General features: G+C 31.7%; 2 protein-coding genes across 2 annotated transcripts; both read left to right on the forward strand.

Annotated features, from left to right (window-relative positions):
• The first annotated feature begins 16,758 nt into the window (after nt 1–16,758).
• LOC132728745 (uncharacterized) lies at nt 16,759–34,442 on the forward strand. Its single transcript, XM_060714416.1, has 9 exons — nt 16,759–17,501; nt 17,885–17,938; nt 18,403–18,891; nt 19,161–19,214; nt 19,968–20,444; nt 20,609–20,672; nt 22,678–23,486; nt 25,306–25,339; nt 32,291–34,442. The coding sequence occupies exons 1-9, from the start codon at nt 16,829–16,831 to the stop codon at nt 33,174–33,176; spliced, it is 3,540 nt and encodes a 1,179-aa protein (XP_060570399.1). The 5' UTR covers nt 16,759–16,828; the 3' UTR covers nt 33,177–34,442.
• Nucleotides 34,443–65,342: 30,900 nt separating this feature from the next.
• On the forward strand, nt 65,343–67,250 carry LOC132728742 (uncharacterized). Its single transcript, XM_060714414.1, has 4 exons — nt 65,343–65,483; nt 65,977–66,268; nt 66,555–66,608; nt 66,822–67,250. Exons 1-4 carry the CDS (start codon nt 65,343–65,345, stop codon nt 67,244–67,246), a joined length of 912 nt encoding a protein of 303 aa, XP_060570397.1. The 3' UTR covers nt 67,247–67,250.
• The last annotated feature ends 4,839 nt before the right edge of the window (nt 67,251–72,089 follow it).

The following is a 72,089-nucleotide window of genomic DNA, read 5'->3' on the forward strand; positions in this document are numbered from 1 at the left end:
TCCATTTCAGATTTGACTACTTTGTTATCAGACTTATGAGAACCCTTATTTGCTTTGTCAGGTTCGGCTACATTTGGCACACTCTTTATCACAGACAGAATCTTCCACACGTTTGCAAGCATTACGAAAATCTTCGACATTCAGACTATCATAAACAGTGTGTTCAACACTAGGAATTTTGTTTCCTAAAGTGCCCAAATTTGTATTTATTTCATCGTCAATGATATCCTTAACTTCATTTTGTTGTTCTTGGGACACTTCATTACTTGTTACTGTGTCAATAAAATGTTTAGTTACATGGTCACTAGATAACCTTTCTTCCTTAGAAACACTCGTTTCAAAGCTTTCACTAGTTAAATTCTTCTGTTGGAACAACTCAGAATCGTTAAATTGTTTTTCCGATAAAGTTTCAATGTCTGCAACACATTCTTTACTTTTATTTAATAATGTTTCCCTGGACATTTTAGTACTGTTTGAAAGACTGTCATCATATTGTTTTGAAACAGTACTACTTACAGTCTCGTCCTTACCTGAAACATTACCAGTAGGTTATTTTGCAACAGGATCAAGATTTTGTTCAAATTGTTTTATTGCAGTGGTACTTGAAATTATTTCATGATCACAGTCAACGTCATTGCACTGTTGTACCATTGTAACAGTATCACAAGACACACTTATTTTATTTGTAACATCAGAATCACTTTGTATCTCTAGATTATTACAAGATGTACTTTCTCTTTTGTTTTCCCTGATGCAATGTGTTTCCACATTTAAGTTCAAATTTCTTTTAAATTCATCAACATTTTTATCAAGTGTTGTTCTAACTGTTTTATTTCTTCATTTACTTTCTTGCACTCCCTATTCAACCTTTCATATTCAGCTTCTAGGAACCCTCTATCCCCCTCTGATGATATCTGTCGTTTTCTGTCTCTGCTACTTATTCTGAAAGTAATATGTAAGGTATAGTCACTTGAGAGAGAGAGCCAAGACTTTGACGTTAAATTCGCATTGGTTTTAACGATTCAAAACAGTAAGATATATACATTTAAATGTTTGCAATTTTAATGCAAATGAGTCATCGTTATTCAAAAATTTATATGAAGAATTGAGCAAATTTTACATAATAAACCTGTTAGTAATGTGAATTAACTTTACATGTGCTTTATTTACAAAAGCATCCTTATTAAATGGCTTGTAGAATTTTATAGATATATTTTAATTATAAATGAAATCATTTCAAAGCATTTAGGCTTGTGCTATGTAAGTAACCCGCTTGCATTTGACTTAAAGCATGTCATTTCTTTATTCAGTTACACTACTGAAACACGACTGCAAAGTATGTAAACGTTCAAGTATCCATGTGCATTAGGACTTAACCTTTCTACAAACGAACATATGGGATTATTTCTTCACCAAAAAGGAATAATTCTAATTAATGAAAATAGTTCAGTCAGACTTCCCATTTCCCCTTTAATTTAAAGTTTCATAACCCATTATTTTAATCGTTGTGTAAGTGAATTGGACTAACCTGTCTTTCTTAAGCTGCTTAAGTCTTGTTCTCAGCACTAAAGTTTCTGTGACATCTTTTTTAACCCGACACGCTTGAAGGATGTCTCTTCACTGACGGCATTTTTCCATTCCAACTGAACATTTTTTGTCATTAATTACTAAATTTGACTCTACATTGTTAACCCATTTTGAATAACTTGTTACTTGTTCATTTTCATTTTCACTAGTACTTGACTATAGAAAATTAGATTTTTCCCCGTAGTCGTTACATGTTCGGATTTAATTGGACTTATGTCATTCTCTATGGAAATGATTTCCAATGATTTATGTTAAGATATAGTAAACGACTCTGGATTATTATGAGTTAGTTCAGGAATTCTGTGCTTCATGGTACTTTACCAGTATCGTGTTGAAGTTTCTATTCCGACACTATATCATCTTCTAAACTGCCCCCTTTAATAAGCAGAACTTCCAAATGTATCAATTTCAAAGTCAAAGAATAAATAATCATTATCACTATTTCTATTTTTATCATCCCCTTTTCAAAAGCTTTCATTAGACTTGCTGCAACTGCCATTACTCACGTTTTCTGTTGTTGGTGAGTGATAATGAAGATCCAGTGACACTGGGTCTTTTCATCTGAGTGTAATTAGCACCAGTCACGCACACAAACTCTAGGGAGACTAGACTTATATCTAATAGTCTGATTTCAGTTGATTCTTTGAAACATTTTTAAATGGCATGGTTATCACGGATGCTTGATTTTGTCTGCTTTTCAGATACATATGCGTATGATTGTCATATTAGTCTATCAAACAGGTACATATATGTATATAATGAAAGTACATATATAGCATGCGCTATTCAAAGTTAAGTTCTTCTGATCACTATTCATTATAACTTGTATCGGTCGAAATGAACATTCACACTGTATAACTATTCAATTCTTGTTATAATACATTTACATGGAATTGAATGCAAAGTTAGATAAAAATTGATGTAAAACTTTAAAATCAGCACAATCTGTTACATAAGAGGCATACACAATCTGACGAGCACTTGCACTTATTTCAAGTCCATTTAAGATATATATCTTGCTTAGGGTTATAGATTTAATACATAACACATAGTAGATTCCCCTATCCCGTTATTACGTGAACTTTTCAAAATTATTATAGTGTAATTGGGATCCATCTTTGACTAAAACATACACAACATTGCCTTAGTCTGTTTTATATTTTTCTTTGCTGGCTTCTCAGGACTGAGAATTTCGAAAATAAAATAAATGTTTGCTTTCTCATTCATTAAAATTATGAATTAAAAAAATGTTTGTTCTCCGAAGAACAAAAAAATCACTTTTGTGCGGTATTATTTCCATTTACTTGATCAAGATTTTGCTTGCAAATCATCTGAGCTAACAAGAATGTAAATTGAGAATGATCATTTCACATATAACTTTGCAATATATATGATATCTATTGTAATATGTTTAAACATTATCAAGATCATTTTCTCTATTTTAACAAACCAAGGGACATAATTCAATTACTTCTAAACAACATTATTTATTTGTATTCTCCCTTAAACTGATAAAATAATTTGCATTTACACAACAAATGGCTTGTCATGAAAGAATTTTTCTATCTTGGTGCTAGGAGCTTTAACCTGTATACAGACATTTGTGTTCGGTAGTACAACGTATACATTGTAAGTCGACATTGTAAAGGTCAGATCGGGACTCTAGAACATTATAAGGAATTATAAAGCAATGATAAAAGCTCAAACGGGCAAGTAAGAAAAAGATTTATTCTTCTGTAAGGTAGATGTATAGTTTCTGCACGGAAATAAATCCAGAGTGCCGACTGTTATTATGAACATGTCCTTGACATAAACAACTCAACAATGGACCAAACGCTGAAATGATATACGATGATATGTACTTAATTTTTCGTTGGATATGTTTTATTTGTTTCTTCTTTATTTACTAACTGAAAAACATAAATGTTAAAAAAATGGGTTCGGTTCAGTGTTTTAAGAAAGTCTTTTAAAAATTAATCGAGATATACTTGTTTTCATAAAAATGTAACCAGGGAAAAAAATATAAAAAACTACGGGAATCCGTGGGAAAGTATATGCTATAACTTGGGATGTGGAAAAACCCATGTTACTATAATAAGACCCTTATCACAGCGACTTCCAAATATTCATGATAACCTACTTTATACTCTTCAAACAGAAAGGAGATATCGGATACCTAGCCAGAAAGGTAAGTTTATGATTATTTTTATCTATTTCAGGTGTAGTTAGTTAACGGCAATATTTCAAAATAAGATAATTATAATTGTTTTTACACATTTGAAAACCAAAAAGCGATCACATATTTATAGCAGCTGAAAACATTGTTGATAGAAGCATATGGGGCATATATACAAAAATATTACAAAAATCTAGAATACAATTTCATAGATTAAGCAGCAGGTAAATGAAAAAATAAATTGTACACAAAAATGTGTTCAACAAGTGGCAAATTTTCTCTATCAATGAATAAATGATGGATGGTTATAGCAAGACTAAAAGATGGACAATCCACATAAAATAACATTATATAGCTTGATAAGAAATAAGTAAAAAACATTACAGATTCCCGTAATTGTAATGTAAGGGATCTTTGTCTTAATCAGAGTCAAAATAGACTGAACCACTTTTATATTTAAGACAAAAAACCGCTCGCTCGCACAAAATATTTCCTTTAAGCTGCATTAAATAAATATGTGACAATAGTTTGCCTTCGGCCTAAAAACCAAGCTTTCTACAGTTTCATTAAATTTTAAAACAGTATTGTTGTAAATCTCATCAAATATTGTTTACATATGACGATTTAAAACGGAAATCCCCACTGTAATACTCAAGTTCGTATATGAATTTTAAGAGGCAATGGGGACTTTAATCAGCTCGTGTATGCGCTACGTCACAGTGTTAAATTTGCTATCCAGAAATCAACAAATATGAACTTTTCTTGTGCAACCAAACACACCTTAACCTTTTTTGCTCACGGTGCATTAGGCCTGGCGTTCAGATAAGGGTAATCATCTGATAAAAAAGATCCTTTACAATGCGGAAATATACCGTAAGATTAGATCTGTCACTTATAACCATGTTTGTTGATTTAATATTGATGTTGTTGATTTAATACATGTATTGATGTACGGATTGTCCGAGGAGGAATTTCTCCTGCAAACAGAAATTAAACATCCGATTTCGGAAGCAGCGAAGCAGCCGAGCCTTTAATGACTTTGAAAAAGTCGTATTAAATGTGGAATAACACGATTAATTTCGTGAGTATCTAAAATTATTGTAAAGAGTGAATAAAACATTTACATACATATGCTAAACATTTCGGTACCCATTTTCATTTTTTAATTAAGTGCAAATACATTGGTTATTTACATTTTGTCCATTCGATGAATAATATTTTCTTGTCTGCGTAAACGAAAAATGGAATGCTCATCTAGTAGATTTTATGAAATGAGGTAGCTTTGTTAGACTTCATAATATGGATCCAGATTAAAATGCACAGACAATGATGATGTAACGACTTCAGCTTAAAATAAGTTGTCCATCTATTTTAATATATACCGTTTTGCATTGGACAAAACTGAATCAGCGTAGGGACAGTATATGGTTAAAGTATATTCCAGATCGTTGTACTTTCAATTGCTTTACCTACATTTCCATCGCTATTGACCGAACAGGCGTATTTTCGAATTAACACTCGCGTTAAGAAAAGATACACAGCAAAAAAAGAACGACGAAACCACTAAATATCATTGCGACGTTACTGAATTTAGCTACTATGTGTGAAAACGCTTCCCTTTTAACACTGTTCTCAAATATATCACTGCGTCATATGTGTTGACTTTAGACAAGCGATTTTATGCGTTTGGTTACACGAAATACTTAATTAATTAAATCGAATTTATTGTTAAGAGGAAAGGGACAACTAAACACTGTGCTTATTGTTTTTCAGAAGTGACAAGAGATACCCTAACAGGCCAGTTATTTAAGAAAATTTTTACCATGATTAAGCGGCCTAGTGTATTTATTGGTATATCATGGTTTGCTACATTTATGACAAATTATTTCATATTCATCACAACTTTTTTTCTGGTAACATTTTACTAATTCCTTTCCATTTAACTTTAAATGTTAGAAGGGAAAGTATATAAAAATAACTCCGGGAAACCGTAGAAAAAAGACAATAGTTTGTTGTAAATTGGGATTTGGTAAAACCCGTATGTTACTATAATAAGACCCTTATCATAGCGATTTCAAAATATTCATGATAACCTACTTTATACATTTTAAACAGAAAGGGGAATGTCGGATAAGTGACAGGAGAATTATCTTTATGATCAATGTATCTATTTTCGGTGCAAAATAAGGTAATAACAATGTTTCAAAACACGGTGATTAAAATTGTATTTACATATATGCAACAAAAAGTTATCTAATATTTAAAAACAGTAATATCATAGTTGATAGAAGCACCTATATCAAACATATATATTGATTATTTCATATGTTGCATTACGTTAGAATACAATTATATTGTTTAAACGTATTGTTGAAAAAAAAATTACAAAACAAAATGTGTTTAATAAATAACATCTGGAAAACTTTGAAAAATTAGTGATTTCGTTTTATTGTCAACAAGTACATGTATATCTGTCCATTATTAGATGAGTGTTAGAGTTGTTCACATTACATTGGCTTTCATATACTATAGATTAGTCATACTTGGCAAATGTAAACTGTTCGTATACTTCATTTAAACTTTACATGATTTTAGAGCGTATTACCTAAAATATGTAAAATGAATGAATGAGGGGGTCGCAGATCACTTTTATAGGTATCTTCCTTAAAGTATGATTTTTATTTATGCGAATTTAAAGGTCATATATTTGACAATCAAGGTAAGCAAGAGTTAAATTGTTTTGTTGTTTAGAACTGGTGAAAAGCTTTCTTATATTTCTTAAACACACAAAGCCTTTTCTAATGAGTTTCATAAAATAAGTGATGAAAAACAAAACTCAAATATGAAGCAAAAAGAAATTCTAAGACAAAATACAGTTTCAAGATATAACAAGATATCTGCTTTTGAAAAGTAGCAAGACAAAAATATCCGGGCCGAATAGCTGAAAAATTTAGACGGAGATAAATTTTTTTTATCTCATTCTAAAACATTGCATAGTTTAAATAGCCAGTATGAAGTTTTCTTTTTTATATAGAAACAAACCAGTAGCGAACTTTGTAAAAGAATCAAGGAATCTAGTTGCAAGGTTCCGTTATATTCGATCTGTTTGTTACAAAAGTTTTATTCTAAATTAAGCATATTTAACAATTTCATTGAAGACATAAATGTTAACTTTAAGTCCTATAAACTGTCAGAGTTGCCATTCAACTACTGACCAAGAACATCAGTATTAAAAATAACTCATGTATTAGGTAAATGAATGAAAGCAAAATATTAAATCTAAGTTATTACATTTGAAAATGTAACAATTTCTGATAAATAACACAAATGCACTTATTTGTGGAATTTTACAGTCTCAGAATGGTAAAAGTAATTAGTATTTTTAAATCTCTTGTTATTTTGGTTGTTGATATTCATAGACAAGCAGAACACTTTACACATTTGAATTATCTGTACAATTACTGTATCTTGCAATTATGTGATTTCATTATGCAATACAATGTTTTGACTTAAACTTTGCGTACATGTACATGACTGATGATGACTCTTACTATCGTCGGATAACCACGGCCGAGCCAGTTACATATATCAGCCGTTGGATGTTTGGTTGCTTTTCAGTCGATAAGAAGTATGTTAAAACAGCTTTTTCATTGGTTGTCTCATGGTTGGTTTCATTAGGCTATGAAAACCAATCAAAACGTTCTATACGCCGTTTATTATTACAGAAAAAAAATGTGGCAACCAGTTAGATTAAGTCATTATTTTTTTTTTAAATATGAAAGATTTGCAGCAAAGAAAACGTAGATAACTTACAGCTATTGTCCTCGTTTGATAATTTGGTCTTAACGGTGCATTAAAGGGTCAGTCTGCATATTTTCCTGTACCTGCAGTGTCAACAACATTATAAATTTTACTTCTATTAAGAACATGGACCATCTTAGTGGTGTCGTTGGTAACGTCTCTGTAAAATGATTTTCACTCATAGGTTCGAGCCATATTATTATGATGATTATATATTGTTTATTCCTTTTACTTACTTTGTCTGTCTTTTGTATAATTATTTAAATATGTTTTGTTTTTTCTAAATTTCTATTCTCTATTTTCTTTTTCTTTTTTATTTCATTTTGTTCAACTCCTTATAATGATAACAACTATATGTCAAGTGATACTCAAGTTATACTTTTTACATTTCTTATAACTTAAGGTTTTTTCCAGCTGATGTCTGTCGTTTTCCTCAATCTTAATATATGTGTACATCAACCCGTGTGTAAAAATAATCTTTTCTAAGAACTTGTTACTATTTGAAACTTAACCGTTCAAATCAAAAAGATACTTTTAAAAAGTCAAATACAAGTGTACCTAAGATTAGAGCATGTTAATGCATAAATACCGACGCTATGCGTATTACACTATCAAAGCACATAAAATATGATGTTTTACTTTGTGTTTTATTTATTATGATTCAGTCTATCCTACCTATTTTTCACATTGTTATTATTGTTTGTTATGTAAACAAAGGTTCAAGTTATCAAATTGGGGTAGTACTGATTGTATTTATCTCGTCGTTGAAGAATATAAATTATGTTATACGCGATTTCATTGGTCGATTTTTTACGCACCTGTTGCAGTTTATCGTCGTTATATTACATGTTAATCGACCGTGGGCATCCGATGATGGATTTTTACATTTGGAGGGAACTTTTTGAAATATACTATAAATCTTATTGTTTCATTTATTTGTTGTAAAGAAAAACGTTTTAAGTGTTAAAGTAATCAGGGAATACTTGTGAATTTTATGTGATATTTATTGATTTCAATTATTACACATAAATACCACAGCGACGTGTATAAATACTAGACAAAAATAGTTAAAGCACATACTATTAACTGTGAAAAAGAAACTATTTGTATATACAAAATATTGATATCTTCAAAAGGGAAAAATGTTTAACTTCATTTTAAAGCGAAAGTCATTCTTAAATAATTGGCTTTGATGATAATGTTCAAATCCCTATTGAATTTCGAACATCTTTCTTTTGCGATCGGACATAAGCGGATTGAAGAGTCCACTAGTGATGAAAACAGGCAGTCTTTTGTAATCATGCATGTATTATTGAAGTTGGTGTTCTTAATAAACGGGAATGAAACGGAGTTTAAAAATTCCTTAAAACCTGATATTAAAATGATACTTTTGTTTTCATTGCTTCGAGGATTCACACTTTTACATATTATTTTTATATTCACAACATCAGGTATTCAGTGCCGTGCACCAGCCGTAAAATGTTGCCCAGTGTTCAGTGTTGTTATTCAAAATTGCACCATTTTTTATGTTTAAATGTTGAATTCTCCTTTGGCCATTGCAAGGGCCGTGGGCGGTAACATGCATTTCCAGTACCGTCCATGAACAGGCTAAATCAAATCGAGTTTGCAACTTTTTCAATTTTGTCATTTTGGGCGTTCTGTTTTCACTACATTGATATATGTTTCTGTTTTTTTCATGGGTGATTTATTCCACCACGTACGTGTAAAAAATTAAATGCCGCAATACCGATGCAATGGATTGTGTGAGAGGTAGTGCACTTATATTTCCTTTCTCATAAATAATCTCAGTCTAATCGAGTCAGCATTTTGAAAAATATATTGTTGTTGTTATTGCTTCCGAGGAATCACCGCTTTTCCAGATTGTTTTTTACTTCACAACAAATGCCACTTTAGCCGGTGCAAGTGGGCGTGAGAGATGTTGCACTTTTTCTCACAAAAAATATACTCAATCTTACCGAGTCTGCAATTCTAAAATAATATTGTTATTTTAATTGCTTCCGAGGGAGCACACCTGATAATACTACCTTTACCTAGGCCAAACAACGTCTGATATGCACTGGGCATGTAACTTATCAAAGTAACTCCTCTTAGGTAAAAATTCCTAAAACATAAAATTTGAAATAATTCCAAAGATCAAGTGCTGTACTTAAAATCGAAACAATCTGCAAAAGACAAAAATAGAAAAGTGCCCAGAGTCGAATTGAAAAAAAGATATTTTAGCTAGATTTTGCCAGGCTTTTCTTTTTCTTTTGGTCACTTTGAACAATGAAAATTATCAAGGAAACCGTTGTGAGGAAATGATCAGAAAATTTGCACACAAGTTATTAGTCCATACTTACTTTAAACGGTACACAGGAATATGAACATATTTCCAATTCCTCCATGTCAAAAGCTCTTATTTAAACGTCGTTTCTTGCATCTTTGCAAGAATCAAAATATAACGGCGTGATAATATTTATGAATACAATACTGAATTCTATTAAATTGGCATACAACTGTTAAACAAGTATATGTTTTGTCGGAATTTGTCTAATTAGCAATTTAGAATGACGTCTTTTTTCATATTTTGTAGAAGACAATACACACTTCTGGAAGTTTTTAAAGTGTCAATCTGAAGAGGACAATAAATAGAACCAAAAAGCAAGTATTGTTTTGTTATTTGTTGTTAATTATTGATGCAGGTATGCTATACAAAAGATTATCAAAAAAGCACACACGTTGACACGTTACATATCATCATACATATTGTACAGTTCTGATAAAACTTTAAGGAAAACCTTATGTTCTTTTTAAAGACAAGAGCAATGTTAACATGGTCATCTCCCGCCGAATGTGTTTGCTCATTGGAAGAATGTATATGTAGTAGAGCAGAATTATTCAATTTAAAGAGATTTTTAGTAAAGAAAATTGATGACTGAATTGATTACAGTTTTAAAACCTATGTGAATACTGATGGTTGAAAATAACAAAGGGCAATAACTGAAAAAATATTGCAGGGTAGGTTATCATTCTTGTGTGCTGCAATCCTCTTCAATGAGATCTATACACCTATGATGTTTCAAGTTGATATCTGTTACACATTTTGAGATAAACTCCGGACAAAAAGTATGAAAACTAAAAAAGAACAATAACTCAAAAATCATAAAGGGTAGAGTTATCTTTCTTGGACACAGCATTCTACTCAATAAGATCTATCCATCTATGAAGATTCATGTTGACATCTCAAAGACTTTAGAGTTATGCTTCACTCAGGTAAAAAATTAAGTATGAAAAATAACAAAGGCAAAAACTCAAAAATTGTGCAGGGTAGAGTTATCATTCTTGTGCATTACACACCTCCTGAGTGCGATCTATCCACCTATGAAGTTTCATGTTGATTTCTCAAAGGCTTTTTGAGTAAGGCTCTAGACGAAAATTAAGTTTGAAAAAAAACAAAGGGCAATAACTGAAAAAATATGCAGGGTAGAGTTATCATTCTTATGCACAGCACTCATCCTCAATATGATATATCCACCTATGAAGTTTCATGTTGATTTCTCAAAGGCTTTTTGAGTAAGGCTCTAGACGAAAATTAAGTTTGAAAAAAAACAAAGGGCAATAACTGAAAAAATATGCAGGGTAGAGTTATCATTCTTATGCACAGCACTCATCCTCAATATGATATATCCACCTATGAAGTTTCAAGTTGTTACCGTAAATAGTTTTGAGATATGTTCCGGACAAAAATGTCGGACGGACGGAAGGACGGAGACTATTACTAAATCCCCCAACGCCTTTTCGGCAGGTGATAGAAAGGCCATTGTTGCATATCTAATTGTTCATCTAATATATGGAAAATATGCATATTCTTAACTACAGTCTATTTTACAATTAATGGTAGAGCAATTCAGCAGTAGCAATAGAGTTGCGTCCAAGGTTTTACAAAATTGATGAAGGCCCTTTCCAGACAAAATGTAGTGACAAAATGTTAACTTTGATTTAAACAAAACTTGTTTCGTAGTTGATGTGAAAGGCAGACCTAGAAACAAAGAAAATATTTACCGCAGTACATGTTTCAAGGAAGAAAAATCAAATGTTTAATATAAATTATGTCACCATTTATTTGTTTTGCTATAATGAAATTAAGTGAGAATAATAAAATTGGACAATATGAAATAGAAACAACTAGAGAAAAATATTAATTAAAACGGTAAGAAACATAATAATAAACACCAACAAATTTAAATGCCTCCTACATATAAAGATCAAGCTAAGGCATCAACAGTTAAACAAGGTTGTATATAAAAGAAAGTACCGCCCATGAACAGTCTCAATCAAACCAAACCGAGCCTGCAACATTTTCAATTTTGTCGTGTTGGACTTTCTTTAGGGATTCTGTTTGTCTCTATTTTATTGTCATATCCGTGTTAGTTGTGTCGTGACGCGGCTGTAAAAAGACTCCCCATACATGTTATCAATAATCCTTGAATATCGTTCAGCACGACATTTTTGCTGTGCATACATGTTATGTGGTACTACTTTTAGTTTCTACTTGTTTGCCCTTTTCAACTTTGGTGGTTCCAGTATTTCTTCTTTAATGGTAAAGGTAAAATAATGTATAATCACCCTCAGGATATGTTGCCTGCTTTTTAAATTTGTCTTTTGACGTCTAATCTGTGATATGCAGGCCTCATAACCTCAGATCTATTTTCAAAATTCCATTTTCTTTACATGCGTCTGGTTTCCATCAGTGTCAACCACTTCCTCTGGCATCACATTTCTCTGACTGGGTCCCAGCCGTTTTATGTTATCCAAGAATTCATTTGGATTTTGCGTTACCGTTGTTGCAATATCCTCTGCTATAAAGCGTCTGTATTCACGTTCGCATTGTCGTAGACGCTTATCGAAACGAGCCCTTGCGTGTGAATATTGCAAAAGTTTAACGTCCCGTTGATCTCGGGAACCATAACATTTAATAATTTCATACTCAGATGATGTCACAACATCCAATAATTGGCTTAGCTCGTCGTTCCAATAAGGTTTATTATTTTTGCGTCGTTTATTCATTCTTGAAGATACTTTTTGTACTGGTATACTGTATATTTAACGATGTCACAATATAAAGAGTAAAATATATCAATTTCATCTTGAATCAATCAAAGTAATTACGTCTAATAAAGCATTTCTAGCTCGTTCATTATCCATAAAGACACAAAGTATTTTGTTCAGTTTGTTACTAGGTTCATTTTTACAATTACCGGTTTTGTCTGGCGTGTTGTGTAAAGGATTCGTTTTATCTAATACCTTAACGGTAAAATACCCTTTCAATATATAGTGGTCAGAATAACAAACAACAGGGCCATGATGGCCCTGAAGTCGCTCACCTGTATATAGGCCCACAGAGCGAGGCCAGTTTAAACCCCAGGGCTTTTATTTGAACAAAATTGGTAGACACCCATTACAAGATGTATCATGTTAAACATCTAAGGTCTAGCTCGTTGAGTTTTTAAAAAAAAGATTTTTTAAGTTTTTATTATACACGTATAGTTAAAAGCAATGACATCCCTAGGGCGGGGCCAGTTTTGACCCCAGGGCTTTTATTTGAACAAACTTTGAAGACACTCACTAGAAGGTGTTTCATGCTTAATATCTAAACTCTAGCTATTTCTTTTTATTCAAAGAAGATTTTTAAGTTTTTGCTATACACATATAAGGAAAATTAATGTCCCCCGGGGCAGGGCCAATTTTGACCCTAGGGCTTTTATTTGAACAAACTTTGAAGATACTAACTGGAAGATGTTTCATGCTTAATATCTAAACTCTAGCTATTTTGGTTTTTTCAAAGAAGATTTTTTTAAAAAGCTTTTGCAATGCACATATAAGGAAAATCAATGACCCCCGGGACGGGGCCAATTCTAACCCCAGGGTACTTATTTGAACAAATTTGGTAGACACCCATTAGAACATCTTTTATGCTAAGTATCTTAGCTCTAGCTCTTTGGCTTCTCTAAAAGAAGTTTTTTTAAGTTTTTACTATATGCATATAGGGAAAATCAATGACCCCCTGGGGCGGGGCCAATTTTGACCCCAGGGCTTTTATTTGAACAAAATTGATAGACACTCATTAGAAGATGTTTCATGCTAAATATCTTAGCTCTAGCTCTTTGGGTTCTTTAAAAGAATATTTTATAAGTTTTTACTATATGCATATAGGGAAAATCAATGACCCCCTGGGGCGGGGCCAATTTTGACCTCAGGGCTTTTATTTGAACAAACTGGATAGACACTCACTAGAAAATGTTTCATGCCAAATATCTAAGCTCTACCTCTTTGGGGTTTTTAAAAGAAGATATTTTAAGTTTTTTTTCTATCGGTTGCCATGGCAACCAGAGTTCTGCATAGAATTAAATTCGTTGAACAATTTTTAAAGGTGACTACCAAAGGAACATTCCTGTGAAGTTTGGCTCAGCGGTTTGTGAGGAGATGCCATTTAAAGTAAAAGTTTACGGACGACGGACGACGGACGGACGGACGGGCGGACGCCGTGCGAAAAACGATCACAAAAGCTCACCCTGTCACTTTGTGACAGATAAGCTAAAAATGACTCCAAGCAATTGTAGTTATCTTGGGGTACACACATTTAGTCTACTTAAAATTTTCCTTTATGAAATACATGTGTAATTTTCGAATCATTTAGAAAATCAACAAATTCTCTACAATGCTGATTAATACAGTAATCTATACTTTATCGGGTAGGTATATGATCGATATTTCCAAGAATGTCTGACATCAGTACAAATAATCATAAAGTCAATGTTTTTGTACAAATATATCAATAATTAAATATGTGAAAAGAATTATTGAGCATTTCTACCAAAATGGAGTTTTCAAGGTGTACTAGTAAGTTACATGAAAATAATAGCACATTGTTGTATAATGATCGATTTTTAAATTAAATAAGGAAAACACCCTCATATGATATATCAGGAATATTTACATCGTATAACTAATACATCCAAATGTTATTAATACACCAACACCTCCTGAACTTTTTGATGCGTTTTTATCAATATGACTTCTGATAAGTCCTAACAAAACATAGTTATCAATTTCAATAACGTTATCGTTAATCGTAACGTTATCGTTTATAAGATGTGTTTCACATACAGAAACAATATAAACGTCAATGGCATTAATAAGAGCACATCTAAATTTATGGTTGTTTGCCGTCCATCCACAAACGTTAAAATGCGCGACCCTTAAATTGCCTTGAAGAAGGGTACTGTTCTACTGTTCTAAACGTCATGATTGTCCAGGTCAGAATGTCGTTGACGACCATTCGCGTCCACCCGGAAGCTGCGCCCATTAGGCATCTCACAAAGTAACGTATGAGTATTGATCTCAATCAGTCTTTCAGCATGTGATTTACTGCTCTTTAGTAATGTTCTTTTGTAATGTTCACTCTTATTTAGCCTCATTTTATTTATTGATATCTGAATTTTTTTCATCCTTAGAGGCAAAACTTATCTTGACCAAGGGCTAACTAGTCATATGAAAATCCTACTCAAATATTTTTGCAATAAGAAAAATATAATTACATTTTAAAAACATTTTATAGAATTAAAAAAAGACAAAATGAAACAATAATTGATAACTAGTAAGACATTCTTAAGAATCAGAAAGATATCGTTAAAAAACGAGAATTTAATGAAACAATCGCTTTTAACGACTTTACATATAATATAAAAAAACTAACAGATGTATAAAGCCAAAACTTAGAGAGTGAAATAACTAATGAGGAGTCATTATTTGATCTAAGAAAAGTGTCAAACAACAAAAGTCCAGGCTAATCTGCGTTAATAAAGTGCTTTGAAAAAAGTGGGACATTTTATTCAAAGAACTCTTTATGCACTCAGTTGTCCATTACTCAAACATAAGGAAAAATTAGGAATACATGTTAACCCAAAAGGGATAACCTTAACATTTTACTAAAAATTGGAGGCCCGTAATTTTGCTACATACTATATATAAGATTGGAATTAGTTTTTCTGCTGCGTTGATTAGATGCTGTAAAGTTATATGTATTCCCCAAACCTACCCCCCCCCCGAAAACTTATGGGAGGGAAATTGTATTTGTAGCATCCGTCCGTCCTTCCGTCTGTCCAGCTGTCCTTCCATACGAACTTTGTCCAGTCCATAACTTTGTCATTCATATGGATTTTGAAATAATTTTGTATAATTGTGAAGCACATAGGAATAATGTGACAGTTGCAACATCTATGTCTGGAGACAAAGATTTAAATCAAACTTCAACATCAAATTGTAAATGAAAAAATGACGTTCGTGTCCAATTAACAATTTTGTCATTGACTCATTGTTAGGTGGATTTAAGAATAATTATGCATGAAATGTTAGACACAGTGACGAGGTGTACAGCGAAAGAATAAGGGCCCTACTTACCTCAAAGGTCAAATTCACACTTGTAGACCAAAAGTTATGGTATCATTTTTTATAAAAGTACACATATGACTATATCCGGCCAATAATTCCGTCACTGATGGATAGAATTAAGAATTTTTATGCTTCTTAAAAGTGTTGGACATATGACGACGTGCAGAGAGCAAGAAAATTTAGTCCCTACCTCAAAGGTCAACGTCGCACTTGTAGAATATTTCTTAAAAACCTTCTAAACCACAATGGAGAGACTTTTGGATATTTTGTGTGTGACATTACCTTCAAGTCGTTTACTGATATTTATCAAGTCCCATTGGTAATAATTGTCCCTGTTACGAAAGTGCATAGGGTTATCAAGACTTTTATATCAAAATTCACATAAAGTACTCTTTAGTGAAGAACTTGCATATCTTGAATGTAGCATTTCCTACCAGACATTTGCAAACTTATCAAAACGTTATGAGTTATACAGCTTTAGTTATAAATTTGAGCTTATTATTTGAAACAATTTTGACTTTTACAGCAATGTATCTTAAGTGAGCGATGCAGCGCCATCCTTTTCGAGTTTTGTAATGTATGTCTGCTTGATGTTGTGCTTATCCCCAAACAGTTGCAAAATTGAGGTCATTCAATCTATCAATGTTCACAAATGTATGCACTTTGATGCTCTCTTTTTGCACTTACGCATCTTAAGGTCACGGTCACAATGACCCTTTAACATATACATAAATATTTTTTATTTTGCCTATAAATTAAACATGCTTCAAGTAAAGAATTATACATAAGAATATATTCTTTTTACAGATAATCATGGCGGACAAGTATTATAGGCTTGTGTGTTTTCTAGTTAACATTACTCCCCGACCACTAAGAGAGTTATTCCTTAAGTACACGTGGACGGACCCAAAATTTTCAACTTGTTCAACCATTGATGCTTGTCTTAAATTAATGAAACATCAGCTTTACCTTTTAAAGAAGAAAAAAATAATCAGACAGAAACAATGGGAACTCCTGTTTCCATCAACACCTGGTAAGGTGGTAGATGAAACATCTTGGGACATAACTCTGGTTATTATATTAATAGAGGAATTTCACGGAAACAAGCTTCAACAGGTAGAAGAAGACGCTATTTCCAAGATACGAGGAATTCGAAATCGACTTCAGCACTTTGCTGAAACTTCAATTGATGATGCAGACTTTGACAATATGTGGACAATTTTAGAATGCGCAACCATTGATATAGCTAAGCAAATACAACCTTCACCTATGTACGTAAACGCTATTCAAGGAAACATTAACGAAACCAAAATTAATAATCTGCCGAATCTCGGAGATTCTTTACGTTACCTATATGAGACTATTATAATTCAAATGAAATCTGACATGGAAGATATGAAAGAAATCATGGAAGAACTTGCTGAAAAATGTAATGAATCTCGAAACATTCTTCTGAACACAACTGAGAAGCGTGTTGGACCAACTGGTATTATAGTTACTCTAATATTAATTCATCCTGGCATTATATACTCCATCGCAATGATTATTTTTTAATTTTTATTAGATTATTTTTTCTTAATTCGTCCAAAGATATGATTGGATATAACTCGTGTGTTAACATGGGTTTGCAGTTGCAAAATATATGAACAAATATGCAATCTAATTAAGAAAACAGCAATGAATGGAAGCGAAAGGATATCATTTTGAGCTTAAAACGCAAAATCATGAGTAAAAACAAATGATTGGTTTGGATTGCAAGATGGTAGAAAATCTGATTCAAAGCAATGTTATTAATACCTAAGATGGTCCCAATTATTTTTGTTTTAAAAGTGTTTTAAAAATTCCGAATTTATTTTTGTTCTTTTATAGGTGAAAAAGTAAAACGAATGAAAACAGTTGACCATATTCTTAAAAGACTAAATGGTATGTGGAATTCAAGTAACCTAAAATCAATTATAAACCATGGCTTCAAAACTTACAAGTGCCTTACTAATTTGTTATATATTTAACGTACTTATGCTGTGTTTTGTAATTAAACAACTTTGATCCGTTTAAAATAAGTTGAATATTTATTGTTCATTTAATATTGACAGGGTAAAGTAAGATGTATAAATAAATAAATATATTCATTAATCTGTTCATTTATAAATCATTTCGAAAGATTAAAACAAATTTTAGAATATTAACTTTCTCTACAAATGCATCGCCTAAATAAGAGACAAATCATTAAATAAAATATTTCCATTAAACAGTAAAAATACCATCATCCTATTGTACAACTTATTCATTTCTGAAATGATTTGTCAAAATTACATTAATATATGTGTCATTAATCCTCATTAAAAAGAAAAATAAATACGTTTTTAAATTTTTATTCATGTTTCAAGACAATTTCACCATGTCGATGAAAGAGGACTTGCCAAATAACTTCGATAGTCCACCGGAAGTCGCTGATATCAAAACAAAGCTGCGAGATGTTCACCACGTCGTTGTTACAGGGTCAAGGGGTAGTCGGTATATCGAAGCTGCTCTAGCTTCATTACAAAGTATGGACTACAATCATAATCGATGTGTTGAAATGAAAAATTCGTGTGACTGGCGACACATAGACCCGGATGAAGTGGATCTTGTATTATGCCGAGAACCTTTTGGCGACTATGTGTTTGATAAGGACAAGACAAAATCTATGGCAGATATATTCAGTAGTATGCTACAAGTTGCAAAGATTTCTGAAAAGTACAAGAACATAGATATTGTGATCGTGTCCGAGAAGGAAATACTCCAGGAAGTATTAAAGTTCACGGAACATGACCTTCTTCAGGAAGTGGTAGAAGTTTATCAGCCTACAACGGAATCAGATCCAGCAGATCTAACAGGTTAAATGTTCTTTTTGTACTTATGTACTTGGAAGTCTGCCACTTTTCTAAACGATATGCAATTGGATCATGGTTCTTTTATTGATAATACTCTGATTGGATAAAACAGTTTAATATTTCTATGATACAGCAGAATAATAAAGATTGAGAAATAAGATTTATTAACGAGTTACATATAGATAAAACAATATTGTTTGTGTCTGAACATGTACAGAAAAAGTTGTTGATTATAAAACATAAGTTAAATTTACTTCTTATACTTCGAATAGGTACATGTGGCAATTCCGAGATGGATTTTGATCAAGCAACACGGAATCAGCTGGGTAAGAGAAAACAAATCTATTATTTATATATCAGTTAAGTTCATTTACGAAAAAAATCAACTTAGTTTTCGATTTCCGCTTGAATTGCAGAATTATAAGTAACAGGTAAAGTAAAATGTTCAAAAGAAATCTAAAAGCATAAACTACATGTAATCAGTTAGATAAGTAACAATAAACCAACAATAATGGCATTAATTAATGTTTCAATATTTTTCGATAAAAACAATCAATGAATTACTTTAAAAGTAGATTCAATTCAATTCAGGGGCTCATTGACATGCCGGGTCAGAAATTTTTTTTTGAAATAAATTTTCCATTTGATGTTGGTCTAGACCAATATTTTCTTGTAAAAATTTCAGATCATTTGCTCTTTTCGCGCAATTTGTTTTTTTTTTCCAGAAAATGTCGATCAAACAGTGTGCCATGATAAATCTATATGCATGCCTATGTACTTTCGGTATATTAATTGTTCAATTCAACAAATGATTAGAAACTCTTGATTTTAATTTGCACTTCGATAATGATTTGAAGGCAATATGTACAATCACTTTCGACCATAATCTTCTAATTCGATACCATTTATTACTGGTGTTACAATTTCAGGATACAATTTTATATGTGGTTTGTGTAGTTATGTGCTTTAAAATATTCTAGAATAAACACCAAAAGGAATGTGGTATAGAATTTTCAACATTTAATAAAAATGAATATCATGAGAGAAAAAAATATTTTTTCAAACAAAAATCGTTTCAGATTTAACTGCGGTATTTGTTGAGCGGTACAAAGATGACAACCTGCATCCCGCTAGTGTTGTAAATGAGGCGAGAACGACATTTAAGAGAGACAAGGTTATTGTTATAACAGGGCCGAGGAAATGTGGAAAGACTACTCTGGCTGTAACGCTAGCATCAAGGTACCAGAAAAACCAGTTTCTGGTTCTCAACAAACCTGATGACATGAAACTAATAAGGCTTGGCTGTATTTGTACTGTATTAGTTGAGGACTTTGCGGGGAAAGGCAGTTACAATGGTACCTATGCAGAAGCTTGGTTAAGAGAATTTGAACTGCTGTTCAGTGCCGTATGTTCTGGAAAGCTAAATGTTATTATAACGTGCGAGAAGAGAACACTTCTTAAATGCAATGAGGAAAACGGTCCTCACCCAATTCTCAAAAACACCATCGTTCTCGAGCAAGTCAGCAGAACTGTTAAGCAGGAATCAACTAGTACTGGTACTATTTTTCATGGTTTTGTATTTTTGTAATAACTTTTTAAATAATTACAGTGACAGGAATTTAATGTTATTAGTATTTAAAGATATTTTTTGTAAGTAATATTTGTTTGAGTGGATATCATTTTTCACAATCTTATTTTCATAACAAATATACATTTACAGATTTCAATGACACAGCCGCCATTGCAACACGTACTGTACAAAGGTGTTCGTTCAGTATGGAAACGTAAGTTGAGAGTTCATTTTTTCGTTTATCCAATTGTTACTTTTAGATTAGTATTATTTCTCCTGAACTAAAACTTCTGTAATCAAAAATTTGATGAAAAATCAATTATACATAAGTGCAGTGTGACGCCGCATTTTTATACGCCCGAAATAATATCGGCGTATATTGTTATGCACTTGGTTGTTCGTCCGTCCGTCTGTCCGTCCGTCCGTCTGTTAAAGGGTTGTATTTTTCGGTCTGTATTTTTTGAACCGGTTGAAGGAAATTCAAAGTACTTGGCAGACATATTTACCATAATCAGACATATTTACCATAATCAGAAGATGTGCAGAGCGAAGGTTTGACCTTTCTCATGTCAAGATCAAGGTCTCACCTAGTCATTTTGTTTTAATATCAAAATGTTTTGTCCGCTTTTAATCTTTTGAACCGATAAAAAGAAATTAAAGCTTTTTGGCATACATATTACTTATATTGAAACGGTGTGCAGAACACAAGTTTGAACTTCCTAAAATTAAATTTGACCCCGCCCCGGGGATACATTGATTTACATAGACTTATATAGGGATGTTCGTGTCTGGTCTGTATCTTTTGAGCCAGTGAAAAGAAATTGAAACTATTTGAAATGTTGTTAATCATAATGAGATGATATGCAGAGCGCAGTTTTGGACTACCTCAGATCAAGGTCAAGGTCACACTGACTCATTCAAAATACTTATTTAAAGTGTATATATTACAAAAGGAGTTGACAATGTATGAATTTATTGATATGTTTCCTCCAAATATATACATATATATATATATGAACATGTATTAACCTCTCTTTATTTTTATTACTTTATAATGTTGTTGTTTTTTTTTCTTTTCAAACTTTATTTTTTTAGATTTTTGTTTCTGTTAAGATTAAAATAATTAAGGACCTTTTATTGGTTTCTATGATTTAATTATTTTTTAATGAGACAATCTTATTAATTGAAATTGATGTTACTTGAGATATGTAAATTCACTAAATAATAATAAGTTTTAAATGAGGCATATAAAAAGTCAAGTAACAAATCCAAGATCTCAGTTATTTGGCATGTATTATTACACAGAAGAACCCTGCTATTTTTTCCAAGTATCATTTCTCTGATATTATAAAATGGCTGTGCCCAGAGGGTTAGAATATGGGCAGGTCTGACACAGTTTACGTGTACACAGATTTGTATAGTACGCATGTTTTAAAAGTCTTTTCCTCCACTTTACAACATGCAGAGCATAAATATTTAGCTTGTATCATCACTTTTTAAAAGTAGAATTATTAGTTTTGTGATGAATGTTTGTGTGAGTATTGACGTTATAAGTGTAACGGGAGGTTATAAAAAGAAGAAAATTAGTTGTAAGCATTTTATTATTTATATGCACAATATTTTGTGCTTCTGAATTTCTGATATAATATCATTTTATGTTTCTTTGAATTGTTATCATTTAAAATCAACAATATTGTTGTTTTCTGTCAGTATATATACTCCGTGACAATTGCATTGAGATAATTAATCACCATAGTAGTTTTTAAGGGCATGAGTGGTGACATGTCAGGGGTATGTTCTCCACAGCCGAAGGTGTGGCATATACAATTGTCACTAAGTATTCATGTGACAAGAGCATATCTCTTTGACATGTATCAATATAGATCTCAATATTGATAATTGAAATAAAACATGTTATGAACAAATTTTATAAATGGTATCCTCTCTGTTGAACATTATTTTTGACAACTTTAAATTTTATTTACTTAAAACAAATTTGCATTCGGACGTATATTGCCACGCTATGCTGTGTTCTTGTTTATTCTGCCAAGGTTGATATTTTTGAACATTGATAAATTAGATTTGTCATCAAAATGGTCACCAAATATTGTTAAAAAGTATTACTTTATAACTTCATAGAGAATCATTATTAATAACAGACATTAAGTTGTGATTATAAAATTTAAACAATTACAAAAACAAACATTTTCATTCTTTAGAAATAACAACTTTGTTTCCAACGAATCAGACCACGTTGAAAAGAGTACACACTCTTCAGACGCATTCAACAACATAAAAGACACGTGTTCAATGAATGAGAACACTATTCTTTGTCTAAATTCAACTGGAACAGTCTTAAAGCTTGACAAAGAGCTCGATGTCGAGGCAACGTTTTTAACAGAACAACAAACGGCTTTTGAAAGGATATGTTGCTTAGATGATGATAGGTTCCTTCTTGTGAATGGCAAAGAAGTTTCTATATATGAACTGAAGTCAAATGAGATTCACCTCATAACGACAACGATTCTTGACCACGAATCTGACTTTATAGCAAAGGGAAAAAAAGGAATGATAACAATCTTAAACAAGAACATCATATACGAGTACATGTATGACGGTTACTTTGAATTACAGTTTAAAAAGCTCCTTCCTATGAAACCATTGATGGACAGTTTCGTAACAGACGCGTCCGTCATATCTGAACGAAATTGCGTTATCGTTGTAAAACAGGGTTCCATTCAATCGATAACATACAAAGAAAAAAGGACAATTGAACGAGTACTATATTTTGAAAGAAATGAAATTCAACCAGTGGCTGTTTGTGCTGGAAAGGAAGTTGTACTTATTCTTTGTCTGCAGAACAATCAGGCGAAAGTTTTGAAGTTTGGAATTGATCTTGAGAAACTTGGATCTATCAGGCTTGACGAGGTTGCATACAGCCCATTCAACGTCTCATCAATGATGTATGATTCAAACTTATCCAGACTTCTTATCACATACAGCGGAAAACTTGACGCTTTCGTAGGCGGTAAGATTCGTTGTTCCTTCTTCTTACAAACTGGGCGTTAAATTATGAAATCAGTCGTTTGCCCAACGGTTTATGGAGATAATTAAAACGTTTTATGAGACTAGGGTTTAAATTTCAGTGTATTTTATTTTTTATTCACATTTTACTTGCAAAGAATTTGTATCATAGGTACATTATTTTTCCTTATCCTGCAACAACCTGATACCATTATGATCATGTATATTATAATTGTTGGCCCTTGTTTGTCCAAAATCGGTACATTTTGTATAAATAGTGGATATTTCTTTCTGTAATGATAAGGTCTGATCCCATCATGAATTATAAAGTCGTGGCCCTTCAGTAGGTTAACTTTTTTTTAGTTTCCTTGTCTGCATGATATGGTGGCTGATTTGTGCCACTCGTGTTTTCCGCGATCCAGCCAAGCAAAAAGTCGAGAATTAACAAGTTATAACGGCGGGGTTGCGGGACGAAAACACGCTAAATAGTCAGGGTGCGGGACGTAGTTTAATAACTAAAACTTCGCCCCGCGTGGGCGCGGGACGAGATTTAAGAAATAAAACGGCGGGGTCGCAGAGCAAAAACACGCTTATTAGCGCCCCCGCTAATTAGCGGATTTCGCTCCGCGCCCGCGCCATTTTAACTTTTAACATATCGACTTTTCGCTTAGCGGGGTCTTGGGACGAAAACACGCTAATTAGCGGGGGCGCGCGGCGAATTTTTATTTATTAAAACCCCGTTATATGTAAACCCCGTCGTTTTATTTCTTAAATTTCGCTCCGCGCCCCCCCCCCCCCCCCGGGCCGAAGTTTTATTTATTAAACTTAACCCCGCGCCCTCGCTAATATGCGTGTTTTCGCCCTGCGCCCCCGCCATTTTAACTTGTTAATTTTCGACTTTTCGCTTGGCGGGGTCGCGGGGCGAAAACACAAATGGCACAAATCAGCATGACGACAGTTTTAATCTTAAAATCAATAACTTGCATATGTCTTTAACTTTAGCTCATCGCAGTTCACACACATTTCTTAACGTAAGCCATAATGATACCTCGATGTCCGTTGGCCGTTGCCAGTTGCTTCCTCACTTGCTGGATGGCTTTTGATGAATCTGTACGGACTTAATACTAGTACTTAGAAAGTCCTTTGCTTAGCTTCTGCTTTCGGTCAAAATCTATAATTATTGTTATGTTGTTATTTACACATGTACAAATATTCTAAATAAAATATGTTTAAACCAACTTGCTTAAATGCTTTCAGTCCGCTAAACAAAATTGCTACCACATCAAGAAATACATAAATTCTTTTAAATGACACCTTCTCAACTACTTTGTAGATTTTGATTAAACTGCATAAAGAAAAATCCATAGGTAATCCTTTAATAATAATAAAAGTTACTCAAATGGTTCTGGTCTGTTGAGCAAGGAACATCTTGGTAAGGTAATTTTGTCTTAAAAGATCATATCCTCTGGTAAGCTGTTAAGTGCCAACGAGACCCTTTTGTTGACGGCTTATATTTTCTAACTTTTTGACCTTATTTTAACTACTTTTTAAAATGAATTGAATGTGTAACAAATATGTATCGGTTTAACTTCTTTTGAACGAGTATATTCCTTATGCATACAACAAGCGTTTCGGCCCTAAATGGGTCGAAATTGATAGAAATATAGGCATTTTCATGATATAAAAAGTATTTTTTCTCTAAAACCCGACATCATATACATTCATATACATATATAATTTATTCTATTCAGTAGTAGTCATCACAAAATGGCAAAATAATCAATATTGTTTATGCGCCAAGTTTTTTATATGTATTATTTCAGGGTTCCAACTGACAGACAAACAGGATAGTAAAAGGTACGTCAAGGAGTTTCAAAACATCTTTTGTTTTTTAGATTAAATTATAATATCGTTATATAAATCCTAGTTATGGCCCCATTCAAGAACAATATTCGCAAATAATGGTTGGTATGTCTGCCGGACTGGCGGTAGCTATATAGAATTATAGATCACTGCTTTTCTGGTCAGTAACTGAATAAAATTCCTGATTGCGTCTCTTTTATTCAATTTGTTTAATCTCATTGCTTAATAGCCTTATCATTACTTCTACTCAACACTACTGTTTAGAAATTACCAACATGTAAATAAAACTACCATTTTATGTATTAACCTAAGATTGCTTGACAATACACATATATACAATTTGTATCTGACAATGCATTGTGTTACAATCATGTCATGCTGTAACTGGTCATAAACTAACCGACAACAGCAAACGGCCATTTTTAATTGTATGGGTCGTCAGACAAATCAAATAATGGTAGCGAAATTTCAGACCCTGATGCCGAAAGTAGACCGCTTTTCTGAAGCGGTTACTTCCCTTTATATGTACACTAGCGCCTAAAAAATTCAGGGGAGATCACTGCGTAAAGATGATCTAATGACAGGCGCATTAATTTACAAGCAAAATAGTTCCCGAATGGTCGACGATTTCTTAATAGTGTTTATTATTTATAGATATATATGCTGATAGTAAGCTCCATGATTATTTACATCTGTGTTAAACAACAGTTAGCATCGAAATAATAAGGGTTACAAACCCTTATTTAGAATAATATGGTTTTCTTCAGGCCGTTAACATATAACTTCACCGTGGCCGAGGGGTTTGCGCGCTCGCTTATGAAGCGAGAGGTCTGGAGTTCAAATCCCAGTTAAGGCAACTCTGATTTTTTCAAATTGTTTAAGTCAAATAAACATTGAACTGAATATCAGTGTTGCGATTAGTCTTTTAGCCAATTTACTACAATTAAAACGCTGGAAAGCATTGGTGGCACTATACAAAAACGAATTGGTTTATAACCTCACAACCTTCACCTTTCTGACATACTGAGACCCAAACAAATTCAGCGCCTTCTTTGCTTTGATTATCAACCGCTTCTGCAGCGAATACTCCACCGCCGCTGCGATTGACCAACCGCTTCTGCAAAAGCTATGGCCAGTGTGGAAATGCATGTTATTAGATAAAATCACGATTGCATGTACATGTATTTTCCAAATTTGATTAAGAAATAATATCAGTCTGTGAGGTGTTTATCGGCTTTTTAACCACCGGTTTGGAATTGACCACGAAGGCCGTAGGCCTTAGAAAATATAACAGCCGCAAATACAAGTAGTAAACAGTGTTTATTGGCAGTTAAACACCTGGGTTTTTTCTTTGTCTATAGTGACAAAATCACGAGGAGTGTTAGAATTATTATTTCATGTAACAAAATGGGTTAATTTATTTTGTAAAAGTTAACAAAAAGCACATTTGTAGTTGTCATTCTTTTTAGACATCAATCTAGGACAAGAGGAAAGGAAAGCTTAACTGAAAAAACGACTTTTAGAAAATATTTCTTGAAATGTTTCATCTTATCTTATGACAATTAGCTAAATATCTGCTTTTGTGTCAGTCGTCCGCCGTTACACAACAGCTCCTTCTTATACTCTATTAATTTTGTAAGCTATGTATGCATTCCACATTTAAATAATATGTATTTTGACCTGACGATATGAAGACATCGTCAGGTTATGTTTACCACTGTTATTTACCTTTCTTGAACTGACCAGTTTTGGTGTCATAGTCGTGACACCGGGTAGGGTTGGAATCTATGATCCTTGGATGTAGAGACAGACTCATTAACCACTAGGACACCAATGCCTTTCATGCAGTACAACTTAGTTGTTTAAAGTCTGAGTGACTGGCTTCCCTCACTGGTGGTTACTTTGCTGGATTTGATCCGCTCTATCTCAAGATCTCTTTCGTTCATCTGTAGCTCAAATCTTATTTTCATCTGTCTTCTTTCTTCTTCACGCCTTCGGGCTCTATCCTCTCTGGCTAGGCACTCTTCTTCCTTCTCTTAAAGAAACAATAAATCGCTGCCGAATAACCCTAGCTTTTCTCCTATTCTTAATCATTCGTCATAATACATATTGCTCAGATCATCAAAATCTCAAAAAAGTAATTCCGGACGAGCCCAAAATTGTCAATTTGTGGTTTAACTTCTGAGCGGTACTTGTGATTATTACTTACGAATTGCTGCACTTCTTAGACTTGCTGCAATATAAGACTTGCTGCAGTATTGGACTTGCTACAGTATTGGACTTGCTGCACATTTGGACCAGCTATTCTTCTTAAACTTGCTGCGCGCCTTGGACTTGCGGCATTATAAGACTTGCTGCAGTATTAGACTTGCTGCACTATTGGACAAGCTAAGCTTCTTAGACTTGCTGCAGTATTGGATGTGTTACAGTATTGGACTTGCTACAGTTTTGGACTTGCTGCACTATTGGACGTGCTCCACTTTTGGACTAGCTACTCTTCTTAAACTTGCTGCGCGCCTTGGACTTGCGGCATTATAAGACTTGCTGCAGTATTAGACTTGCTGCACTATTGGACAAGCTAAGCTTCTTTGACTTTCTGCAGTATTGGATGTGTTACAGTATTGGACTTGCTACAGTTTTGGACTTGCTGCACTATTGGACGCGCTGCGCTCCTAAGACTTGATTCTTTTCTGGGAAGCGGACCGTTCCTAAGAATTGCTTCTTTTCTGGGAAGCAGACCGTTCTTAGACTTGCTTCTTTTCTGGGAAGCGGGTCCGTTCTAAGACATGCATCTTTTCTGGGAAGCGGACCGTTGCTAAGGCTCAACTCTTCACTAGAGAGTCGATCGTTTTCTAGACTTGCTGCTTTATTTGGTTTCTTCACTGGACCAGTAAGTTGCTAAAAATAAGCTTTCCGGCAATATTTGAAGCTCCTTTTGAATTCGATTTTTTTCTTCTTTTTTTGTCCAATTTCATTTCATTCAAATACGCAACGCGTGAACCGGATAGAACGCTACAATAGTAACGTTACGTCAAAACAAATAAATATACAAAATGGCGGATATTTGTATTCCTTTTATAAATAAAATAGGTATTTTGAAAGGTTTGCTAATGCTGTCGGACCGTATATGTCACGGACCGAATGTGGCACACGTGTGACATATTCGGTTCGAATTTGTCACACGTGTGATATGTTCGGTCGAATATAGCAGACTCTTCTGCCGAAAATGGAACATAAAATGTGCCATATTCGGTTGCATTTAGCTTTTCATACTCACCAAAAGGTATTTGTCACTTACCAAAAATGCGCATAAAATGAAAATACGAACGTATACTTCACATGTGCTTTTTAATTAAATATAGCTGATTTCAATAGAACCATTTATTAAATATGGTGCTGCTGCTGCTGCTGCTGCTGCTGCTGCTGCTGCTGCTGATGATGATGATGATGATGATGATGATAATGATGATGATGATGATGATGATGATGATGATGATGATGATATTTTGGCAGAGGAGATAGCATAGATATTTTAATGTGTATAAAAAACTTTTAAAAGTTTATAAAAAAGAAATATTTCACCGAATTTTTTAAAAGTGTAAGTGCTTATTTGTAAAATGTTTAAAATACTTATATTGGCTTCCAAGTCGTTAATTTGTACGTTATTTCTCTGATAAATTAATTCATTAATAATTCCGTTTTAAAATACAATGTTATTGCTAAAGTTTGCATGGAAAGAAATTGTTATGTTTGGTGTTAATGGCATTCTTTTCCTCCATTTGTTTTTTTGTTATATGAAAAAATCATTACTTTGGTAAAATCATTAAACAATATGCCGCAATTAATTTGAACATCTGAAGTCGTCTTTGACGAAAACAGTCGCAATATAAAGTTATTTTTGTCATACGACATTTAATAAAGATACAAATTGTATGTTTATCATTATTTTACCATTTTCTCATTTCACAGTGCGAAAAAGTGAGGAATTTGAGTAAATGAAGGTTCAATACTGAATTTATTGAAAGAGTATAATAAAAGTTCCTTGCACATCAGTTTTCTGGTGATAACACCGGTGCTTTATAATTTAATCTTACACCAACCTGTACGCAAACCTGAGTGCTTTAAAATGGCGTAATTCCTTTCCTTTTATGAATGAATGAAGTGCTAAGGATGACGTTATTTCGTCGTAAATATTCAAACACTGCTATAAATAATAGAAAGAGCATCGAAACACGAAGCTTATGATTAGTCAGATTGCCGAGTGTTTTGATGTTCTTTCTCTTTTGTTGCATAGCCAACAGTAACCAATGTACGATCATCTAAATTTTACATTTCTATCGTTATCCCTTTCCTTATCGACACAATAAGTAAAGCCCAGAAAAATTAGCCTATCAAAAAGCATAAATTTTCATATCCCCAACAGACAGTGCGTAACTGGAGTGCAGGTACACAACATGCATGTAATCACATGATGTTGTAATAGATTGGAGTTCACTAATAACTAATATATGCACTCCAGTTAACATTTCATAATATTCACACTGGCGATAGCTTTCGCAGAAGCTGTGGGTCCATCGCAGCGGCGGTGTAGTATTCGTCGCAGAAGCGGTGGATAAAATACGGCCAAGTTTAAAGAAATACTATAGAACAGTTTTAATTTTGCCTATATGTCTATATGAAAACTCAGGAAAACGTCCATAAGTTCGATTTTCTTGAAATACTTCTGCTCATCTAGAGGCATACAAATTTATCAAGTTACACGAATGTATTAAATGTTTATCAATGTTATAGTAAACATACAATTAAAATATAAAAATACCCAACAGATGAATGCGATCAACGATTTCTTCCCTTTATTTACATTGAAATACATATCAAAACAGACATCGGACTTCATATCATTTATCATAGAAATAATGATAATGTTGTTGAAAGTGATCAAACCAAGCTGATTTTGATAAGATAATAAAAAAAAATCTATAACAAATGTGATGATTATAATAAATTTAAAATGGAAGTTATGATTATAATGATGAAATTGATGATAATTATGATCTTGATGATAATGATAGGAGTAATTATGATCTAATGCTGATGATGAGTGTAATGATTAAGATGATTATGCAGTTGATTATTATTTTAATAATGATAATGCTGGTATGCAGGTGTAAATGACTATGCATTATAACGATGCTGATTATGATGATGAAGGTTGATGATGATAAGATTTTAATGATGATAAGAATGGCAGTAATGATGGTTGCGGAGGCAATGGGGGTATGGTTTCGATGAAGATAATTTGGGTGATAACAATTTTGATGACAATAACGTGATATTGATTTTAAAGTGATGAATATTAAGGTTATAATCATTTTGATATTTATAGGTGTTATGATAATTTAATAAGGAAGAGGCATATGATGATGATGTTGATGATGGTGGTAATGATGATGACCAAAATCATCATAATTTGAATAATGATGGACGTGATGATGCTTTTAATGATGATGTTGATGACGATGATGGTTTAGGTGATGTTTTTGATGATGATAGTGGTGAATATTATGATAACGACAACGTTGATTTAACAAAATTCATGACGTGGAGCTTAACGAATATAGCTCTTGTAAGGCGTTATAGCACCACGAGTAATGCTGTCTTGGAGCTATTTCAGTCAAGAGCTAAATGCGCGTACGGTGTAAAACTCGAAGAAAATTCCACTGAAATAGCTCATGATAAAAACGGTGCATAAATACTAATTCTAGATAACAAGCGATAAATTGTTGTTAAGGATATATTATTTCGGTTCAATCACACATCAACAAAAACTATTGCCTGATTTGTTTCAGGACGTTACATTTTAATGGTTTCGTCACATATCAAAATGAAGATCGTCACCGGTAATTTTATTGCAAATTTACACGCACTTTTGGTCCTTCTATATTCAAAAGGGAAAAGATTAGGTCGTGTTAGATATTAAATACTATGCAACACATCGGACTACATAGAGTCATATTGCCCCCACAGTTAGCGTTTAACATTTAATGTTTGTATGCTAAGTGAATGGTGACTTTAATGCCGAGGCCCTCAGTGTTGTTTGCTATATATCTTAAATAGGTAAATTTGATCATGCCTATTTGCATCAAGGTATAATGATGTTGTATATTGGGGAGATGAAGTTAAAGAAAAAAGTGTAAATTTAAGGCGTAGTTATGAAAAAAACCAACCATTATAAGAAAGTTATATTTATAACATGATTATTAACTTCTTATTTAACTAGTATTCCTCAGAGAAATCTCGGATAATTTTAATTTCACTGAATTTAAAGGCATTTGAATTAACAATATATTCTGTGATAAATGTATCGTTAAATGTGACCAAAAACTGTCAGTTTAATAATTTCAGTGTAGAACAATGATCAGTGAAATATCACAGTTAAAAAACTGCAACAATTGTATTCTTAATTAACAACCTATTTACTACTACATTGTCTACACCTTGAAAAAAAAAGATTTGATAAAAGTTCTGTACGCAGAACATGTTTGTTTGATACTATATATTTGGTGTTATACTATATACAGCGTTCACAAAATTAATATGAACCACTTTCGATAACGCTTCCTTCATTTGGCTAATGATAAATACGGTAATTACACGATATAGGGATCGAAATTTGAATTACAGATAAACAAACGTACTACTGGAAAACCTCTGCCCTTTATTTAGTATCATTATTCAAGTACATCTACACAAACACATACCTGTATCATATTTTCTTAAGGGTCTAGAACATACCCATTAATATTTTAATAAGTGATTTTTTAGTTAATAAGCACTTTCATGATGACGTAATTCCAGGAGGTAAACATGTTTTGTATGAATATTAGATTTTAACAACATTTGTCAATAGTACTGTTTTATACTTGTATTTTTATAATATTTCAGTTCGAACACATCAACCTATAGCAGAGTAAAGAAGATCCAATCGCATATAATTAAACCTCCTGATAATGTGACAACTGACACGACGAAAGAATGGTGTCAACATCCAGATGGTTCATTTCTATTCTTAGCTTATATGCCATCAGTTGATGATAATGAAGATGATTCCATCAATACATCTTCGAGAACTCAAACTGTTATTATTCATATCAGTTCAGACTTTGAATACCAATGTTACTACAATACTGATATAACTGAAGGCTGGTATAGTGAAAATCATATCTGCTGTACTGATACTGGGGATGTGGTGATTTCTGTGGATAGCGAAATAGGATTGTACAGAATATCAAGCGGAAGTCTTCAATTCATCAAATCGAAGGATATGAAGTTTGAGTGCAAAAATATTTCCTTCTTCAAGAATAAGATTTACTGTTTTACTTTTGGGACATCATTAATTTTAGATACAAATCTAAATATAAAGAGAAGAGTAGAACTGATGGAATTTCCTGTCGAGAATATTTTACCATGTTCATTACAAAAGTATATCAGTACTTGGGATTATGTTAATGGCGATAGTACTTGTATCATATGTGAGGATCCCAGACTTAAGCAAATAAAATATTTAAGAAAGGAAGGATTTTCACCTCAGTGCACGTGTGCTGCTACTGAGGACAGTGTATTCGTATTTGGGAGACAGGGTGAGGACTTCAGGATTTTACAGGTGAACACTGACTTGACGGTACTCTCAGAAATATTTGTAGACAAAAAAGAGATTGACTGGAATTATGTGTGGGGTGTAGATAAAATGGTGTTTAACAAAGATAATTCCAGATTAGTCTTACCATCACGTTACAAAGAATTAACATATCATACAATTTACTTAGAGTGAACCGATTATATGTCATTTTACCATGTATATTTTTTCACAAACATAGACAGTCTATGCAGTTTCACTGTACTCACCTGCTTTATTCATATCCATGAACAAAAAGATAATTTTAATTTCCTCAAATGTTATAGTTATAATAAAATGCCTTCTTTTTCCAAACACACTGTAGGAAAAACTGTTCAAGAAAAAAAAATATTTCATAATCTATAGATTACCTTATATTTTACAATTCATTAAAGCCAGTTTATCTCAACAAACAAATAAGTGTGTAAAACTGGATAAATCATACTTTAGTCTGTCTCACTAAATTTAAAAATTCATGTTTTACTTTAAATATAATAGTAAGCAGTCTAGTTTAATTCGATGCTAACTCGTAAGGCGTGTTTTTCACTTTTTGCTAAAAGTCAATAATATTTTTAAGATATCAGAATTATATAATTTTCCTTTAACCTACGTTGTAACATGATAATTTCAAAATAAACTCGCACATATTGACGTCAAATTAAGGGTTCGTTCCAAAAAATAGCATGCCATGTTCCCTGGAATTATAAAAATTTGATTTTTTTATTGTTCACTGATAAACATTTCGATGTTATATTAAAAAAATGTTGATGTAAAAAGGCAATTTCTCTTGCAAACAATGGCATTTAAAAATACAAATGTAGTATATTTTTGTGAAAGAGCGTTGACATACAAAAACACACAGGCCATAATACGAATTTTATTGAACTATTTATCAGCTTTTTCTTTACATGACATCTGTATTATACTCTGATGTGACCAAACGGCCTCATTTTCACAACCTGATACATTTATTTCCAACATTCAAATTATTTTATTTTATCTTCTCTACATAGTACTGTAAAAGATACTATTTGCAAAGACATGCATGCTTTCTTGTTGTACGGTTAAGAAGTGAGTATATATAGATTCATTATGAAATATTTGGAATAAAGGTTGCTGGTCAAATTGATTTTGACCTAAAATATGTTTTAATCTTGTTATTTATGCAATGTTCATTTAATATCCATATATTAAAATAAATAGAAAAAAAAAGAAAAACAAATCTGACTTTCTGTTAGCTATATATAGAGAGGATATTCAACGTTTTTTTACCGCCACTCATGAAATATTTATTTTAATACCACTCGATAAAAATTAATCCTGTATTTATAGAAAAACCTAAATTTTCTGTTTATTATATGCGAGTAAATGTTTCTTTAATAAAAATGACAATACAATTTGAAAGACTTCCTGACTGAATTTCCGAAGAAAGTAGTCCAGAAAGACACTAGTGAAAATACGAAAATATGTTTCATTTCAGTAAATTACGAAAATGAAAATACGCATTTTATTTCATCAATATTTCTAAATATTTCATTTGTAAGTTGTAAGTTAATAATAAATTGTTATATACATAAAACAGGAAAAACTAATTTTCTGTTCAATTGTGCTATGAAATTATTACTGATAAGTACGAAGAATTTTTCGCGTGAATGCATATTATGCAATTTCGATTTCTTGTCACCTATAGCAAGGTTTCTACTTTTTGCCTGACTATGTGTATTGATGTTGTTTTTTTTTTTTTTTTTTTTTTTTTTTTTTTTTTTTTCAAAAAGTCCTTTTTAAGGCTTTTGTGCAAATAAAAGATTTTCTTCTTTTTCTTCGTGTAATTGAATACAATTCCACATTTTAAAAGAAAGCACATTCTTTCACATTCTTAAAGTCACGAAACAACTATGATGCGTGTTAGTCATATTTGAGACTTTTTATTATTCTTCAAGCAGATTTAATGTAAATTTGTTAATTTTACATAAATTTTTCTTTTTCTTTTCTTCTTTTTTGTATAAGATACAGAATATACCGTTAACATCGGTTGATATTCAGAAACCTACGAAATAAAAACGAAATGTTATAATAATTCGTAAATACGAAATGATATTTCGTCAAAACGAATTAAATTTTTTTTAGGGTTTCAAAGAGTTTTGGTAATAGTTATTAATAAGGCCTCAAAACTAAGTTCCTGACTGAATATAAGGTATGTAAATGTAATATAAATAGTGATTTTTTCTCCTAAAGTTTTATAACTTAACACTATTGTATATAAATCAAAATAATCGCATGGCAATAGCATTGCCGCGACAGCCGTGGTAGTGCACGCGCTAGGACAATTTTGTTAAAATGGATGTCATGTGCTTTAAATCAAAACACGGACATTTTTCCTGTTTCGTTTAGTCGAAATTATTGAGTTTTGAAATAAAATATTATGTTTTTTATGATCGCACGGTGCCCATACATAAATTGTAAGGAAATATACTTTAATATATCACATTGACCTTGTAGGTAAAACGGTTTCCGATCAATAACTTGACAACCAATAGGTTGTTTGCCCAAGCTTGGTAGGTGCATTGGACTGGACCAGTAAATGACCCCTATTGATTTTGGGATCAAGGAGTCAAAGATCAAGTTTGCATTGGTGTAGGTGAAAACGGTTTCTGATCAAAAACTTGACAAGCTATGGGCTGTAGCCCCTTTAATTTTGTAGGTTCATTGGTCTTGACCAGTAGATGACCCCCTATTCATTGGTCTTGACCAGTAGATGAGCCCCTATTGATTTTGGGGTCAGAGGGTCAAAGGTTAAGGTTGCATCGACCTTGTATTTCAAAATGATTTTCTATCAATTACTGGACAACCCATGGACCTTGACCTTCAAGCTGTACAGATGCATTGCTTTTGGTCATAAGATGACCTCAATGGAGTTTTTAATGTTAAGGAGTCAGAGGTCAAGATCACAATGACCTTATAGGTAACAACGCTTTCTGATCAATATCCCAACTCATGAGCCCTATAACTTCAAACTCATCAGTTCCATTGGTCTTTGCCAGTAGATAACCCCTATTGATTTAAGGGTCAAAGGTCAGTGTCATATTGACCTTGTATGTTAAGACTGTTTCTGACCAATAACTCAACAACTCAAGTTGCCTTGGTTGATATTTTTTATTAAAATAAAAGTATTTTCAAGGTCTTATGTAATATAACATCTTTGCTGTCATTAATGAGGCCTACATGATTCATAAAAATTTATGCACATATTATTTGGTAAGATTTGTAATAACTTTTTCATAAAATTGCTGCACATAACCTTTCGGCCACAATTACCTAGTGACTAGTTCTTACCAGTAATTAACACCTTTTGATTTTTTGGTCACTAGGTAAAAAGTCAGTCATAATAACCTGATCACATGACTTAGTGGCTGCAGATAGGGGGCATAATGTTTTACAAACATATCTTGTTGTTAATAATATTTGTCTTAATTCAGGAAAATTACTTTTCCTGATCAAGATATAGAAGTACCTTCAATCAGTTAAACATTTTTTAAACTTCTTTTGTGTTTATTTTAAGAAAATGCATGCATTTTAACTAAAATGTGTTCAATGGATAGGCTACCATAGTTGATGGATGCTTTTTATAATTTATAATGACTCTAGCTAAATATATCGATAATATGACAATGATTTCCTTGACAACCTCTATTGAATTTATCTTAGAAGGTGTGTGTTTATTGTTAGCATCATGTTTTGCAATATTTTTACTTACTTTGAATCGCATACAGATATACATGGTTTATAGTCCCTTTTTTATTTAATCACAAGCTAATGAATGAATAACTTTACATTGTGAATTATTCAAAAATAAAAAAACAAGTTTTGTGTATAACAATTGTATTGAAGAGTGTTACAAATGTTATTTTAACGTTTGATAAAACACAAAAGCACAAATAATTGTAAAAATACCCATAAAACGAGTAATTAATGATATACATAATTTGTTTATATTAACGCAAGATTAACCAACAATAGATTAAAAATTCATAGAGGTTTTGTAACAGAAGATGCAAAACAAGCATATGTCGATTTAAAACCATTTTATATTATAACATATTATTTCGGATATGTCATCAATATTTAACAGCAGCTGTTACAGGAGACAGCAAAGCTCGGCTAATTAAATACTAGACACAGTAAGGAAGACAAAACTATGAAAGAAAAGTCAATTATGATATAAATATTTTCTTCTTATAACGAGAAGTTATTGTTGTTAACATAAATTCAAAGTTCAAAGAGGAAAAATTCTGGAAATAGTGACACTAGAGATATGGACTTAGTCACACAAAATGTGTGTAATGATAAGCAATATATTTTTGAAGTTTGAAGTAGATACCTTAAAAAGTAAAAAAGTTATCATATTTCTTAAAGGAAATCCTAAGTTCAAAGGGAGATAATATTGCTTCAAGAGTTATGAACCTTGTCACATAAGATCTGGTTGATGATAAATAATAATATTTATTTGAAGTTTGAGGTAGATACATTTAAAACATTTAAAAAAGTTTATAATAGTAAAAATTAACATTTTTAAGTAAACAAATCTAAGTTGACAGGGAGATTATTCTTACAATGTTGGTACTAGAGTTATGAACCTTGTCACATAAGATGTGGTTAATGATAAGGAACATATATTTGAAGTATTAAGTTGATCCCTTAAGAAATAAAGAAGTATCAGTAAAAAATAATATTTTTAAGGAAAATTCTAAGTTCAAGTGGAGATAAATCTGAACATATTGGTGCTAGAGTTATAAACCTTATCACATAAGATGTGGTTAATGATAAGGAACATATATTTAAAGTTGATACCTTAAGAAATAAAAGTAATAGTGAAAAATAGTTTACTGCACCAAAACTTTAATCTAAAATCTCGACGCGGACGCCGACGGCGGGGCGAGTAGAACAGCTCTCCATATACTTCGTATAGTCAAGCTAAAAATGGATTATTCAAATAAAATTTTAAAAAAGTAAAATCCCTTCGTTTACTTTTGTTTTCTATTATGATTTAGTAAAGTACCTTCATTTGAAATAAGAATTAAAACCAAGCAGGTTTTCAGTCTGGTCAAACACTTAAAATTATAAGAACTAATCAAGAAAAGCCCTTGAATTATGTAAGCGAACTTAGTTTGTCAATTAAGCAGTATTTATGTCGAACTACATGATTATCTAAAATTAGCTTCAATCAAATACTTTAATATTCTGGACAAATACAAAACTTTTAGTAACTTCGAGAACAGTCATATGGATAACTGGAAGCAGGATTATGGAATTTTGGCAGTAAATATACAGTCAAGAACAACATAAGGTAGGTTCCTCTTTCAAGAAACAGATCCTTTACATTTCACATCATCGTTGGAAACATAAATATAGTTTATCGTCTTTCTTATGATTACATTTCTGTAAAACTTATAATTTGTGATATTGGTCTCGTAAAGGTCTTGTTAACTGTTAATATCAAAATTTTATAAAACTGAATTTTAGCATATTCATTAAATTTAGCATTGTTATATAAGCCATTGGTGTTAAAACTTTTGAAATTTGAATGTACTATTTAGAAATGTTTTACAAGTTTGTGCTTTAAATATGCTAAAATGTCATAAATATAAAGTCTTAACAAAATAAAAAGATCGTGATTTAAATCTAAAGTTTTAAAAAATTACAAATTATATTTACCTTCAAATACATCGCACTTTCATTTCTAAGAATAAATACATGTAATATGCATACAGTGATAAAACATATGATCTACGTGATCTTAAAATAAACATTTTGTAACTTCTTATTTATACACATTTAGGCCAGTAGTAAAACAAGTAGTCTGGACCGCTTAAGTTTTATTCAATTTCAGATGTTTTGCCATCAATAACTAAATTTCACTCTACATTGTTAACACGCTTTAAATGACTTGTTACTTGTTCATTGTCATTTTCACCAGTACTTGACTATAGAAAGTCAGATTCTTTTCCCGTAGTCATTATATGTTCGGATTCATGGTAGTACACCCCTTATGCACTATCTCCAATTTGAAGAGTATTCAAATAGGCTAGATTCACTATAAAGTGTATTGAAACTGAGGGGCAGGGGTTCAAACCTTAGAAGGGGCAACTATTTTTTCTTTCTTTTTTTCTTTTTAACATTTTTATTATCTCTCAGATACCAGATATTTTCAAAGTTTAATAAAATATAAACTACACGGTAAAAGTATTTTATATTTTGCAAGACCAACCAATATACATTTAAACAATTTAGGCAAACCTTGAAATCAGCCCCTCATTGTGTAAAATTTTAGTGATATTTTAAATAAGGCTTTTTACATAGGGAAATTGTCAAATAAGTGTTAAAGGTGGGTGGGGTAGGGTTACATTTTTATACACATTAAAAGCATTTTGTTTAGAACAATCATTTTGCTTGTTTAATTTGTTACCTAAATATCATTATTTGTTTCTTAACATTGAGCAATAGGAAAACATTTTTCATAATGATGGTATTATAGATTATTCAGTGTTTCCTCATTTCTGAAAAAGCCCATCTAATGGCAAAGTTTTAGTTCAGAAAAATGTCCATAACTCATAAACTACACGGTAAATTTTCTTTACGTTTTGCATACAGGTGACATTTAAGGCATATAACTGTCCTATGTTGTCAATTTTACAGTTCCTTATAGTGCCCATTAGGGGTGTTCTACCTTAATTGGACTTATGTCGTTCTCTATGAGAATAATCTCCAATGATTAACTATTAGATAAAGTGAACGACTCTGGATTATTATGAATAAGTTCAGGAATTTTGTGCTTCATTAAGTACTTTACCAGTATCATGATGAATTTTCTATTCCGACACTATATCACCTTTTAAACTGCCCCCTTTAATAAGCAGAACTTCCAAATGTATCAATTTCAAAGTCAAACAATAAATTATCATTATCACTATTTCTATTTGTATCATCCCCTTTTCAAAAGCTTTCATTATACTTGCTGCAACTGCAATTACTCACGCTTCCTGTTGTTGGTGATAACGATGATCAAGTGACACTGGGTCTTTTCATCTAAGTGTAAACAGCACCAGTGTCACGCACACAAACTCTTTGCACACTAGACTTAAATATAATAATATGATTTCAGGTGATTCTGTGAAACATTTTTTAACAGTCATGGTTATCACGGATGCTTGATTTTGTTTGCTGTTCAGATAGATATGCTTATGATTTTCATATTGGTCTATCACACAGGGACATATATAGCTAAAGTACATATAATTCATGCGCTATTTAAAGTTCAGTTCTTCTAATGTCCATTCATTATAGCTTGTTTCGTCGAAATGAACATTCACACTGTATAACTATTTTATTCTTGTTATAATACATTAACATGGCATTGACTGCGAAGTTGGATAAAAATTGATGTAAAAATGTAAAATCGACACCATCTGTTATATTAGAGGCATACACACACTGACGAGCATTTACACTTATTTCAAGTCCATTTAAGATATATAACTTGGTTAGGGTTATAGATTTAACACATAAACGTAATAGAATTCCCTTTCTCGTTATTACGTGAACTTTTCAACATTGTAATGTAATTGGGATCATTCTTTGACTAAAACATACACAGCATTACCTAGGTCTGTTTTAATTTTTGTCTTTGCTGGCTTCTCAGGACAAAGAATTTAGAAAAGAAAAAAACATTTGCTTTCTCACTTATTAAAATTATGAGTTAAAACTGTTAGTTCGCTCAAGAACAAAAAACCACTTTGTGTGGTATTATTCCCTTTTACTTGATCAAGATTTTGCTTGCGAATCATCTGAGCTAACAAGAATGAAAATTGAGAATTTCAAATAGAACTTTGAATATATATGATATCTATTGTAATAAGTTAAAACATTATCAAGATCATTTTCTCTTTTTTTAACAAACCAAGGTATGTGATTCAATAACTTCTTATCAACATTATTAATTTGTAGTCTCCCTCAAACTGATAAAATACTTTGCATCTACACAACAAACGGCTGGTTTGTTTCTTCGTGCTAGGAGCTTTAACCTGTATACAGACATGTCTGTTCGGTAGTGCAACGTATACATTGATAGTCGACATTGTAAGGGTCAGATTGGGACTCTCAATTATTACTAGTGCAAGGAATAATGAAGCAATGATAAAAGCACAAACGGGCATGTAAACAAAAACACCAGTCTTCTGTAAGCTAGATGTATAGTTTCAGCATAGAAACAAATCCATAATGCAGGCAGTTATTGCTGTCAGTTATTATTGAACAAGTCCTTGACATGAACAACTCAACAGTGGACCAAACGCTGAAATGATTATACGATTTCGTGTACTTAATTTTTCGTCGGACTTGTTTTATTTATCTTTTCTTCATTTGATAACTGCAAAACATTATGGTTAAGAACATGTTTCAGTTCAATGTTTTTGTGACGTCTTTTAATAATTAATCGAGGTATACAAATTTTCATTACAATGTTGGCAAGGAAAGAATTTTAGAAATAGAATAGGAAATCCGTAGATTAGTATATGTACTAAAATGGGGTTGTGGTAAAACCAATGTTACTATAATAAAGCTCTTATCACAGTAATTTCATTGTATTAATGATAACCTAGTTAATACATTTTAAACCGAAGGGAAGATGTCGAATACATAAACAGAAAAGTAAGTTGATGATTATTTTCCTTATTGTCTGTACAAAATTACTTAAGTATAGTTTTTTATTTACACATTTGAAAACAAAAGCTATATAATTTTATCGCAGCTGATAGCACAGTTGATAGAAGCACACATATAATGGCACATTGAGCATTTCAAAATTTTACAAAAATCTAGAATACAATCAGATTGACTAAAAAAGATTAATGAAATATTATATATTTAACAATAAATATGTTTTCAATAAATGGCATCCCGAAAACCCTGAAGTATTAGTGATTGATTTTGTTTTATCGCCAAAAAATACATGTATACATCTGCGTGTACACTTTTAAAGACGTTCCTATTAATTAGTCTTAATTGCAGAATGAAAACTGTTTTGTAGAATTGAAATAATCTTTATATGAATTTAGAACAGCATGCCTAAAACATGAAAAGTGAATAAAATTGGGGTCCCCGATCATATTTATAGCTATCTCCCTTAAAATATGATTATGTTTCATGTATATTTCAAGGGCAGATATTTCACAAGAGCTGAATTATTTTATTGTTTTGAGAGCTGGTCTAAAACTGTACTTTATTTCTTTATTCTTATAAAACCTTAATTATCTTATCTATTGAGTTCCTAAAATGTTTTTTAAAAAAAACACAAAGATTAACATAAAACAAATTTAAAGACAAAATAAAAAACGAGACCGATTTCAAGTTTTTTTTCTTTTCATTTTAATAATTCTTGTTTCTCATCCTAAGACATTTAAGAGTTTTGATACCATTGTGTCCACTTCTAATTATTTATGTAAAAATAAATTTGTTCCGAACATCGGTAAATAATCAATGAACCATGCTGCAAGTTTTTATGATATATTATCTGGGTTTTTTTTATTCAAAATATAGAATATTGTACAAATCTTTTGAAGATTTATGTCTTCATTTTAAGTCATATTAACTTTCACACTATTTCTGACCGATATACACTACACTTCGATCAAGAAGCAAGTTTATTTTCTCGGTATTGAATTCTCGTATTTTGTTTCTTTGAATTTCAATGCAACCTAACTCTAAAAAATACGCAAGTCTCACAATTTTTTTTATTCAAAATATAGAATATTTTACAAATCGTTTGAAGATATATATTTCAATTTTAAGTCATATTAACTGTCACACTATTTCTGACCGATATACACTACACTTCAATCAAGAAGCAAGTTTTATTGCTCGGTATAAAATTCTCGTATTTAGTTTGCAACATTTATATAAAAAATCGCAAAATCTCACTTAAAAGCTACCAAATAAAATAGTGTTTTACGGTTCATTTTCCGCTTATTTAGGTATAAAGTAGTCGAAAACAACTAAAGGAATGGCGGAAAATACCTTGTGTTTTGTTGAACGCTCAAAACATACATTTATTAGAACGGACCAACGGCTTAGCGTTAAGGCTTTCCTTTTCAGTTATTTAATGGACATGCAATAACATTACCCGAACTATCAAAACATGATTTATTAACATACAAAGCGATGCAGACGTTTCAGGGGTCGTTTTGTGCAAAATTGTTCCACTTTTAGCCAACATTATGTAAACTCGGTGCCTCCTCATCAAACTGTAAAGAAGGGTTTACACAAATGGCAAAATATCACTCTGTGCACGTGCAAGTAGCAGAAATAGAAAAAAAATTGGGCTTCAGTCATACTAGGTGTTCACAGTCAATCGTTAAAAACATAAAGTAAAGTTCGGTTTTAAACTTTCAATTGACAGCGAAAACTGGGGGTAAGGTTGTTCTATTATTTTTGACAGTGCATAAGTTCTATTTTTCATTCGTTCTTAAATAGCTATTATTGTCTTGGTTCGTTGCCATTCTTTTTCCGCCGCTAACACCAGCAGTTGAATTTATTCACATTAAACAATCATTTTTGAAATAAATTAAAAGTTTACTTTGCGACGAGTTCATAATATTTGATCATTCAGACTGATTACAGAATACGTTTACTAACAAAGATTTATCGAGGCACTATTTGTGTAATAACATACATTTATTAGAACGGACCAACGGCTTAGCGTTAAGGCTTTCCTTTTCAGTTATTTAATGGACATGCAATAACATTATCCGAACTATCAAAACATGATTTATTAACATACAAAGCGATGCAGACGTTTCAGGGGTCGTTTTGTGCAAAATTGTTCCAGTTTTAGCCAACATTATGTAAACTCGGTGCCTCCTCATCAAACTGTAAAGAAGGGTTTACACAAATGGCAAAATATCACTCTGTGCACGTGCAAGTAGCAGAAATAGAAAAAAATAGCCTTCAGTCATACTAGGTGTTCACAGTCAATCGTTAAAAACATAAAGTAAAGTTCGGTTTTAAACTTTCAATTGACAGCGAAAACTGGGGGTAAGGTTGTTCTATTATTTTTGACAGTGCATAAGTTCTGTTTTTCATTCGTTCTTAAATAGCTATTATTGTCTTGGCTCGTTGCCATTCTTTTTCCGCCGCTAACACCAGCAGTTGAATTTATTCACATTAAACAATCATTTTTGAAATAAATTAAAAGTTTACTTTGCGACGAGTTCATAATATTTGATCATTCAGACTGATTACAGAATACGTTTACTAACAAAGATTTATCGAGGCACTATTTGTGTAATAGTATACATAGTATATTTCATAGCACACATTTTTCAATTAGTTTCGTATACTATGCGACCACTTAAATACATGACGATGACATAATATTTAACCTAAACCAATGCGAGTACAGACCGCCATCGTCTTATCATATGCATATTCAAAAAGAAATAATAAAACAATTTAGTTTTCTTTTCGTAGAATCTTATTGAGTTTTTTCATATTTTACCATACAGATACCACTATTTTTAACATTTATTATCTCCCTTTAGATATATAATGAACATTCACACATGTTTCTAAAGACTACCAAAGGGAGAAGCAAAAAGGTGTAATTGTTTCCAGTGCTTTTCTTTACATCATTATATAACATTCATGACAGCACATGAGAAAACACACGTGTTTGCGCAACGTGAAACCACAATGCAAATTACACGCGTATAACTTTATAATTCACTTTTGCGATCCGTAAAAACGGTAGTACAGAGCTTGCATAACATAATTTAATTCAACTCGATCAATAAATGCAGTATTGAATTCATATTCATTTAACATACTCGATGTAATGATGATATCATTCTTTCAACATAACTCCGTTATGGTTAACCTTACTATAAATAATCAGTGTTTATCACTTTTTCTAGAAAACACAAGAGTACTATGTTTGGCAATGCATGAAAACATTATATTTTGGTAACCAACATAATTCTTACTCCATCAATGCATTACTGTCCATGTCTAAAAATAAATGATGATAAAAAAGATGATGATTATGACTATGGTCATAGTTATGATTTCACTAAAATGAAGATAATGAAGCGTTTAATCATTTTCATTTTCATAAAGAATATTTTACTCAGTACATTACATATCTCAGCACATATTAAATTATACCCAGTACACTAGACAACAATAATAATAATGATAATAATAATAATAATAAACTCTTTATTTAACGAAGGTAACTTATTAAGACAATACATCAAAGCATTAGATACAACACATATAATGCAAAATCTTATTTTCAACAAGGCCTTCAATAAAACATAAACATAACAACGGACATATTCAAACAATTGTAAAGATTACAACATTCAGTAAATCTTAATCAACAAAGAAGACAGACATAATATTATATTATAATATAGGTAAATTTTCTATAATTCATCTCTAGATAATAATAAATGTTTGAAATGTGATTTAAATAATTTAAGACTTGAAAGATTTCTTATTTTTAAAGGAATAGTGTTCCATAACTCCATACTAGAATAATAAAAAGTACGTTTCAAATAATTTGTTTTAGGTCGTTTATGCATAATATCTTTTTTTATGTGTTGATCTTAGTAAGTAAGTTTTATTTTGAGATAACGGAATTAGATTAGAAATATATGCTGGCGTTAATTCATTCATCGCTTTATATACCATAATTCCAGAAAAGTATTTACATCTAGATGGAAAAGATAACCATTTCATATTTTGAAACATATCAAGAGAATTTGTTTTTACGGGTTTATTTAAAATAATTCTAGCGGTTATTTTTTGTAATTTTGTTATTCTATTTAGATCTGATTTGTCACATTGGGACCAAATAATACATCCATAATCAAAAGTAGGGGCAATGTAAGCGTTTAAAATAATTGTTTCATTTCAGGTGTAAGACATATTTGAATTCTTTTCAGCAGAGATATTTTAGAAGCAAGCTTAGAACATGTTTTGTCAATATGTGTTTTCCAAGATAGACAGTTATCAATATGCAATCCAAGTAGCTTTTGACAATGAACATTATTTATACTCGAATTCTCAATATGCAGAGAAAGATTGCCTATGTTATTTATTTTACATTTTGATCCAATTATCATGCACGTGGTCTTTTCTGGATTTATGGCCATATTATTGAGAGTGCACCATTCCTGTATTTTTAGTAAGTCTAGTTGTAACTCAGACTGTATATTACTCAAACTTTGGTCAGCTATGTGTAATGTTGAATCGTCTGCATACATATCAATGTCTGAATTCGTAGTGACTGATATATCATTTACATATAAAAGAAACAGTATAGGACTTAAGATTGAGCCCTGTGGCACGCCTGATATAACCGGTAAGCTTTCAGATTTATCATTGTTGACTTTTACAATTTGCTCTCTGTTAGAGAGATATGACTGGAAAAATTGTACAGAGTTTTCAGAAAAATGATAAAGTTTTAATTTATGAATCAATATATTATGGTCAACTAAATCAAAGGCTTTTTTAAAATATAAAAATACAGCACCTATTATATTTCCATCATCAATATTCGTAAGCCAAGCATCTATAAGGCGGATCAAAGCCGTTTGGCAAGAATGATGTCTCCGGAAACCTGACTGGTGTTCATTAATGATATTGGTATAATGAAGATAATTATTTAGCTGATTTGCAACATGCCTTTCAAGTATTTTTGAAATGGTTGGGAGAATAGATATTGGCCTATAATTATTGGGGTTTGACTTATCTCCCCCTTTGTGTAAAGGTATAACACGTGCTAGTTTCAGTTTATCTGGGAATATACCTAGTGAAATACTCTTATTAATAATTGAAGTTATTGCTCTCGTTATAGAGTCTTTACATAGTTTTAACATATTAGGACCAATTCCATCAATGCCAGAAGATTTATTTTTATCAAGGTTGTCAATATATTTGCTTACTTCAAATGTGGTTATGAAATCAATGTCAAATTGCTTATGTCTAAGTTTATGATCTAGAAAATCTTTTAAATACGAAAAATTGTTAACATTAAAATAAGATTTCTTAATTAGATTTTAAATTTCTGTAAAATGTTTATTTAAGGCATTTGCAACATTCACATTTCCTTCAAAAAGAACATCATTAATGTTTAATGTGATTGGTAAAGACGGTTGCTGCTTATTCGCATTTGATATGTCTTTTAAATTTTGCCATAAATATTTACAATCTCTCGAATCTGCAACTGCCTTGTTATAGAACATCTTCTTACTCTTTTTAATAATAGCCTGGCATTTATTTCTCCATAACTTATAATTAATCCAGTCTTTACAACTTTTATAGTGATCTCTTTTATTGCGGGCCTCTTTAATTTCGTCAGAGTACCAATCTGGCTGTTTAGTCCTTTTAATACGCTTTACTTTTACAGGCGCATGTTTGTTAAATAATGTTTCAAGCATATTGTATAGAACATCAAGTGAGTTATTTGGCTCTGCAATAGTTTCAATCATATCAAAATTATTAGCATTCAAATCATCTTTAAATACTTGTTCATTAAAATTCTTGAAAGAACGATAATTTATCGTTTTATGCGAGAAAGCATTTGCTTCCCTTCTTGTAACACAATTTATTGTAAACGACAATGGATAGTGATCGCTTAAGCTTAAATTAGAGACACTCACATCATGAATATGGTTAAGGGAAGATACGTACAAATGGTCAATTATAGTAGATGTATCTTTAGTTACTCTAGTAGGAGATTGGATTAATTGCTCGAGGCCAAAATCTTGAACAATATGCGCCCATTTGCTATTATTAAAATTGTTAGGGTATGAATAGTTAATGTTCATATCTCCAATTACATACAAATCTAGATTATTTAATTCTGCATTAATTAATTGCTGCTCATAGAAATCAATCCAAGACTGGTTACTGTTAGGTGGCCTGTATAAGAAATTTAACAGTACAGATTTATTGTGTGAAAAATTAACCTGTAACCAAACAGATTCCACATTTTGCGACTCTATGTCAATTCGCCTTCTATAAGAAACAGTATCTTTGATATATATTACAACGTTTATCTATCTCGCTACATGTTTACATGTGAGTACATGAAAAGTGTTTTGAGAAAACCGTCGTTTCGTATATTTTAGACAAAATTCGTAAAAAAAAACTAGATTTTGTTTGTACTTGGGAGTTAGCAACGATTATATTTTAAGAAAACTATAACAAATCATTTTTTCTTACCCCTTTTAATTTTCCTAGATTTTGTTTGACTCAAAACACGATTATATCCAGTTAACGGTCCATACCGAGGTTATTAGGTAAGAGGATTATAAAATTATTCTCTCCAATAATTGTTGCAGACGACACAATTTTATTGAACATGTGTACACGGCATTTTACTGTTCCCAAAGATTTCTTTGATTGTAAACTAAAGCATCATTTTGCAATGCTTAGACGTCATAAGAAGGCGAAGTCAATTGATTTTCTACATTATTTTATGTTATTTTTATGTTATGCTATTTCACGTGCTTATGTAGGTTAGAATGAATAATTATAAATATGCATAAAAGTAAAACAAATGTTTATATTTTACAATGCAATTTTTCCATAGTAACGAATGTTGCATTTCCTGCATGCGCATTCTGCGTAGGGCCAAAACGCAATAACGATGACTGCAATTTATCATGTTTAAAAGATTTAATAGACGTGTTTTCAAGTTATGCACCAAGAAAACAGTAATGTTGGGATGACTTAAAGCAGTAAGTACTTAAAACGTGAATTGTATCTATAACAGATAAACGAAACTATAAGGGACTGTGTAGTATTTTGAAGTTTCAACAATATAAAAGTTTGAAAATGAACTCGTCGTAATAAAGATATAACAAGTCATTTAATATCAAATAATTAGTGAGTTGATACATCTTTTTTATTTTTTAAGGGGTGCTATTTTTAAGTTTTAAGAACACTGCAATACATGTCTGAGTATTTGTCATGTATCCTGGTTATCCACATGATAAAATTGCAGACTGATTATGCAATGAGAAATCTACTTTTTACAAAATGAGCGTCATCTGGCACAATCAACGCTATAAGATCATAACAAGATGTCTGTCCGCCGGTAATGTGTGGTTTTGAATGTGTTTTTCACTCAAAGGAATTGAGATAAGGAATCGTGTCAAAGAGGGGAGTGGTTTGACATTACATTTAATGTCAAATGTGATAAACTTCGTTATGAATGAAACAAAAAATGTCTAGTTCTGTCCAAATTTCGCGAAGATTTTGAACTTATACAAATAAATACATAAATTAATAAAAGTTTTTGAAGCTATCGGAGGGGTTTATGTTTTAGAAATAGGGGAAGTACACACATTTTGTAGGCTGTCAACTTTTCATATGTTTCATGTTTGTAATATTCTATTCTAGTATAATAATAATATTCTATTAGTAAATTTTCTTTAGGCTGTTAGGCTGATAGGCTGCTAACTTCACAAATTTCAAAGTGTTGGAATAAAAACTTTTAAGTTCAGCATCTTCAAATATAAAGATCATGATGTTGAAAAGTATTTCATGATCTAATGAAGTGGTTATTATAAATATACCTGTTTTCGTATTTGTAATATTTTCGTTTTCTTTAGGCTGTTAGGCTGCAAATTTTACGATTATTACTGAACAATGGAATGTAAGAGGTTCAAATATCTTTGGCATGAAACATTATCTCTTCCACAGCAACAACTTTTTGTCAAATTATAGCTTTCGAGTCAAAATTTGTCTTCCCCTTGGGTCGTGTTGGAGGCTGTCATGGGGTTTCCTTTTATTGACTAAGTAAGAATTTGTTTGCAATCTGACATTCAGCTTTACAATTTAAATCATAAACAATGTTTTCGATATACATGTACATGTAAAATTGAACTCTGATATCAATTGATAGATAGCATAACCTTGTTTATTTAGATTCAGCTGTGAAATGTGGCCTTTATGTGCAATTTAAGATAACAAATAGATTGCTGATAATAGTTTACCTGTATTTTGACCTAGGGACCTACCTCTAAATTCACTAAATTTACTGCATTATCACAAAGTATAATTGTTCTATTTTTACTATCACATGATGCACATGTATAATGCGGTGGCATGCCAATTTTTTACAACTGCAATTGTGTTATTATTGTTTTGTTAATGGGCATTATTAAAGTCAATCTTAAGATATATAAAATTAATTTATGGCCTCAATTTGATAACAACAAAATGAGCATAATGCCACTTTTAATCATTAAATAATCATTAAATGAAGACAAAAATATTCGTTAAATGGTTAAGAAAGAATAAGAATAAATTAATTAGTTTATTTGTGACTAATTTCAGATAAGCTTTAAATTTAGTTACTGAAAAGCATATTTATTAATTAATTGATATCAGCTGCGTTTGACAATCAATCGGAACATTTCGGCTGTTATCAACTATAATTACTTCGGATTGAAAGTAGTTCTAGTTTGTTTTCAGACGTAAACAAAAATGAGGGTATTATCTTTGATAATGTACAATGAATGTAATATAAGGAAAATAAAGTAATAGTCCGGTAAAAGTAAAACTGAACATACATGTATATCTGACAATAATAATCAATTTAAAAAGCTCTCTGATGTACTATTATAATCAAATCTTAATGTGTCAACAGGTAGAAACGTTTTACTTTCGGTTTCTTCAATCATTATAAATATATTATAAGATATATTGTATCTGTAAATATACTCTATTAAGGTGGACTTTTACTAGATATAGTGGTATAAATATAGTCTTCAACTCTAGCATTGAATTACTTCTGTTTACATGTTTAGCTACTAAGTTTAGACCGAGATGCCACATCCGTTCTGTGTATTCTTACTGTTGTGTCCGAAGACTGGCGGACAGGGCTGAAAAGCTGCGATTTGTTTGATAACATGGATAAGAAATAACAATTTAGGTAGAGCGAACATGTATACTCGTGTCATCAAATGTGTGTGACCAAAACACAATTCGTGTGTTTTAATTTCATTATTTCCTATTTATGAAAACGGGTATCACGTTAAAGGTTTTTTTTAATCACAATGTCTTACGTAGTGTAAGAAGGCAAAGTAAATGTGGATTAAAGATAAATGAAGATCCAAAAGAAGTGACACTGAAAATGTTGAAGACATGGTTTGATTGAGTTTCTCATGAACAATTGTGGTATTTGTAGGCTACGGTACACGTGCTATAGCACCGGGCTAAAGCAGAATTCAAAATTTAAGCATGAATATGATAAATTTAGAAACATCATATGGCGGTTATCAATGAACTCTCAATGTATCATGTTCGTGTTATTCAAATGAAAAGTTCATGAAATAAATATAATAAAATTATGAAAGAAAATAATGTATAAGAGAAAATGTATATATACGGTTACATAAGGACATAGTAATAAAAACATGCTCATGTTTTGTTAAAATAGATTTATTGAAATTCTACCTGAACGAGTCTAATTTTAATAAGTGAATCTATAAACTATGTTAGGAAGCTGCATTCCCTTTTTTAAATTAATATATTATATTCTTATATAATACGACAAAATAAGAATCACTAAAAAAAAGACCAAAACAACTAAATTGATAATGTTGCAGGTTGGTTTGATTCAGCCTGTTTTTGTACGTTACTGTCAAGTGCAAACTTTTGCCCACGCACCCTTTCAAAATGAAATTGAAAATGAAAATGGTGCAATTTTAATAGATGTATTCATAATTGCAAGTGTTTTTTTTCTGTTTTTTTTTCAATGCCACTATGAAATCATAATGTGATTAACTGCAGTGTGTAGAGTTTAAATATCTGGAAAAAAAGTTTACATTGCAATAGAGACTGTATTGTAATTATATATAAAATATCGCTGGTAGATGTCAAAATGAAATGTTACTAATTTCGCGAAAGTATTAACATTTTATTCAACCTAAATTTCTTGAAAAAGTGATCCCTCTGAAGAAAAAATTACATGAAAATGGCAGACTCGGTATTGAGTGAGGAGACCCAACACATTCAATCTGAGATGTTGAGATGTTATATTTCCGATTCAGCATGACATAATGTTAGTGTTTGTGGTATTGTATTTGTTACTATTTGACCTGATATACTAGAGTGGTTCTAATATCCCTACTTATATAATGTTGAATCACCCTTACGATATATTGCCTGTTCTTTTAATTCTGTCGTTTGTCTTATCTTTGGTGTGTAGGCCCCATAATTTCTTATCTCTTATTCCATTCCGTTTAGTTCCGCACATTGTTTTTTATTCTTTTATTTATTTTTTTCGTTAAGGGCACACGCTTTCTATTACTTGGGGACTATACTACGATATTCAAGGAATGGCACGTGTCATATTGAAGGTTCCATGAAAATCGCCGTTAAAACACCATTGCGATTTATCTAAATTCAAAATTACACCATTCACATGTTTAAATGTTCAAAACTACTTATGCCAGTGCATGGGGCGGGGACTGAAGTTTGCCCTTAACCAAGCCTGCAACATTTTTAATTTTGTTGTTTTGGACTTACTTCAGGGACTCTTAATTTTCTCTTTTTGATTTTTAATGATGATTAATGAAAAAATGCAACATACCTCACGCCAACTAACACCGACCGGGGGACCCTCAACTTTCAACACCTTAAAGTGCTGGAAATGTATGATCTCGAAAGACAATAAAAATATAACATTTATTAAGTGAAGTACGGGGCAACTTTAAAACTAGCTTTTAAATACTAGTATATAACCTGAGGAGTGTATACCGGGTATAATGAAAACGTCTTTGTATTTCTAGGCACATTCTATAAGGAACTATTTAATTATAATTGTTTTTGCTGGATCGTTGAATAAAACAACAGCATATAGCAATGTTGTCCTGTCCATATTTGTATAAGAATGGTTTTGATATACCCTTCGATCAACTTTTAAAATACCATCTTATTTACAAGTAATTAATGGTTTGGAACGCAATTTGAATGTTTAATTTCTCCCGCCATATGAACACATGCTGGTATGCAGATTTTGTAAATTCATTATTTCACCATTTTGTTGTTAAAATAATGTTTGTTATGTAGTCCTTGTCTAAATATACTAGCATAATAGGCATTCTTCTTTCTCCATAGTGATGAAAAAATGCATAAATAATTGTTTTAAATAGCATATTCTTCAAAATATGTTAACCTTGTTTACATTTACAGTTGATCGATCGTACTAATCTAAATATCCCTGCAATTTTCCAGTCAAGAACGATATATATAATTTTACAAAAAACGAGTTAAGTATTCGTGTAAGACAAAGCTGTAATTCGATCTACTGATTAAAAAAAGAAAATCACGAGTGATTCAAAGTACTTTCATTAGGAGTTCTTATTTTTCACGATTAGTAATTGATAATAGTTTAATAACTATGGAAGAGAACCGCTGCCAAAATAACATCCTGCTTTCTTAAATTGTATATTGTGTTTCAGGTTTTTATTACATGTTTTTCTACTTACTTAATTAGTCTCTTATTTCATAGCTGTAGGCAATAATTCTTTGCTAATTTTTTAATATTTAACGGAGTATTAAACAGAATTAATATCACGTGTTTGTATTTTGTTTTACAATACTTGTAAGTACAAGTTACCGTCCACGCGCGGACCCACAAAGTTTTTTACTTCTCCGAATAAAATTTGGTTAAAGAAATATATGGCGCCCCTATTAAATAATTTACTAATTAAACGGTCTTTCTTTAAAGAAAATAAACTTTTATCATATACAATGCATAAGTTAAAAATTCTTTATTGAACTTTATTTATGCTCGACGAATGTTTTTCATGCACATCAGTCAAACATGAAGTGAAAGAAGAGTGAACACTGTATGATCGATATCTAATAAAGAACGTTGACATCATTCATAAACGATTCATTTATGTTGTTTTCTTAATATTGTTGTCCACTCTCGAACATGTTGTTATTCTCCGGATAAAAGTGTTACAAAAGGATGAACAGATGAAAGGACTAACAAGAAGGCGATTATATCTCTTCTTTCTTGGTGTCATAAAAGTGCCAATACGAAAAATGATTCTGTTTGTTTTTGAAAGGAAGACACCAAGCTGCCCTCCGCACCCGTACTTCAAGTAAATCCAATAACCTTTTTATTGATTGAAAATCCGGTTTGGGTTTATATAACATTGATAAATACTCATCTGAATGTCCTAATAGTCGACTGTCCTGAACGTAACAAAATGAAAACCCATTAAGTAACAAAATGAAAACCCATTAATAACATCTCATAGTTAAGCTGTATCGGAACATTGATGAAAAGGTTTGTCAATATCTGTACAATCATCCTGTCACTAATAATTTGCTTACTCTTCACCAATCAGGTTTTATTAGAGGTGACTCAACAGTGAATCAACTAGTATACCTACACAATGATATTTGTCAAGCTTTCGATCGAGGTAAAAAAGTTAGGGCTGTATTTTGTAACATCTCAATGATTTTTGATCGAGTATCGTACCAAGATCTTCTCTACAAACTTAATTTGGTGCAAATTGATCGCTTCTTTGATGGTTCGCCTCCTATTTGTCTGCCAGGCGACAAAGAGGTCAGTATGAAAATGTATCCTCAGCATGGATTTCCACTTCACACGTATCCCTCAAGGTTCAAGTATCTGGCCCCTTTTGTTTCTTATCTACATAAACGACATTGTAAGTGACATATTTTCTTACATAAAACTTTTTCGGACGACAGGAGTATAGATTCGTAGATAACCCACTTTTCGCAGCAACTAGTCTTTACTCAGACTTAGATCGAATACATTCTTGGTCCAATACTTGGCTTGTTTTCTTTAATCCAGCTAAAACAAAATCTATTATATTTTTCCAGGAAATTGTCTAAACCGTCGCATTACATACTTAGTTTCAACTCTACATCAATAGCTCAGGTCACATCATATAAACATCTTGGTATAACTTTATCTCATGATGCCGGTTGAAATACCCATATTTATATATTTCTTAAAAAGGCACGGAAAAGAAATTTCTTTTATTACGAACCAACTTAGAACGGATGTATTTATTTTATTTCGTCCGCACACTTCTTGAATATGCTGATGTTGTCTTGGATAAGAACTCAATCAGGCAATAGAATACTTTCAAAATGAAGCATCTAGAATAGTCAAAGGCCCAACGAAACTGTGTAACATTAAAAAACTCTTCAGTGAGCTCGCATGGGAATCGTTAGAAAGTAGAAGAAACAAATGAATCTTATTGTACAAAATGAAAAACCATGTATCATCTTCTTATCTTTCAAATCTTAATCCTGCCTACCAAAATACATATAAACTTAAGACATGTTGAACTTCAGCTTCAACCAAAAGAAATTATACGCAGAATCTAATCTACCATCCCAACCTGGAATTCTCTTCCTTAATCCCTCAGATATACATTTAGTCCAATTGTAAGCTCCTTCAAGTCCAAAATAAATCAGAATAGCAATAGAAAACCGTCTTACTTAAATACAGGCATACATTAAGATCAAATTATTTACGCAAGATTAAGATTAGGATGTAGTTCATTAAATGAAGATCTGTTCAAAAGGTCTATTGTGGATAGCCCAACATGCACATGCGGAATGTATCTCATTTTTTATTGCAATTCACGAAATCAAAGTTATCTCACCAATATAAATTGTTGGGCTACAGTAAATACCCTTCGTTACAGCACGACCATATCTCTATTGATGAGAATTAAAAGCTCTTTCAGAATGTCCAAACATTCCTTGTCTTTAGAATAAATTTGTGAAGTATTTAACAAAATAATACTTTTAATTAATTTATCTTTACTTTCAAAAACATCCCTAGAAAAATATACATCCACCCGTAAATAAACACAAGATGCTTTCGTTATCAGGTACGGATTTCGGGCATGACTCCAGTCTTGTCTTTAAAGACATTTTTAGTGTAATTTCCACAGAGTATGAGCTAAAGAAAAACATTTTGATGAGCAGGCAGGTAGCCCTTATGATGAGAACTGTTTGTATCAACCAAGTTTAAGGGTTTGCCTTTCGAGTCGTCACTATGTACTATGGGCTCATACACCTTAGTTCCCTTCCTATTATATAGAGCCACTCCCCTCAAAATTAGTCAGGACATTGACAGCTGGTTCGTAACTTGCAATTTACAGTCAATGAACAGGCGTAATCAAATCGAGCCTGCAATATTTATTCAATTTTGCCGTGTTGGGCTTTGTTTAAGGATTCTTAGTTCTCTATTCTATGAACTGCCTTTTATGTAAAAAACAAAGTTCGGATGTTAACCAGTCAGTCAGTGTCCTTGGTGAAGCAAAGTTCAACCAAGTTTCAAATTTTCTGACAATGCCCTTTGTCTGCATATATGAGCAATTGAGAAATACAGGATATGAGTAGGGTTTTATACCTGTGTCCGTTATAAAATGGCGTATCTACATATTGTTATTAGGTTTTACGTCACATCGACACAGTTTAGGTCATATCGCGACGTTCCAGATTTACTGGTAGAGGAAGACCTCAGGTGCCCCCTCCGTGAATTATTTCAGGCACGAACGGGCACCTGAGTAGAACCACCGACGTTCCGTAAGTTAGCTGGATAAGTTCCTCACATGAAAGAATCCAAAGTCCCTGTCGGGATTCTAACCCACAGCAGTGAGGGGCAAGTGGTTTGAAGTCAACGAACTTAACCACTCGGCCACGGACGCCCCTGTTAGCAAGAGACATACAAAACAACATAATGTCTTTATGATATCACGGAAATCACCAGGTATTTATGAGAGCAGTGTCATCTGGGACAGAAAGCTGGTGGAAATTAAAATATGATAATACACTGCATAATTATAGAAAATGTTCGGAATAGTCCGGTTCAAACGATTTTGCATAATGCACGAAACAACACTTTTGCACAAGGCTTTTATTTGATTTAAACCTATCAAAACTTAGTTATAAGAATAGTTAAAATAAATCCAACTAACATATATAAATTATGAAAGATACAATGCCAGGTTCTAAATATGAATCATCGTCAACGTGACTCATAAGTCCAGTGAGCGTTTTACTTTCTAAACGTAATCGCCCTTATTGCTTACACATTTCCAACGGCTGTACAAATTTGGAGAAAGTGTGATCCTTCAGAAGCATTAATCACAATAAAATTACAGGATAATTGCAGACACGGTTTGATTGAGTCTGTACTTGAGGAAAAATTAAAAAGGACAACATCCCTCACGCCCCTAAAATAGAGAAAATGTTGCAAGCTCGGTTTGATTGAGTCTGTTCATGGAGTGTACTGTTAAGTGCGAGATACCGCCCATACCGCTCAGCACGGGGTTTTGCAGAATTCAACATTTAAACATGGTAAAGGTGAACTTTTGAATTTAGAAACATCCACAGATGCGTTCATAAGGCGGTTATTAAAACCGAAAAGAGCGATAGTTAATTTTCAATAATCTAAAGTGCTGGAATCAATTATCCCGAAGGACCAGGAAAAAATGTTGAAATAGCTGTGTTTATTGCCTAATTTCCTAAATTTCAAAACTGCTTTTTTCTGATGGTAGAAGTCATTTCATTCATAGGTAGTCCCTTGTATGAATTTGGCATTTTATTTTGTAGTTAATTGATCATAGTTAAATGGTGTAGGGGTTATGTGTGCCCCCTATGAGGGATTTACTTTTCGGTTTTATTATTATCAAACAATTGCTTCAGAGCGTTTTAACGTTGACTGTTGACTGCTGGCTGCATCAAATTCTACAAATGCAACCAGTGCAGACTTTTATCAGATGGATGTCATGTCGATGCCGACTGATCATGGTATGCACTGATTGCTGTTCAGTAAGTGCATATTTTCTTTAATTGTCTCTATAAACAATAGATAATTTAGGCCTAACTGAGGAATTGACAAGTCCATAAATTGGTTAGGTAGAATGAAGAGTAATAGATTCCCCTGTTTCCTTATTACGGACCTTTAAAAATTGAATTATTATCTGGGGCCATCTTTGACTCAAACAATGATAAGATTGCCTTAGTCGTGTTATTCTTTCGCTCGCGCGTCAGGACTAAGAATTTTGAATGAAAAAATGTTTGTTATCTCGCTCATTAAAATCATGAATTAAAAAAAATGGCTCACCAATATTTTTTTCTTTAAAAAATCCATAGAACAAGAAATCAACTTTGTGTGACCTTATTCAATTTACTTCTTCAAGAATTTACTTACAAAACAAATGAGTTAACAAGAAGTAAGATTCACATTCATCATTTCAAATATTACTTTGCAATATACATGTTATCTATAGTAATATTTTTAAATATTATCAAGGTCATTTTCTCCTTTTTGTCAAACTAAAGGAACATAATGTAATAACTTCTAAACAACAGAATTAATTTGTTATCTCCCTCAAACTGATAAAACAATTTATATTTACAATGTATTTGATGAAAGAAATTTCCTGTCTTATTTTATGAGCTTTTAACCGTAAACAATTTTTTTTTTGGTAGTAAAACCTAAGTCGTCATTGTAAAGGTCAAATCGGGAAGTTCGAACCTTTCATTGATCAATGCTTGGAGCACAATCGGGCATGTAAGAAAAACTACCAATATTCTGTAAGCTGGATGCATAGTATCTGCACAGGAACAAATCTAGATTGTTGATGAACAACTCGAATGTTTACAAAACTCTTAAATGATTTGCGAGTTCGTGTACTAAATTTTTATCGTACGTATTTAGCTGTATATTCTATACATTTGTAACTGAAAAATAAAGTGTTTTTTTTTCTATTTTACGATGTCTTTTAAAGATCCAGTATGACGTAATTGAGGATGTAACCACACTTATGATAGATTTTATATATGTATATAATAATCATCTCAAGACATTTTCCACATATCCAAGAATATGTTAAATTTGTACTGCGAATGTTAATTCGCATTATAAGTTATCTTTAAAATATATGCATTCATTTTTTATTGGAAAATTTGTCTTAGTCTTTATCGAAAATAAATTTCTGATTACCTTCCTTTAATTACATAAAATGTAAATTCGGTAATACGTTTACAAATAATGCTTTTTGGAACTTACAATATTGATAAATCTTCATTTGAGCATCACATTTATGTAATGATACCATAAAAGATTTGAGTTACAGGATCTTTAATAATTTATCGAGATAAACTTTTTTCATAAAAGTTAGCTGGGAAAAAGTAAAAAAAATCACTCAAGGAATGCGTAGAGCAGTTTACATTTGTATGTTCTAAATTGGGATGTGGCAAAACCCATATGTTACTATAATAAGACCCTAATCTCAGCGATTTCAAAATATTCATGATAACCTACTTTGTACTCTGAAAAGGAGAATGTTGAATTCTTAACAAAAAAAAGTAAGTTTATGATCATTTTATCTATTTTTGTGCAAAATAAGGCAATGACATTTCTTCATTATATTCTAATTAAGCTGTTTTTACATATTTGCAAACAAAGAGTCATTCATTTTATAGCAGCTGATATTATAGTTGATAGAAAAACATGTGTAAGGCATCTTTAAGTTTTTACAACAATCTTAAATAAAATTTCGTAGACCAAGCAGGTGAATGAAAAAGAAATATATTTTACAAAAAATGTTTTTCATCAATGCCATCTCGAACTTAAAACATATTTTCTAAAGCATTGTCTAAAGCATTTTATCTATTTTTGTGCAAAATAAGGCAATGACATTTCTTCATTATATTCTAATTAAGCTGTTTTTACATATTTGCAAACAAACAGTCATTTATTTAATAGCAGCTGATATTATAGTTGATAGAAAAGCATGTGTAAGTCATCTTTAAGTTTTTACAAAAATCTTAAATACAATTTCGTAGACTTAGCAGGTGAATGAAAAAGAAATATATTTTACAAAAAATGTTTTTAATCATTGCCATCTCGAAAACTATGAAATGTTAGTGATTTCGTTTTATCGCCAACAGTCATATATCATGCATGTACGTGTATACCTTCACAATGGTTTGCATATCATGATTATAGATTGAAAACTGTTTCGAAGATAAACTTTGCATGGTTTTAGATTATAGATGCTTAGAGTGTTTTCTATTTTTACCCAACATTTACTTAATTACGACCATTTCCTAACTTAATTAGGTGGCCATTGACCAGTAAATCATGAGCTTTTTTGTAAATCATAGGCTTTTTGTACCTAACGTCATTCTTAAATTGCTAATTGTTTAATACATATTTTCCGATTGTTCCGTACGCCGCTGCACAACCTATACTGGACGAGGTTTTAACACATCTGCAAAGCCTATGACCAGTGTGAAATATATATGATAAAGATACTTGACCTCAACAGTGCCAATTGTGTTATTTTAAAGCTTAAATTATGCCAATGTTATATTGAAAACCACCTCCTTGTAAAGTGAACATTAAAGATCTTCTTGATGAAACCATTCGTCCAATTTCAAATTTGCAAGGATTGTTCCTTGGGTAAAAGCTTCCAAAGTTGATTATTTATTTCATGCATGAATCTAAATGCGAAGGCAATCAAAAGTTAAAATAACAAGAACGTTAAATATATTTGCTAAAGAACCATAGGTCTGGAACTTAGATGTTTTGCATGAGGTATTTTCTGGTGGACCTCTACCAAACGTTTTCAAATTATAGCCCAGAAATCAAAGTTGGCCCCGGGCTATGATTTCCTAATATGTCTTTAGTAAAAAAAATTAAAATCTTCCTCAATATTTCCAATGCAAGAGATATTAAGCATGAAACATTATCTAGATGACCAATACAAAATTGTTCAAGCTATAGGCCTGGGGTCCAAGTTGCCCGACATGGGGTCATGAGTTTTCTTTGTAAACATATAGCTGTTACTTTAAAATTCTTTATTCTTGTCTTCTGAAAAGTTCAAGGGTCAGATCTTAAAAGTTATAGCATGAAAACTGAAAAACATGGTCAAACTGTAGCTCTTGCGCGAAATTTTGCTTTGTCCTTAAGAATTATGGGTTTGCCTTATACACAAACTTGAAAAAAAATGATATTTTCAATGTATTCCTACAAAACAAATTGCTTGTGATGAAAGAAAGTTTTTTTCTTCTTCTTATGAGCTTTTAACCGGTTTACATACATTTTTTTGTTCAGTAGTAAAACATTTACACTGTAAGTCGACATTGTACAGGTTAGATCTGGAAGCTCGAACCTTTCATAAACAATGCTTTGAGAACAAACTAACATGTAAGAAAAAATATCAGTCTTATGTAAGCTGGATGTATAGATTCTGAACAGAAACAAATCTGGATTGTGGATTAAGATTGTGACATGAACAATTCGATTGTGGAAAAAACGTTTATAAATAAATAATTCACTAATACGCGTACTTAATTTTTAATCATTCTTGTTAAGCTGCTTATTCCTTGCTTTTGTTACTAAACAATAAATGTTTTTTTCAATGTTTTACGATTTTACTTTTTATGATTTATCCTGATACTTATTTTCATAAAAAATGTTAGCAGGGGAAAATATAAAATATACAAAATAGCTCCGGGAAACCATAGAACGTACAATTGTATGTTCTAAATTGGGATTTGGTAAAACCCACATGTTACTATTATAAGACCTTTATCACAGCGATTTCAAAATATTCATGATAACTTACTTTATTCTCTTAAAACAAAAAGGAGAATGTTGAATAGTTAATAAGAAAAGTACGTTTATGATCATTTTATCTATTTTCGGTGCAAAATAAGGCAATGACAATACTTCAGAATATGCTAATTAAAGTAGTTTTTACATATTTTCAAACAAGCAGTCATTTATTTGTGTATGCAGCTGATATTATAGTTGATAGAAACACATATGTAAGGCATCGTTTTTACAAAAATCAAGAATACAATATCCTTGACTAAGCAGGTGAATGAAAAAGATATAGTTTTCACACAAAGAAATGTTTGAATGTTGTGAATGAAAAAAGTATATTTTTCAAAATGAAATGTTTTCCATCAATGCCATCTCGAAAACTCTGAAATGTTAGTGATTTAGTTTTATAGACAACAAATATATCTGTCATTTATAATAAGTACGCGTATACCTTCAAAATGGTTTGCATATCATAATTGCAGAATGAAAACTGTTTTGCATGGTAAAACGTTGCATGCTTATAGATTATAGATGTTTAGAGCGTTTAACTTAACACATCCTATTTCTACCCAACCTTTACTTAATTACGACCGTTTCCTTACTTAATTAAGTGACCATTGGCCAGCAAATCATAAGCTTTTTTGTAAATCATAGGCTTTTTGTACTTAATTGTTAATTACATATTTCCCGATTGTCCAAACCTATACTGGACGAGGTTTTACCAATTCTGCAAAGGCTATGACCAGTGTGAATATATAAGATAAAGATTCTTGACCTTAACAGTGTCTGTTGTGTTATTTTGTGGTTTAAATTATGTCAATGTTATATCTAAAATCACCGTCTTTGTATAGTGGACATACAAGAACCACAGGCCTATGACTTAGATGTTTTGCAAGGGGTATTTTCTAGTGGACCTCTACCAAACTTATTCAAATAAAGCCCTCAAGTCAAAATTGGTCCCGCCCAGGGTTATGTTTTCCTAATATGTATGTAGTAAAAATTTTAAAAATCTTCCCCAAAATGTCCAATGAGCAGGTCTTAATTTCAACATTCATGAATGTCTTTTCCCCATAAACGTTTTTCAGCAATCTTATTTAACCATGCATTTAATCAATTATTAGCATCTAAATAAAGCTTAATAATATAAAACAAATGTGAGAATAACTGTGACAATATTATTTGTTTTTGACATAAGAAAAATGTCTAACGTTTATAATATTCTTATATTGATTAATTCAATATCAGTTTGATGAAACACAGAAGAACCGTGCATGCCTATTTTGACACTTCTATAACAGAGATGTATTTCCTGTAACTTAAACGTCACTCATGTAACAAGATGTGAAAGACATTTTTATACTATGATATACTATGCTTATCCTTAAGCAAAATAATTTTATTACAGAAAATTCTTACTGAAAAGGTCTAATTTGAATAACAGAATGAGTAAGCTATATATGGGAAGCTGCGTTTCCTATTACAGGTCAAGTAAAGTTGGTCTTTTCTTAAAAGAACTGCCATCTTTTTAATTACATTATATATTCATATTGTGACCACCATTAGTGTGTGCAGTGTTAAAAACATAGCATGCCTACTTGGTGTGAATAGCAACATGTTCATGTTATATTTACATAGTTACTGTGTAGCAATCATAAATATTCTCTCATATCAAATTTGAGGATTGTATATCTTTAAAGTAGGTCCTTGCGAGAACACATAATAGCGTTCAGATAACGATTAATCTTAAGATGAAATAAAATGGAATTCAATAAAAGTGTGATAACATAAGGAAGTACCAAGCATGCTTACTTTTTGACACTGCTGTAACAGAAGTGTCTTTCGTGTTACATTACTGTCACTCATGTAACAGCACATAAAAATTGATTTTAATTTTTAATTACCAAGGTTTTAATAGATGGTAATGAAGTAACAGTGTATCACTTTAAGAAAATATTTAAATATTAAGATAAAATAAAATGACATTAAATGCACTTAATTTATAACAATAGAAACTGCAATATTCTAAATATTTACATTTTGAAAAATCAGATATATTCTTTCTTTGTAATCTGAGTTAATTATGCTTTGGAAAGGATGATACAAAACCTGTTGATTGATTTATTATTATTAGTAGTAGACACAATATCCACTATCTAGCTGTTAAATATGAAAGAGGTACAGGATTGACATGAGAGAAGTAGTAAGGTCATAATCAATGCTCTTATGGCAAAATAAAGACATATTAAGCTTGCCAAAATAAGTTTTCATCATTGGTAAATATCTCTTATCAACCCCCATAAAACATCTAAAGATAAAAAATATTCAAACTGAAAATGCTGTGACAATACTCTAACACATAACATTTTATATGATCTAAATATGATCTAATTATTTATTTAACGGCGGAAGCTTGTTTCCTTATAAGGCTTTACTTTTGTGCGCGTTTTCAATCTTTACCTATACATAAAACAATTATTGACTTTATGATATGATCTTCACCAGCAGAAAATCATATTGACATCGTATATCGCCTCGGTCAATATGCCGGTTAATATCACATCATATTCAATGGATCATTAATCAATAATTGAATAATATTACCTAACCTCAAAATGCATTCATCTTCATAGTTATAAAAATAACACATAAAGGAGCGTTTTATCATATTCTCAAAATATTTTAACATGATCATTTTGTTTTGTTTACATTATCCGGTGATTAATCGTGTTATCTTAAATATCCTTCCAAAATGCCTATAACAGCTTTTTATATTTTAGGTGAACAATAAAAAAAAGTTTTTTCTTTTACCTGTATTCAATAAAAGATAACTATGGATGTTTTTTTTTTTTTTTTTTTTTTTTTTTTTTTTTTTTTTTTTTTTTTTTTTTTTTTTTTATTTTGAAAACAACCAGTAAATGCTTTTTTAGTGTTTTTAGTATTGTTCTGTCTCTGTTATATTTTTATATGTTCATTTTTAAAGCATTGTCTAACTTTTAAAGCACTAAAGCATGAAATTAAAACTACTTTCTCAAATTCTTCCTTGGTTGATTAGTATTTCTTATGTTTCAGGACGAAATGACGGACAAATATTATCGACTAGTGACCATTTTGGTTAATATATGTCCTGATCCTCTGCGGGAGTTATTTCTGAAACAGGCAGCCGCAGACCCTAATCTCCAAACACCATACACTACATTAGATGCTTATTTAGGCGTTCAGGAGAAAGGATATCAATAAACTTACCCAAAAAGCCAAAATGTGTTCTACGAAAGGATCAATTTTATTTGTTGTTCCCACCTGCAGGTCAAGGTCCAAACAGATATCACCGCGTGGGATGTGACATTATATTAACTGCTCTGTTGAAAAACATTTTTAACTTAGCCCAAAATGATCTTGTGTGTATCGAAAATATCAGGACAATCAGAAATGATCTCCAACATATCGCAGGGACGTGTAAAATAACTGAACAAGATTTTTAAGAATAAAATACAAAAAACTTATGTGTGAACATTGTAAACTTAGGCATTATCTGTTAAAGGTCAATCTTATGCAGACAAGATTGAACAAGATATTAAAGAGGTAGAAAGTTCTATATTAACAGATCTAGGAGAAGTGCTAAGGTCATGGTACATGAGCAAAATCGTAAAATTGGAAGCAAAGATGTAGAACACCTTAAGGATCAGATAGATGAAATAAAACAAGATACAGGCCAAACCATGAAAACTTTAAAAAGAAAACCACTGTCAAGCGAACACGAGCCGGAGGTAAAATGTCGAAACGCATTCAAAACTGTTGATCATATACTTGAAAATATGAGAGGTAAGCCTTCTTATGAATTTCAAAGTTTTTTCAAAAAGTTAATGCATTATAATTTGGTGGTCGTTTAAAACACCAATATACGTTTTGAAGGCAATATCTGACAGTAAATGTTTATACTTGTTATTGAAGAATTTTATACCCTAAGGTTTCCACCAATAAAACAGTGTTTATATGATTATTATCGATACATTATGCATTAACATTTTCTTGTATAATTGACATTATGTTTTCAAATAGAAAGACTTTGCGTCTTTACTAACCAACAAACTTGACAGCGACTTTTCACCTCCGCCAGAAAGTGCAAAAAATCATTGCAGAAATCGACGATAATCACCTAGTGGTCGTGTCAGGATACGGCAAAGGTCTGTATCTACAAGCGGCACTTTATGCTATAAATAGCAAGGGATATGAAGAGGACGATTGCATCCTATGTTCAAGTCCACAGACTGGCGTCATATCGGTAAGGAAGATGCCAAGTTAGTTGTGTTCCTTCACCCATTTGGCAAGAGTACATTTGATTTACAGAAAGCAAAAGACTTTCATTCAATTGTGGATAGTATTGTTGAAACAACTTCCTTTAGCGACAATGATGATGTGCTAGATGTTGTTATAATAATGGACAAATCAATTTTAGAAGAATGGAAAAGTTATTTTAATCATGATATGATGGATCAACCAATCGTTGTCTACAAACCAACCACTGAAGACTCACCTGTGGACCTTATTGAAGGTACACGTATTTAGTAACGCTAATTCATTTTATTGATTACAAATACAAAACATGTTTTAAGGGCATCTGTATCTGACTACTTACTTATGACAAAAATATTTTACTTATTTGTAGTAAGTCAGCTATTTGTTATGTGTGTCATTTCGTTTTTTAAAAACATCAAGATCTGGATCCACAACATACTCCTTTAGAATACATGGTCCTTATCCTAAACTTTAAAAATAAGCCTTCGATGTGGGATTAAGAATACAATATATGATACGATCTTTTATATTTCATTTTTCAGGTGAGAGCAATATGTCAAAGGTTGAAGCAGATCCACACTATAAAAACTTACTTGGTATGCATAATTCAGTTTTTAATAACATAAAAAGGGGCAAGTTTTATCTAACAAATTATTCGATAAAGCATCATTTTTTACATGTAAATACACAAAATTTAATATATATTCTAGATACTTCTAATAATGTTTGAACAAGTAAAGTCAGAAGTTGTTAAAAACTCCGGTAGTAGTTTTATAATCAAATAATAATTCTCATTTTCCATCTTGCAGTTCAATCAATTGCTTACAATAAACATCATAGAGCAAGGATGGCAGACGACAGCATCCGAGAAAACGCGTTGGAAGAATTCCGCTCTAAGAAGGTAATCGTCATTTCCGGTCCACGTTGCAGTGGGAAAACGACGCTTGCTCTCTCCTTACTGTCGTCATATCAAGATGGTCACTACCTCATACTTACAGAACCGGATGATCTCAGTTGTGTCAGATTTGGTGTTACCTGTGTTGTGATCATCGAAGATCTTGGGGGAAAGTACATGTTCGAAATGTCCATCATTCAAAAGTGGTTGCGGAAATTGGATATGCTCTACTCGGCAGTCAAAGATGGCAAATTAAATGTGATCATCACATGTCTTACCAGACCGGTTGAGTTCATGCGTTCACGATTCGAAGCATCAAATGCTGGAAACTGTCATTGAATTACCGAAAAGGTTGTTCTGTTAAAAATCCAAGAAAGAGTCATCGACAGGTTCGTATGAAATGTTATACTATTTAGTAGTAATTATTGAATCATTGTTTTAAACTTTCCGAATATTTGTTTCAATATTGATTCTTAAATTTGGTAATATTAACGTTTGCTGGATTTAGATATCTACATATAAATGTATTCAAATTGATTTTACTCTTGTTTGCATAAAGGCAGAAATTACGATCTTATATATTATTTCAGATTGTAATTCTGAAGTGTATGCTGGAATAAGGTAACTCCTCTTTTGTTCGGTTTGTTCTATTCCAGGTGATATTTAATGGTCTATGTTTGTTTTAGGCTAATTGATATTTTTGTAACAAGCAGAATTTTTATAATGATGACCTATTTTTATTATCAATCTGGGGCAAATAAGGTTATTTTTTGTCCCAGGTAAAATATATTTTTATTTTTACACCGAAACAACAAAAAAGCCATAAACATACAAGAGATTTAAGAATATGCATATACTTTTACTTAGATTTCTATATTTAACTTAAATAGGGTTTTGAAGCTTAAGATGACTTTCAAATGTTAGCTGTTTGTATAAATAATGACAGAAGCAAAAAGAAAGGACATATATAAAGGATCAGGTTTAAAACTGAGTACACATAATCTTCTTAATTATAGCGAGTTGAATATGTAATGTTCTGAAAAGTACGTTCATTGCAATACATGGGATCTCTATTAAACAATGCACATAGGACAATGAAACTGTTCCAAGAACTATGACCTTTTGTATTCGATAAGTCCGAAATAAAGTGTTGAGGAATTGCAAAATTGGGTGCAAGAACATCCGTCGGACCAAAATGTATAATAATCAGATATAACACCGACTTTTTAAAAGTTAATAAACTTAAGAAGAAATATTTCACCGATTTTCGTGTAAGTGCTTTTTTCTAAATGTTTAAAACACTTGTATTGAGATTCCTAATCATTAAATCTGTACTTTATTTCTCAGATAAATTAATTCATAAATAATTCCGTTTAATATACAATAACATTCGTAAGCTTGCATGAAAAGAAATTGTTATGTTTGGTGTTAATGGCATTCTTTTCTTCATTTTTTAGTAATGTTTTGAAAAATCATTACTTCGTTAAAATCGTTAAAACAGTATGCCGCAATTATTTTGAACATCTGCAGTCGTCTTCGATGAAAACAGTCGCAATATAAAGTTAATTTTTGTCATAGGACATTAAATAAAGATACAAATTGTATGTATAGCATCATTTTAAACTTTTCTCATTTCACAGTGTGTTTGAGTAAATGAAGGTCAAATTAGCATGTACTCGCTCCGCATCCCCTACGTTTTATCTCTTAAAATCTCGCTCTGCGCCCCCGCGGGGGATGTTTTATCGCCACCCTGTTGATAATCGTGTTTTCGCTCCGCTCCCTGGCCATTTTATTTAGTTCATTCTCGGATTTTCGCTTGGCGGGGCTGCGAGGCGAAAACTAATATGACACACAAATCTGCCACGATGAATCTATATGTTATATCTAGGTAACTGGAATAAGGAAGTTTACCACCAAAGCAAACTTTACAGAGTAGGACAAGCAGCACGACTATGTGATAAACACTTTAACCACTAGAGATTAACATTTATTCGCTACATTTTGCGAACTTGTCAGCTTGATAGATTCCATAGTTTTTGACTAAATCAAGCTGAAACGAGCTTTTAGCAAATTGTTTTCTCCAGCTGACCAAATTGAAAAAGTCATAGCTCTCTGAATATTGTGTTTTATTTGTTATTATTTACTTATGTAGCATATATTAATGAAGGGTCATTATGTATATTGGTGCTAGAAGGCTAATACTTATCTGGAGGACTCACACATATGGGCAACCGGTGGCGCGTATAAATAAACTCAAATACACACAAAATATTGGTGTTTGTTTGTAGAAAATCTCTTCACCGCATATGGTTGTGAACGAATCTAGCTCTCAGGAGTGTGCACTTTTTACAGTCGACACCATACTAGAATTGCAGCGAATTAAGCTTTCAGAAATCATCATTATTACTGTCATCGTCATAGTCATCGGCATTTTCATCATCACTTTTTTTCTTCTTCGTCGATATATGCTTGTTTTTCTTGTTTTCTTCTTCTTCATAAAATTATCATCGTTTCACCATTGTTAGATCATCATCTTCATCATTTCATAACAGTACAGCATCTTTTTATCGTCATATTCAATAGAACATCATTATATATCATCCATCAATATTATCACAAGTAAATCATCAACACAATCATCGGTGGCCACCTCATAAGTGCCATCATTACAACACCATCATTATGAATTCGAGATGCTTTAAAGTATTATTTCTTGATGTAATTTGCAGAACTTGCAAATTTGGTGGTTATATATCCGGTAGCTGTGTGAGTTCATACCAACAGGGACAAGTCATTGTATTTTTTGAGCTCATTGCTCGGAACTTGCTGGTTTCCAAATAAAACAGATTCGAACAAGCGTATCTATAATCATATTTATTAAATTCAGCACAATTGATAAAATCACTTTTCTAACTTTCGGTCCTTACAGTTCAATATGTACCCTGATATTTGCGATAACAAGCACCTTTTACTTCCAATCAATGTATGTCTTTCTTGTAAAAACACAAAGAAGGCTCGTTATGGGCATTTTATAATTAAAGCATTTATGCCTCCAAGATTCATGTTTATACTACTTCAATATTTTGAAGATATATTTAATGTAAAATATTGATAAGTGAAACAACAAACAATTATGATTCAAATAAATAACCAAAAATGGCCACAAAATGGTTAAAAGGATCATTTTCCTGTATTTTCGATTTTCTTGAAATATTTCTGGTCATCTAGAGGTATACAGTTTTATCAAGTTACATGAATTTATTAAATGTTTATCAGTGTTTATAGTATAAAAAAACAAAAAAATATAAAAATATCCAAGAGATGAATGAAGCAACAATATCCATCCTGCTCTTTATATTGAAATACAATGGAAAAAAGACATCAGACTTCATATCATTTACCATAAAATAATGATGATGCTGTTTTGACATTGATCAAACCAAGCTGATTTTGATACGATAATAAAACATATCCATAATAAAGCTAAATGTGATGATAATCATAAATTTAAAATGGAATTCATGATTTTGACGATGAAAGACATGATAATTATGATCTTGGTGTAATTAATAGAAGAAATAATGAATCATGCTGATGATGATTGTAATGATTATGATTATGATGCGGTTGATTTTTTTTTAAATAATGCTGATTGTGATGATGAATGTGATAATGATAAGATTTTAATGATGATAATAATGACAGGAATGATGATTACGGAAGCGATTGTATTCACGGTTTCGATGAAGATTTAAGTAGTCAAATCAATTTCGATGACAATGAGCGTGATGAATATTAAGGTTTATTATCATTAGGGGGCTCATACCTTAAAGACGTTTTCGGTAGTTTTTTGTGCGCATCGTTATGCGCTTCCAAGAAAGATAGTCACGGATTATTACTCTTCAAATGTTTGTAGGCTAAGTGAAGTGTTGTGACTTTAATGCGAAGGCCCTCGGTCTTAAATAGGTTAATTTAATCTTTGCCTAGTTCTATTAGGGTGTAATAATGCTGTTTCAACTGAAGTACAGATAATTAAACGTACCACTGGAAATCTTTGCCCTTAATTATAATTATTCAAGTATACCTACACACACACATACCTGTATCATCTTTTCTGAAGGGTCTAAAAACATACACATTAATATTTTATTTTAGTAAATAAGCACTTTCGTGATGATGTAATTCCAGGAGATTAACATGTTTTGCATTAGTAATAAAATAATGACAACATATGACAACATTTGTCAATAATACTGTTTTATACATGTACTTGTATTACTATTATATTTCAGTCCGAACACATCATCCTATAACAGAGTAAAGAAGATCCAAAGGCATATAATTGAAACTCCTGAAAATGTGACACTTTACGGGACGTCAAAATGGTGTCAACATCCAGATCGGTCGTTTCTCTATTTAGCCATAATACGAGTATCATCAGTTGATGATGATGAAGATGATTCCATCTATACATCTCAGATATTTAAAACTGTCGTCATTCATATCAGTTCAGACTTTGAATACCAGTGTTACTACAATATTGATATAACAGAAGACTGGGATACTACAAAACATATCTGTTGCACTGATACTGGAAATGTGGTGATTTCTGTGGATAGCGAAATAAGATTGTACAGAATTACAAGCGGAAATCTTCAATTCATCAAATCTAAAGATATTGGGTGCACAAATATTTCCTTCTTCAAGAATAAGATTTACTGCTTTACTTATGGGGAATCATTAATAATTCTAGATACAAATCTAAATATAAAGAGAAGAGTAGAACTCATTGGAATTGCTGCCGAGAATATTTTACCATGTTCATTACAAAAGTATATCAGTACTTTGCATTCTGATTATGCCGATAACGATAATTGTATCATATGTGAGGACTCCAGACTTAAGCAACTGAAATATTTAAGAAAGAAAGGATTTGAACTTAGGTATTTATGTGCTGCTACTGAGGACAGTGTATTTTTATTTGGAAAGCAGGGTGAGGACTTCAGGATTTTACAGGTGAACACTGACATGACGGTACTCTCAGAAATATTTGTATACGAAAAAGAGACAGAACGGAATTATATGTTGATTGGAAGAAAAATGGTGTTTGACAAAATTAATTCCAGATTAGTCATACCAGCAGGTTACGATAAACACATATTTCATACAATTTACTTAGAGT

The sequence above is a fragment of the Ruditapes philippinarum genome, unplaced genomic scaffold (assembly GCF_026571515.1).
Source record: "Ruditapes philippinarum isolate M1 unplaced genomic scaffold, ASM2657151v2 ctg3358_1_1_1_1, whole genome shotgun sequence".
Taxonomy (NCBI): domain Eukaryota; kingdom Metazoa; phylum Mollusca; class Bivalvia; order Venerida; family Veneridae; genus Ruditapes; species Ruditapes philippinarum.

Excerpts from the sequence above, each read along its gene's own strand:
- LOC132728745 (XM_060714416.1), top strand. The coding sequence starts at position 16,829 with ATGGCGGACAAGTATTATAGGCTTGTGTGTTTTCTAGTTAACATTACT. Across the intron at positions 17,939-18,402 it reads TATTCTTAAAAGACTAAATG|ACAATTTCACCATGTCGATG; the intron begins GTATGTGGAATT and ends TCATGTTTCAAG. Across the intron at positions 25,340-32,290 it reads GACAAACAGGATAGTAAAAG|TTCGAACACATCAACCTATA; the intron begins GTACGTCAAGGA and ends ATAATATTTCAG.
- LOC132728742 (XM_060714414.1), top strand. The coding sequence starts at position 65,343 with ATGGTACATGAGCAAAATCGTAAAATTGGAAGCAAAGATGTAGAACAC. Across the intron at positions 65,484-65,976 it reads CAAGCGAACACGAGCCGGAG|TCCACAGACTGGCGTCATAT; the intron begins GTAAAATGTCGA and ends CCTATGTTCAAG. Across the intron at positions 66,609-66,821 it reads ACACTATAAAAACTTACTTG|TTCAATCAATTGCTTACAAT; the intron begins GTATGCATAATT and ends TCCATCTTGCAG.